The 72,089-nt window shown below is 33.3% G+C and overlaps 4 protein-coding genes across 4 annotated transcripts; 2 read left to right on the plus strand and 2 right to left on the minus strand.

Annotated features, from left to right (window-relative positions):
- Positions 1-35,989: 35,989 nt before the first annotated feature.
- Positions 35,990-36,799, minus strand: LOC149375548 (uncharacterized). The gene is made up of 3 exons (XM_089598667.1): positions 36,622-36,799; positions 36,271-36,544; positions 35,990-36,197 (listed from the first exon to the last, which is right to left on the minus strand). The coding sequence occupies exons 1-3, from the start codon at positions 36,732-36,734 to the stop codon at positions 36,033-36,035; spliced, it is 552 nt and encodes a 183-aa protein (XP_089454793.1). The 5' UTR covers positions 36,735-36,799; the 3' UTR covers positions 35,990-36,032.
- Positions 36,800-36,920: 121 nt separating this feature from the next.
- Positions 36,921-39,284, plus strand: LOC106638548 (uncharacterized). The gene is made up of 6 exons (XM_089598737.1): positions 36,921-37,003; positions 37,079-37,338; positions 37,418-37,536; positions 37,611-38,208; positions 38,755-39,100; positions 39,221-39,284. Exons 2-6 carry the CDS (start codon positions 37,107-37,109, stop codon positions 39,282-39,284), a joined length of 1,359 nt encoding a protein of 452 aa, XP_089454863.1. The 5' UTR covers positions 36,921-37,003; positions 37,079-37,106.
- A 623-nt stretch (positions 39,285-39,907) lies between these two features.
- LOC149375549 (uncharacterized) lies at positions 39,908-41,423 on the minus strand. The gene is made up of 3 exons (XM_089598738.1): positions 41,241-41,423; positions 40,681-41,160; positions 39,908-40,603 (listed from the first exon to the last, which is right to left on the minus strand). The coding sequence occupies exons 1-3, from the start codon at positions 41,421-41,423 to the stop codon at positions 39,908-39,910; spliced, it is 1,359 nt and encodes a 452-aa protein (XP_089454864.1).
- A 10,552-nt stretch (positions 41,424-51,975) lies between these two features.
- LOC106642317 (4-vinylanisole receptor-like) lies at positions 51,976-53,450 on the plus strand. Its single transcript, XM_089598739.1, has 5 exons — positions 51,976-52,025; positions 52,134-52,767; positions 52,839-52,943; positions 53,021-53,176; positions 53,391-53,450. The coding sequence occupies exons 1-5, from the start codon at positions 51,976-51,978 to the stop codon at positions 53,448-53,450; spliced, it is 1,005 nt and encodes a 334-aa protein (XP_089454865.1).
- Positions 53,451-72,089: the final 18,639 nt, after the last annotated feature.

Raw genomic sequence — 72,089 nt, forward strand, 5'->3', positions numbered from 1 at the left:
GTGTGTGTAGGTACAATTGTCATAACCGTACATGGTGTAAGTCTCAACTCTCAACTAATATTCCTTCTTAATGACTTTTTTCGTTATATCCATTAAATTATATTATATTATAATTGTAGAACATTGTATTGGGAACAACAATCCCATTGTGTTGGTGTGAGATCCTTTAACAAAATCTGTTACAGTTGTAAAATTCTTTGAAAATTTTTTTTTTTTAAGTAATTCAAAGTTTATTTTTTAAAATAAAATTTCAATTTAATCCAATTTCTGCTTCTGTATTTGAGGCATAAAATTACTTTTTTTTTTTTTTTGAACGATCATTTGATATTTTTGCAGTCGGGGGGTCCACTCCCTGGTCCCGCGTCAGGGGTTGCTATCCCTGGACCCTGGACAACCTTTCTTACGAATCATCAACATATTTACTATTTTCCTCACACTTATTCCGAAAAATCTTTTACGCAACTCGTGTGGAACGATTTCCCACACTCGTGTGATGTGTGTGCTACAAACTCGTGTGCTCAACTGGTACTCGTTTCCGTCAACTTCAGCCACTTGTGCGAGTCAATCACGACTCGTGCGGAAAGTCGTCTTTTCCGCACTTGTTACGTAAATAACTATTACTCCTTTCCTACATACATTTACCTACTGTTACCAATCAAATCAGTTAAAAACATTGCATTTAAAGACGTATACGTCATTCGTAGACGCTTTGTTTATTTGCAAAAGACCAAAATGTTTCCAATTTCAGTGTGGACAATGAAGCAAAAGATACACGCTCCCTAAAGGTTAAGAAATACGAACTGTTGCCGACACACCGTTTTTCAGTTATAAAAACCGAAACATCAATTACTCAATCCAATTTCTCGGCATTACTTTCTCAACTCTTCTGTGAGAACACCCCCGAATCGCGAGTAGGAATATACTTGCGCGTCCCTGAGGATTTCGACGAAACGAACGAGAAACCGAGTACCGGAATCCATCGTGTTTCGAGCTCCGTCTACGTAACGTATACTCCACAACCCAAGTATAACATTCCTTTTAATCCCCACGAGTCTAACTTCGAGCTATTCGGGGGGTGAATGTAAGAGAAAAACGAGCGGATGGTGGTCTAAAGCTCAGAGGATGCTTCGATTTTTCAACGCGAGGAGAAAAAGCCCCTGATGCTACTGTACTGTTGCTACAAAAGTCCGTGCCTCTTGGCTTCGCTGGATCGGACGGCTTGGATTAATTAATCGCTGCTCCCGATTTTGCCAAAGAAGAAAAACCAATTACTCGGAAACGGTATCTGGGTTCCGCGAGAGCAATGTTTTTCGTGTACAAATCCTTTTTTTTCTTTTTTTTTTTTTTTGTTTGTTTGTAAAGAAAGCTTTTTGTCGATTAAGAATAATGTTTTTAAAAGCTTTTAATCAAGCATTCAGCATCGGATTCTTGTAATTAAGAAAAAATGTATTTCTTTGTACATCCTATTTGGCGTGTATATAGTTACGCGATTCCTCTCACAATCTTATGATCTGATTTAAATAATGTTATTTCAAAGCGACTTTGAGGAAACAAATTTGGCAATCACGTATTCTGTAAACTTGCAAAAAATATCGTTCTATTGCAATTATTACAGCCGATGGTACGGACTTTTTAAAGAGTCTCAAGTTATTTTTAAAAATAATCTGTCAAACCTCACGTAGTAGCGTTAACCATCATAATCTTACGAAGTATTTGTTGGGCTTGTTTATCACTATCCAAGAATATAAAAGTAGTGATACCACAAAAATTTGGTTTGGAGATACTTTTTTTGTAACTTCAACAGTTGTTATCGTCTGATTTACATACATGCGATAAAGATAAAAACAAATGCACCTGTTGATAAAAGATATACTTATAATAGGATGCTAAATTAGAAATAAACTCTTGATCTGACAATAAAGTTATTTTGAGGAACAGTAATTTTTTTTATTCAGTGTTCATCATATTGTGTGTAAACAATGGATAAAAATTTAATTTATAAGAATTTTCTAACGATATAAAACAGTTTTTTAAAATTATTTCACGTAAAAGCTGTATACATAGAAAATTCAAAGTATTACATAACGTAACATACACATATACAAGTATCTCATAAAGATTATTTACATTCTTTCAAATATACTATTTACCAAATGGAAAATCTGTTCATACATGGAAGGATTACGAAAAACTTCTGACGTGGAATTTTCGTCTTGAAACAAACACTCCATGAAACTACAACGATCTAGTTTTTTGCAGCTATCGTATATTTTTAAAGCATCATCTGTAACCAATGTTCCATCCAACTTTGTCAGGTCCAATGTACCATCTTGTTTTATCTAAAGCAGTACATTTTATTTTTATCTCTAGAGTAGTTTTAAATTAGAAAATGTTAGAGTAAAAGAAAAAAATTTGATAATTTCAATTCTTCTGATCCATACTGATTAAATACTTTAAGACAGTTTATGAATGTTTAGTTTCAAGAAGAAGAAAAAAAAAAGATTTAATTGCTGATTTGAATATTGTGCTAACAAAAATATGTGAATTAACTTGTTGAACTTACGATTCCTAGTTTTTCATAAAGGCAGGAATAGGAACAGTAAAATAGTTTTTTCGTCAGAGGACTGTAATCATCTGCAAATATCAATACAAAATTATTGTAATTTACCTGACTTTGACCTAATTATTCAAGCACTAAAGTACCTGAACTGACTCCCAATCCCGTGAGACAGGTCTTCAATTTAGGATTCACCGACTCCACTTGAAGTGATGATTTCTAAATAAAAGAGTATTGATTAGCTAGTCAGCTTTGTTGAAAAAATTCATCATTTTTATTGTTCATTATTATCTATTATCATATTTATGCATCACACTTAACGTATATTTTTTTTTTAATTTATTTTTTATTTAAACTTAGTACCCTCCAAATTTATGTTTATACCATCGTAGATTTCGCCTCTATTGTGCATGACCTCTAGGCTGATGACTGGTCCCTTCCCTCACTAAGAATCTTGCTTTTCCGAACAAAGACTCAGAAAATGTCCAAAAAAATTCCCGAAATAGGAAATAGTACTTTTCCTACCTCGGGGTGTTTTTCATGACATTTGAACATATAATGCTCCCTCGGTATAGGAAAAATAGTGTTCGACACATAAGCGCCATCCAATCGGAACTACCTTACATCCGTCAGGCCCAAAAAATAGCCTCGATGGAGATGACGCTTCTGTGACTAAAACTAGTAGTATTTCCACTCGTGAGCATAAAGTGATTAAAAATTGAAAAATGTTTGTGCGTATGGTAAGAAAAATGTACTTTTTCATCTCTTGCTTACAATAGCAAAAGAAAATGATTAAAATAAAATAATTATTATAAAATAGTATTTCTGATTATAATTTGGTAATGTATTAAATATTTTGATCCCAATAACTAATTAGATATGTGTTAAGGTTACTTATTATTCACTTGTGGAATACTAAACACGTAATGAAAAGTAACACATTATTATATGTTACATAAAAAGTAATTTATGAAAATACTGTTTTGTATAATAACATACCGCAAAAGTTGCGACTAGGCAGAGAACGAGAATAACACTTGCAGGAGTCATAGTGAAATAACCACCGTCAACGTTTTGTTATGTTTCATAAAGTTTTGCTTATATACTTGCACAAATCATCAATCTTTTATCAGAAAGTGACGTGTGTTCTACAATTATCTCATTTATTATTAAAACTTCTTTTTTAGGACTTGATTCAATACCCGAGGAACATCTTTTGTTAACTAAATGATGAAAAGTCTTTCATTTCTTTTTTATTCATTATTGCCTCTCTTGCCAGAAAAATAAGAATTTGAATAACACTTACAATGATAGTAAAAGTCTCTTTGCAGAATGAATAAATGAATAATTAAGATATACTTGAAATTCATCAAATTCTTTCATCAGAAAAACCCATGTGTTCTACAAGTGTCTCATTTATTAATAAAACTTCTTTTCTTAGAACTTGATTCTGGGGAATACCTCTTATTAACTAAATGATAAAAAGGATTTTAATTTTTTTTTTAGACTTACACTAAAACACTGGTCTGAAAAATAAGAATTTGAATAACACTTTCAGTGACACACACTCTAAATCTGGAGAAGGGGTAAATCCTACATAAGCATGCATATTCTACACTAGCAATTTAAACATTCTGTTATTTAACATTTGATGATTCTACACAAGTTAAAGAAGTGCGATGTAGAACAATAGATATGTCGAAAGTATCTACATTTTGACATGTTTAATGGGTGGAAAAAATTTTTTACTTATGGAGAACCAAGCGATGTAGAAAGTCAGCCAAACAATCGTATGTTTAACTTATCAGCTGTTCTACATGCTACTTATAAATCTTGATTTTGATCCAAATTATTTTTTACATATTTTTATTACACATGTCAACAATTCAACATTATCTTTTTTAATATGTGAATAAATTTACGAAAATGTTGAATATCATCATTCAATTCAACATATGCTCTTTCAGCACGTTTTTTTCATTCATAGTACTTCATTTGATGATACTTATTCAACATGTGTTTCATCCTTTATACCCGCTTTTTACATTTCTACATTCGCATATTCATCATTTAGCATATTATTAAACATACTCTCTTTCTTCATAATATTTGTACTCCGTGTTTTAAGTACTTGTGTCGAACTTCTGTCAGGCTTAATATATTATGCAGAATACATTTGCGTCGAATAAAATTATGTTGAATAATTATTTGTGTATGTAGAATATATTATGCGTAACCATGATTATGTAGAATAATTTTTTTCTAGTGAAATTTCGCACGATGTTGAATTGTGCATGTTTAATAATTTTCTGCCGAATATTTCTAGTTTTTCATTGTGTAGAACTAGCTTTACCTGCAACATGTTGAACTATATGATGCTGAATCATACAATCAAGATGTCTGTATGTAAAATATATGCCATGATAAATTTTGTTAAATAACAATACGTATAACGTTTTTATAAAAATTATATTTTTCAAATAGTTGTTGCTAAGCGTTGGTAACCGTACTATTTTATAATGTAAAATGTCAATTTAATGTCGGAACGCTTATTTAAGTAACTATTATATATATATAGTTTTTTGTGTGTGGGGCATTCAACAAAAAATCCCCACAAATCTTCCCCACAAAACAACGTAAAATTATGTTTTTTTTCCTTCCTTATTTTGGCTAAAGGTGCCTGTACACGGAGTCTTCAACTTATCAGACTCACCATAAACTCGTGTAAGTGCGAAAAGAGAAAACATGTACTCTTGCTTTTCTCTCGCACTCACACAGGCTTATGGCGAGTCTGGCAAGTTGATGACTCCATGTACGGGCATTCTTAGCTTAGTATTTGCCCCCCACAGTCCTTCCACATGATTTTTCTTGACCGCCTACCACACCCCCTGTTATTTTTGTGGAACTTTACTGAGACCCTACTAACCATCACGGACCCTGACACATACTTATAAATATTATAAATATTATTACACTTACGAATATTATTTTATTTTAAGATTTATTTTATTAGCAAACTAGGGAAGACATAAACTTAAAAAATAAATTAATACATGTTTGTATATATGTTGGTGGAAATTACTTTTTGGTCACATATATTATCAATAACATGGTGAACGTATGCAGACGTCGTTTCTGATATTTTCACTAATATTATTTCTTATGAAGACGCTCCACCGCCCAGCACCGACTTTATATATACTTAATTACACATTTACAGACTCAAATACATATTTTCATGTTTTTAATACTGCTTAGGAGGCAGATAAATGGAGTTTATACGTACAAACAAATAATATTTATTGCATTTATATTACTTAAAGTAAGATCATAGATCAATTTATGTCAGTTTTATTTTAATGTACATGTAAGTGTAAGGTTCCAAATGCACTGAGATTTTTTTTGTTAATATTAGTGATAAACTATTTAAAAAAATAAATAAATTTCTTATATGCTTTGTATGACATGACACTAATACATACATAAATTTAAATTACACTTAGTTATGCAATAATACAAACCGTGGAAGTATCGCCCTATGCTTTCAGAACCAGTCAAGTTTAATATAGTACATCTCATATAGTCTAGTATATAGAATATTTTACAAATGATAATTAAAATTAATACAACAAGACATCGTTGATATTTTTCAATTTATTCATCATAAGAAAAAAGTATAAAAATTTTTACACTTAATATTTTTAATTAATTCATATACATTCTTTTTGGTTCCTGATGTATAAAAGCTTTACAAATTAGACATTTTTTAGCGGATTGCGGGTGGGTATTGAATAACTTCATTGCGTCGTCCTTACAATAAGCAAAGTGCCTACAGTCCATGAAAGCGTGGGTAACCCTTCTTATAAGGCATACGCTGCAGACTCCTGTATCTAAAAAAATGTGGCGTTAGTATAAAATTTCATAAAGTTATCCCTATATCTGTTATCTTATAGTGTATGAACTTTTAATAAAAGTTTTTTAAAACTATATAGTAGGAAGTATGAATAAATGAATAATAAATTCAGTCAGAATTAAAATTTGTCAAACTACTGTTGACATCTTTATGGTTGAAATTTTATAAAATTACAGGATTCTAACATTTTTGTACTTGATAATATTCTAATACGCCACAATTATTCGGACACTTAAGAAATTTCTGGTTCTGCATTATATACATTGCATGATAGGTGTTACACGTTTTAAATTCAAAATCGCAGCTGCTATATTTACCGTGTAAAGTCATAAGTTAATTGAACTTAAAACAAGTTGGCAAAATGTTAAAGATGCACTTACCCGATCGGAAAGCTTAGCGGGGGTCTAGCTTGTGCCTACCTAGGCAGCCTAGCTAGCCTAGCTAGGTCCTAGCGAGGCAAAAGTATAGAGGCAGATGGCGTGATGTAACGCGACTTAGCTTGGCCCTACCTAGGCAACCTCTTTAGAGTATATTTTCTGCATACCCCCACCGAAAATTCTTTGAGTGTATGTTCTGCTCTGCTCCTTAACCTCGCTCACTAGGTGTGCGTAATATACTGTACTTCAAGAAATGAATTCTTGGACTAGGAGAATAAAAAATGGTATAATGTCTTAGAACAATAGTAACTTTTTTATTAAAAAAAATAAATTATTTTTACAATGTAAAAAAATACAGTAGGGAAAAAATAGTGTCAATCCAATAAAACTGTAAGAATATTTTTAATGCTTTAGTCTTCAGCATTTTGATTTTGACCCAATAACCCAATAACCCATCGTAATTTGCACGAATACTAGAGGCATGTATTTTTTTTTCTTCCTCCTTTGCAATTTCACGTTTTAAAGCACGATATCTCTTGACCCTTTCCTTACTTAATAACAACGATCGTTTCACTGTCTCACAAAAATTTTTAAAACTATTTAATAAAAATACAGAGAACCCTTAACATGTCAGTTAATAATCTTACACACACTGCTCCGAAATGGCTGTCATTCGCATCAGTTGTACCTGTATACTGTAAGGCTACAGCTACAGCATAAGAAAGAGTGAGATGGAAGATACCTAGCTAGGCTTCCTACCTAGTCCCTACCAATTACACCATGACAAAACCTACCTTGGGCCTACCTAGGCAGCCTACCTAGGCTCCCTCTAACTACCAAGGCAGCCTAGTTAAATTTCCAATCGGGTAGGATGGATTACCACAAAACGACCGCGTCCCCAGCGCTGATATTCAGCGCTTACTTTGGTACTATTTTTTACGTTTGTTAACGTGAGGTGTGCGAGGATTCAGCTTCAGCATCCGAACCTACGAAATGTAATCTTAATGTAAAGAAATAATAATCCATGTAATATTTCGAAGCTTTAACTGTTTTTGTTGGTTAAAAAAAAATGTGATGAATATGACCAATGATCTTATCATCAATTACTAGAAAATATCAGTATTAAAATCAGTTTCAGTTAAAAAAATAGCACGAAAAAAAGCTTTGTACAGCTATTTATCAACAAAAATGTTCTCAAGTTATTTTTTGCTCCCTACTTCATTTTTCCCATCCCCTTCTCCCCCAATTCCACTCTTACCTATTCCAGTTATCAAGACCGTTTCAACTGTAACCCTCTTTCTGCTCCCAGCTGAGGCAATTTTATTTCGCATAATCGAGCCAAGCAGCGTGTGTTGCACCTCATTTCGTTGTCCTCGCACTTTAAGAATACCTACTACAATTGGAGAATAAAGAGGGTAGATTTTCGTGTTATTAACGCATCCTTCTTTGTTCATTCTTTTGTTCCCTCCGTTTCTCTGAGACGCGCTAAATTCAATTGGTACGCTCGGCTACGTGGCGTGCTTTAGGCGCGAAATTATTTTTTAACCAGTTTTAGGGGAAACGGATGGATCGAAACGAGGGAGACAGTCACGCCTGGATACGAGACAGAAATTACTATCCTCCACCCTACGAAGAGAAAATTCAGCCTACGATGTAATCTCACGGCTCAAAACAAGGCTGAGCAATTTTGTCGCATGGTAGACGAAAATTGAAACAAGGCACCAGTATACATATTTTTAAAATACATTATTTTGTTGCTTTTAGTACAGCTCTTACAACACTGCAGAATTGCAAGTACTTGAATTTTGGTTAAGGTGTTTCTTTCATAACTCTTGAGTCAAAGGTGCAACTATCAAGTTGATATTTATTAATACTGCTTTAAGTTTAAACGATTGTTTATTGAGTCAAATTAAGTACTGATTCAAAATTTTATATCATAATATACGATATAAAAGTTCGTAGGAATGATTATCTAAAATTTGCTCTCAACCTCAAAATACCAGCAGTGGATGCTTACCCATGTTTTCAGCATAAGAAACGAGAATGTATGCCTGTGTTTCTTTCAATATCTTTTGATTAAGTCCGTAAACATATGTATTTCGAGATGACAGTATGTTTGGAATTGCATAAGCTTTATTGTATCAGTTTTTTACTTCATTGTGTTCAATAAACAAATAACTAGGCTACAATTTTGAGTAAAGTAATGCTTAATTTCTACAAGAGCACATGTTTAGAATTTACTTTTTATTTATCATTTTCTTGCATTTATATTCATCAGCCTACTCTGAAATTTTGAGGAGTAGTGTATTGTAACTCAATAAATTATTCCTCAAGGTTTCGTCCTGTTCATAATCATTTTATGAAAGAGTCACCTTATGAAATTGAAATGGTCACTTTGGACAAAAAAAAAGTCACACCATGCACTAGGTGTAAAAGAAAGAGCGATTCCCTCGACCCCGTGAGACGTGTGGCCTAAAAAAAGACTCGCGTAGGGCAAAAAATTGGACCATCCCCAGAAAGCTCGATTTATCTTTAACGAATTTCTCTCATATTTTGCATAACCTACTAAAGTAATGCATTTTATTCAAAGTGAATTTCCGTGTGTTGGAATTTATGTTATTATTTTATGTATAAATAGTCATGTAATAAGAAAAAATGTACTATTTTTGTATTAAATGTGATATTTAAGAGTTCTCTCTTGACTTTGGATTAATTTCAACTAAAATTCATTTTGTAATGTAACTTTTAGGACGACTTATTGAATTTTGTGATAGTACCATTACTAACCTTGACCTGAAAAAAAATAAGCGCATTAGCAAAAACCCACGATATGTATCCAAGTACAAAGAAAAAGGTATCCTTAAAGGTAAAATAAATGAATTTATATTATATTTTCACAAGTCAACAATCGTTCAAGCTAAGTAATTTTTTAGTTTGGACTCAATTAATCAAAAAGCAGATTACTGCAGCTGAAGCCCTGACTATTTTATCATTCTATAAGAGTAAAATATGTCAAGAAGTCCTAAAAGCTTCAAGAGCAAGACGTATAGAAACTGACTCAGAGCAAATTGAAGAAGTGGACGATGAATTAGAAACTGAAAGCATTCAACAAGGCCAGTTGCATGAAGAACGGAATGAAGACTCGAATTTAAGTGTTATCGTAACAGGTATGATACAATCAAAAAACTTTTCATTTAAATTAATCGAAAAACTTTTCATTTAAATTAATCAAAAAATTTTATTTCCTTACTCATGAGAAAATTTTACAGACTCTGATTTTGATGAAGACTTACAAAATCTCATGAATGACATGGCAAGTCTACAAACTCCTACAGATGAACATGATGCAGTTGATAACTCGTATTCACCAATAGAAAATGAGCCACAACTACAAAATCCTACAGATGAACATGATGCAGTTGATAACTCGTATTCACCAATAGGAAATCAGCCACAACTACAAAATGCTACAGATGAACATGATGCAGTTGATAACGCGTATTCACCAATAGAAAATCAGCCACAACTACAATCACCTTTTGATATACCCCCAGCACAGGTACAAGATCAAAATTAGAATTTACTACGTGACGGGATGTCATCCACACCAGTTGGATCAGATGTATTCGATAGAAATCACGAGATCATAAGAAGTCAAAATGAAGTGTCACAACCCGATGACCTAGGCCAGATAATAAGCCCTTTCAAATTAGATTTCATCAATGATATTGAAGAATACGTTTACCCAAACTGTAGCTCTAATTTGAACCCGCATGCCTACCAGAACACACCTGAAACTTTTCCTGAACAGATTTGTAGTCAAACATTGGCCATACCACGAAAATTTATCGCGTACCAACCAATTCAGAAAAACGTTATAAAATCAGTTAAGCAATTGATGACTGGCTTGGAGATGTCTCATAATATTGTAGACAGTAGACAATTGCAACAAAGTCAAAATCACATCGACTTATTAAACCAAGCTGACAATGCATATTTATTTAATGATTTTAATCTTGATCAAGTTCACCTACCAGATTTATTTTCACCTGATTGTTTAACGCGAAAAAATTTCTATGAATATGAAGCTCCCCACAATCAAGTATGTAACGATGAACTATCATCTGTACGTCTTCCAACACAACCTCTGGATGGAGATATTATCGAGGATACACAAGAATGTATTGTCAAAGAGACACTCTTTGCAATGATACCTGGTAAATAAGACTATCGATAATTAAATGTAATAACTATACTGAATCAAAAATTGGCTATATATATAGTCAAAGTGTTGTTTTTGATTATTAAACGTACGAAGAGACAGTTGGTATATTTGTTGTAGTATACGATATTAATAATTGGTCAGTAAGCTTTAAGTTACAATACCCACTAATATTTTTGTATACTAACACTTTTTCTATAGTCACCACACATGTAGACCACAATATCTGAGAGTTTTTACTAGTAAGCATGAGTATACGAATAAAAATATATAAATTTTTTTTTATTATAAATTTGTCATATTGTAATACAACAAAATTTGTAGAAGAATTTTTTAAGTAATGAGATAAATTTTATAATTATTTATTGTATGAGAATATAGAGCGCAGTTTGAATTTCATAAGCATATGAACGAATTCAGTTTTTTATGTAATTGTAAATGAACAATAACCTCACATTGCTGTGGAAGAATCTAAAATGTGAATAATATATTTTAATTTTTTATCATCTCTAAAAGTTATCTCTAGAAACTGTCAATCATAAGTAATCAATTTTGAAGAACAAAAAGTAGATTATCAGTACACAATTAACAAGCAAAGTTCTAACTTTTATACTAAAAAGAAAAACATTTGAAAATAAATGTATAGTAGAGAATTTTTTTTTTCGATTCCTTAACTTGTAAAAATTTGAATGTTTTTTCAAGTAGATAATATAGAATGACACTTAAAAAAGGGTGAAAGAAAGGTGTAATGCTATTAAGGCCAGGTCCTTAAGACTAGTGTTAAAACTTTATAATTCCTAAAAATAAATTAATAAATATTGATCTAAGAGTTCTTTTAGTTTACACTGCTACGATGTAGTACTATATACACTCAGAGAGCTATTCACAACGGAGACGAGTGATGCGCAGTACGCATACAGCAGAGTACTCAAAACCACGTAAGATGGCGTGACGCCAGCTTTTGTATCGTTGCTGCCCATAGAGGTATAAGAGTAGAGGGGAAAAGCGCTATACTAGCCCATTAGCGGCAGCGACAGCATAACTAAGTGTAACGGGGCATCTGTCCTTGTTGCCAAAGCCACGTTATTGGCTACTTCTTCGTCCTGAATCCTACAATTGATTCAATCTCATGTATGACTCGACCAATAACATAACTGCCAGACAAAGACAGATGCCTCGTTACGTAGCGAATTCTGCTGTCGCATATCACGCCCCCTTTTCTCCTCTATTCTTATACCTCTATGTTGCTGTCCCTCTCGTGTGCTGTGATATAGTCTCCCAACGCATAGAGTAGCTGTCCTACCGTATAGCAGTGGAGGCATGTGTTTTTTCAACGGTTCTGTCACTGCTATACGCCGTGACAAGTTATAACTGTGCAGCAAGGTGCTTTGTACTAAGTACTCAAAAGTATAATATTTTAACTATCTGCTCTCTCAACGTTGGCGATCCTCTAAAATTACATGTTCTCAAAGAAAGAAAGCATTGTTATATTATAATTATACTTAATAATATACATTTAGTCATTATTAAGTAACTTTCGTCACTATTAAATCTTTTTTTTTATTATTTGATGGTGTGATTCAAATCTTATAGTCGATAATTTTATTAAAGGGCCATTTCTTTTCATTAATCTGGAATAATGCACTAAAATATGAAATCTTGGTTTTAAATGACCGAAAAACTTAATGAACAACTTATGATGATCATTAATCAAAATTTCCAATTGTAATATTAAACTTCAATAACACGAGAAAAGACTTACAGTGTGTCAACGTAATGTTCAATTATTTAAAAGTATATTACAATGCAACGAATACAAAAGAAATACGTGCGATTTACTTAGTACAAAGCACCTTGCTGCACAGTTATAACTTGTCATGGCGTATAGCAGTGACAGAACCGTTGAAAAAACACATGCCTCCACTGCTATACGATAGGACAGCTACTCTATGCGTTGGGAGACTATATCACAGCACACGAGAGGGGCAGCAACGATACAAAAGCTGGCGTCACGCCATCTTACGTGGTTTTGAGTACTCTGCTGTATGCGTACTGCGCATCACTCGTCTCCGTTGTGAATAGCTCTCTGAGTGTATGGCCTGTCGTTTATGTAATAATGAGACTAAAATAAAATAACGTATTTGCAGTTTTTGCAGCTGTGTAGCAAGACTATATTGTTTTATTCAAACGGCATTGTACTTACAAAATCATCATTAAAATATATTCAAATAATTTATATTCTTTAGTAACATGAGTTTCTCAATATAAATAAATGCTGGACATGTCCTGGTAAACTCGAAAAATAGTGACGCACTCTCTTTGATGTTCCTACAATTATAGTATTTATTATTCAAATCATAGTCTTTGAAATAATATGTAGTATGGTTGTGGTGAAATAACGTAGAGGCCGGGTCCTTGAGACTAGAGTTAAAGCGTTATTTCATCCAGACGTTCGTACAACAATCTTATACATGTGGACTATATCAAAATGTATACTATATATTTCGTTGTTACGTTAAAACTACTGAAGTGTGGTAATATGAAGACCTGTCGTTTCGTTTCTGATTGGGTTAACGCATTATTGCACTTTGTTTTTTTTTAATTTGTTCCAAAGAATGTTGTTGGCTAAAAATTATTATATTTGTAAAAACATTAATTTGGAGTACGTACACATATGAATTTTTTATGCTGTGAATTTGTAAATCATTATAATAATTACCTTGACGTGATGTGTAATTAACAGTTTATGATAAATTAAAAATAAACTATAATGTTACTTCTAGTACAACTTTTTTAAAGAATTGATATCCAGACTATGTAAAAAATGAAAGTACCATAGGGCTATAATATTGTGGAGGCCGGGTCTTCGAGACTAGGGTTAAAACGTTATGATGCCTAAAAGTACTTATGATGCGGTGTATGCAAACGCTGTTCAAGTGTGATTTTATAAAGGCCTGTCCTACTTAATGTGATTGGGCTCAAGTATTGTCTTTAGCAGTTTTGTTAAACGATTAAAAAAACTTTGCCCATAAGAACGTGTTGTACTTGATGTACGTTATACCGCATATTTAATATGATGACAATGTTTAAATACATATATATTACTGCAAATCCTGTTGATAATTGATTTTTTACAAAAATTGGTAACACTTATAATTGTAGTGTAAGATGACAGGCATTAAAATAAACAAGACCCTCTTATTTCCGTAAATACAAATTATTCTTTATTGAAAAACAATTTAAAAATAAATTGTAAATTATTTTTCACCTAACACTCGTACAACAATGAAATATCGCGTAAATGTAACTAATACAAACTTTATAAACTGGTTTTAAACGTAAAGGTTAAAGGTTTCGTTGCGTTATCCGTATAAATTCAGAATAGTTTAATTTCATGATTATTTCCGTAATATCAAAAAATTTATACATTTTGACATCTAAGGAGAATAGTTATATACAGTCTTTTGAGTGGTTTTTATTGCAAGTAAAAACTATTATTTTTATCTTTTAGTAGATTTTGATTGTTTCTTGCAAAATTTTTTTTTTAATTATTGATATTTTCAGTTAGTTTTAATGTAATATTAGTTTTTGTTGTTATAGTTCCCATAAACAGAGGGAATAATTCTTTGTGACTGCCTAAATACCATCTTATATAATTCTCAACTACCTACTACAATTATTGTCATTGAAAATAGTAAATAAAAATTATAAATATACATATTAGAGTTTCCGAACTATGATGTTAACAACGTAAATTTTAGTAAGTGGTGAAAAGAAGTTTCTGATGTAGTAACAAAAGTACAAGTATGATAAAAATTATTATAAAGATTTAATTATAAATATTATAGTATATTTGGTAAGTTGCCTCGAGGTCAGACCTGAGGGACAAAGTGAAATGTTTGATCAACCGTGATATTATTTTACTCTGTTTTAAAACTTATGGGATATAAAATTAGTGAGGCCTGGCCTAAAATATCAGACGTGGGCTAAATATTTTTATATTTGACAAGGCTATTTGTAATAACTACAAACCTTAATATATTTTCGCATCATATCATATCATATCATTCTTGTGCAGACATTATTACGAACGGATGTAAGTGAATCTGATAAAAGTTGACAATAATTTTTGGATGAAATCGATTCATTTAGTAACATATATTGTTTTCCAAATTTTCGTTGACATATTTGTAAGTCATTAGCAAAAAACTATAGAGTTTTACAAATTTTAATGTAGTGTAGTTATCTTTCTATGTTTTAAAGACTATAACTATATAAAAAACTGAGTTTGAGACAATATATTTTGTTCCTATAGTATAAATATTTGCAAAGAAAATTAATTATATATCTAGATAGTATTTTGATTAATATATTATTTTTACAATCTCAATGATTGCGTAGACTCTTGTTTACTACCTATTTTTTAGGTTATGTTACAGGAAAATGGAGAGAAAAATGCAGTCATTAACCGAAGTAAAAAGGCTGCCAACTGAAAAATGACTTGGATTTTACATTGCGATCTAAGAGAAAAAGAATAAATTATGTAGAAATAATTTGAAATGTTAGAAGCAACTTGAAAGTCAAAATTTTGTATTATTTATATTGAATCAATCAAAATAAATCAGCAAAACCATTGTGTTAACCCTCTGTTTTTCAATTGTCTTTTACTAGGTTTGACTTTTATTTCCACCATTTTATGGCTATTACAAAATAAAAATCAAGACTGACGTCTGACTAACTCAATTGTTACCTTATATGAAAAAATCCTATCAGGTATATGAAATGAATTATTTAATTAAATTGAACACGTAGTTTATATTTCTAACGAAACGAATATATCAACAGTAGAGGGCCTATGATGTCATGAGCCCTTACTTTGAAACGATTAAGAGATGTCTTCATTATCCTTTGTTTCTAAATAAAAATTAAAAAAAAAATCTTTAATATGTTTGTGTTATCAACTTAATGGATATTAGATAATTTTTCATTGACAATTGTATTTGCAAGTTCAAATTATTATGCGTCGTAGTAAGAACATAACATTAATAACTAAGCACATTGAATTCGTTGGTTGTAAACAATAAAATCTAATAGGCTCAATGTTTTCTTAGAATAAATAGTTAACATATCTAAAAATATGATTTTAGCTGAAAACGTAAAGTCTTTTAACAAAATAAAAGTAAAATATTCCGAATAAACTGAGTTTGGTATACAATAACTAACGCAGAATAAAGTTTATTTAAAGATAATCTTCTTTATTCTCGAGCTTCATTAAAAGCTGTGTATATAGAATACATGACTCGATGTGCAATGTTTGAAATATAACAACAATTATAACAATTATAAAAATATGAGTATATATGCTATAAACACTGATTACTAAACTCGTTTATTATACTCAAATATACACTCAATGGACTGTAAATTATTGAGCGGGAAGTAGTAGTAATTCTGTCTAATATCATATTGGCTGTAAAAAGTTTTTAATTGTCGTTATGCTAGAGCACTAGTCAAAATGTTTTGGAAGAGTAAACTCTACTATGATACTTAAAAAAGTATCTTATTGTACATTACTATAAAGAACATACTGATTACTAACTAACACTATTGATTAAGGCAGATTAAAAATTTAACCGAGAATTTTATTGCTTGTCGTGGTATTAACTATTGTATAGAGTCGAGAAATATAATATCCTTATAAAAAAAATACTGATTTAGTTCGTAAACTTGATGTATGAATAAATGGTAAAAAATAATTATTCAGGGACAGCAAATACAAAACTATAACTTTTTTTACCTTAATATGATGATGCACTTCTTTACGCAAAACATTTTTTTCTTGATACCTACGAGTTTCTTAATGAAGTTTCTATGAACATATTTAACCAATTATGAGTTGCGAATAAGGTCTGGTTAAAAACTTTTTGCACTTAAAATATTGAAATTATTCAAATCTTACACAGTTCAAACGTTATTTACAATCAAATACACGTATTAGCTCAAATAACTTTTATTTTCCAGTATAAGATTGTACCTTAAGGCATGTAAGCTATCAACTGGGTGCATTGGTAACGCATTTTTTATCTAGTACAACTTGCCGTTTGGAAACGAATATCATCTGGCTCTTTTAATAGTGATTTATAAGTCAGAATGAAGTATCAATTGTAACGTGTGGTTTTTGCATTACAATAAAATGTTTCACATTAGATAATCAGAAAAACGCAATTTCAAGTAGTGCACTTGCTCCTTTTCCTAGTAGTGACACCTCTTGAAATTTGACGCGCCAATCAGTGAAACTCACGTAAGTGCAATAACAATATCAGTATAGTTTACTAGAATGAATTTTTCCGATATAAAATTTGCCGAAAACATTTTCCCGAAAAACAATTTGCCGAAAATTGTAGTTTATAATTCGGCAAAAAAAATTTCGGGATACTAATTTTCGGTTTACTATAATTTCGGTTGATTAATTTCGGTATAAAAATTTACAGCCCCCACATGCAGATCGGGTGTAACGTGGAAATCCAACAATCCGAAAAAGATGAAAGAAAAAACCTGAGAAAACAAATTGAAGGAGCGCACATCCGACCGCTCCATTCGTCAGGGGCCGGTGTAAGCAAAGGCAACACCTCGGAGAGCGAGGAGCCACGATAAGAAGACTTTTATCCGAGCGGCGGGCGCCAGCAGTGGCAGCTGTTACTCGAGCGGGAAATGAATATCAAGGGGAGACGGAGCGAGACCCGCGGTTATCTGGCGCGGCAGCAGCAGCGGCTTGACCCATCGAGGCGTGCGAGAGCCCCCCGACCCCCACAGCCAAACGACCGAGCGAACGAACTTCCCGAGACTATACCTACCCACCGACCGACCGTCCATCCGTCCGTCACTGTTGGCCGAGCGTGAGATCGCCATCGCGAAGCTCCTCCCGGCTCTTTATTTATTTCGGCCCTTTGCCTTATTTATTCGGCCCGGTCGGGCCGCTCGCGTGTCACTGTGCACTGTGCACAAGCGCCTCCCCCCGACCTAATGATTTTTAACGTGGTTTTGAGGACTCGCCTCGTTTACCTTGTTTACCGATGTCCCTCCACTGTATATACTTACTAATTTCGTTTGGCATGCGCCACACGAGCCAAGTGCCGTTTACTTTTGTCACTGGGCACACTTTTTGTTGGATTTTTATATGGTTTATTGGATTACGTTTTTATTAGGGAATCCCAGATGGAGGAATAATTGGTTTTAAGAATCAAACACGTGCATCGAGTAGGACGTCGCAGAATTGGCTTTGTACATTTTGATGGAAATGGTAAATAGACACAGGCAAACTATGTAAAATAACACCAATGCCTTGATTTGATGTTATTACTCGTACATGAGACTGGATTGGGTTATTTTGATGTTATGGTGACCGGTCATAGTGGGTGCGAGCTCTGAACATGGTATTATTTCTAGGTACAACAATGTCGTTTTTTCTTTCGGAATAAGATAGATTGGAGATTTTAATGAAATATATAATGTATACATGCTTGGAATACAAAGTCGATTCAAACGATAAATCCATCCTTTCAGAGCCAAAGTCGATTTGCCGTGGGTCAAGTTTTCCAAGCAATGGCCATTCACGGCTTGTACTTCATTCCTGATCTCGTTAGGGCTTATCGCATACGAACCTCGACGACTGGATCCTGTGTACTACTACCATCACTGAGACAAACACAATACGACAAATGGTACAACGTCGTCATTTCAAGGGATACATTTTTGTTTACCTCCCAATTATTTTACATGCAATGAAGGGATAAAAAAAAGGCTTTTTACGAATTTCATGATTTTATTTTATTATTATTACGTACAATTCATTGCGAAAGTGAGATAAAAATAAAAGGCAATTCTTATTTGAAACAGCTTTAGATTTTTTTTATTTTTTTTATTTTTATCTGAGGTATCGAAAAAAAAGTAATATGTATACTTTACGCATCTCGTTCAAACTCGTCAACCGTCAAGTTTGTTTAAAATTTTTTTTATCACTGTTTTAAATAACCATACATCGTACCCACATCAAATTAAATTTGTGCGACTGTACTGTATCGTTAATCTGAATCTTTTTTCGAAACTTTTCATGTGCCAAAATCTCTGTTCGATAGTTAAAACCGCATTTTCACAAGCACCGCCACAAAGCCAACAAGTAGTCGCATATCACGCGAAATGTAACCATATATATGAGCTGCAGGGCGATAGCTCTTTCGAGCGAGCAAAAAGCGCTTGGGCTGCAAGTCGTTCCTTCACTCCCTTCCCTCCTCTCGTACTGTACACAAAACAATAGACGGTTATTGTCGCCCCGACTATTACCCAAGTCCCCCTGAATATATGTCGAAATCGCCAGTCTGGCAGACTGCGACGACGGCCACTGGTCACTCAATCCCCCGAGCGCACGTGCGACCATCTCTCGCGAAGTGTGTATATATATATGTAGTTACGTGCCCGGGCTCACTCCCTTCCTTCCTCTTATGGGCCACTCGGTGCTATTATTTCTCCCATATCTCGCAAATCCATGCACCCTAGCCTCGTCGTCGGTCGTGACACAGGGAGAGGGAGGGACTGTGGGAACGAGAAGCAAATACTTATACCCTCCGTGCATTTGTATACACCGAGCCACTTGGCACATCGTGTATTGAACCCTGCCTCGTGCATCTGTGTTTGTATTTGTGTGTGTGTATATATGGAGATACTTGGCTCCTTTCTTGAATGCACGTGTGTCTATATACATGTACGCGGATGTGCAGGGCTCGAGTGCGGGACAAACAAGTCCCGGCAGCATCGATACACACTCGAAAGTTTAATTCGATTCCACCGTTTAGCTATATTGATGGTATCATTCACCTATGGTGGTGGTGGTGAAACATGATAACGATGCTCTTCTCATTCCCTCCCTCCCTCTCTCTCTCTCTCTCTCTCTCTAAGCATCAAGAGTACACTGCATCGACATTATACACAGACGCGAGTAAATAGAATCGGCGTAATGAGTGTTTTTTTTTTTTTTTTTTAATATTTTGTTTACAACGAACTAGGTGGGTTTCAAGTGACGATTCGCGATAAAACCTAACAAGGCATTACAAACGTGATCTATGCCGTCCTCACGGTATACCTGTATATATATACACACCGACTCGAAGAGCCGCAAAGCGCGTCACACCTTTAACCCTTTCCCGGTCGTTTTGAGCGCTCTTTGCTCCCATGACGAGAGCCCAAAGGATCCACGGGTCGCCGAATTATGCCGGAATGATAAGTAGAAAAGAGGACAGAAGGACGGCGCAGCTGCCGCGTGAGGCCTCTGATTGAATATTGCTAAGGCAAACAGAGGGAGGGTCCAAGGAGCCTTGGCTACATTTGCATTTCCATGGAATACGTTTAAGCTGCGATGACTCGGTCTTTTCAGTTGAACCCTTCCCATCGTTTTTCTTTTTTTTTATCTTTTCATGACGTTGCTGCGGTCTTATTTGCGGACGTAAGGTCCCGTTCGTAGGGGAGGAGGTAAGGTACGGGCGTTATCACGTATAATACTCGCGTTATTCCGGTTGTAAGAACTCAGCAGGTCGTTTGGGGCTAAAAAAGAATTTTGCCCGTAAAAATATATTGTAGTTTGCTCTGTTAATTAGCTTGGAGGTGTGTGGCAGGTTGCACCTGTGAGCTGAGCTGAGACGTTTAATTCGTCACCGTTGAATAGTTACATATGACGCTACATCCTCAAGTCATTCATATTTTGGTTACCTTTACCAAGTTTATGGTTAGATTAATTTGTATTAAAATAACTAAGAAAGTTGGCAAGGAAGTACCATTTGAATAATTGCCACTAGAACTACTCTACCAATATCTGTCCCTTGTTAACAGTTTGATTTTAATGACAGTCCTCAAGCAATCGAATTTTATTTAATTTCCTAATCGAATGTTCAAGACATCGTATAGACCTTGGAAAATTTAATGATTAACCCTCATCGCAATATTATTAAAAAACGCAGTATATGAGGTGTGTTAATTATAAATTTATTTGTAAGAAGAAATAAAAAACAAAAAAAAAATAATAATAATGAATCTGTTTCTGGATCGACAATGCGCCAATGGTGGCTCACATAAACAGCAGCAGCAGTAGCCTGTGGATACGATTAAAGACACAGCAGTAACCCCCCGGCAAGTAAAGACGACCACCTCGACAATAGCCCACAGAGGCAGTAGACGCAGTAAGGATCCCAAGGGCGTCCAGTGCATTTCACGGCGATTTATGCTCGACAAACGCGTGGCGATAAGCGCGTATACTCCAAAAGCACATGCATACATACATACATATACATACACAGATATAAAGCCCATTTGCGCGGAGACAGAGCAGGAACAGTGACATCACACTCGGCCAGCTAACAGTGAGATTTGCATGACAATGTCCGTGCCCTCCTCCCCTCCCCCTTTCATCATTATGGCTCTTCTATATGGTATAACTCCAATCAAACGCGGGCGGGCTCCCGAGCACACGCAGTTTGCGCGAGAGTTTATTACCCCGACGCCTTACCATGCAAATCTCTGTGTTGCTCCACGAGTATTATACGCTCTTGCCTCCGAGACACACACACACACATTTGCTCTCCCTTCCTCTGCACAGCCTTCAAGGTGTAGCACAAGGATCAATCGAGTTATTGGCTATGCATGAGAGATGCTTGTACCTTACTGTACCCGGGTCCGAGATGATTGGCTGCTTGTGTAGCTGTACGCAGAGTCGCAATTCCACAGATTGACTGATGAATCGATCGATTGGGCTGAATGTGAGTTGGAGAAGACACCAGAAGACCTTTTTTTTGTGCTTTCTGATCCTTTTTTGTGAATACATTACTGACTGGTGTTGCATAATTTTTTTTTTTTTTTTTTTTTTTTTTTACAGTTTACCAAATACGCATAATACAAAATAAACCATTTTATATCATAGTTTTTATTTTTATTCATTTACAAAACTTATTCTCGAATAATTTTAATAACAATGGGCCTAGGGGCGATAATCATTGATATAAACTTTTTAGACAGAAAAAAATGTGGTTTTTATGCTGGAAAACAACATTGAGGGTAGGAAATCGATTTATCTTTAACCATTGATACATTTGCAGTGAAATTAACTCGGTTTTTTCTATCTTTCGTGAAAGAATACGCCAACAAAGAAGCTTATTTCCCGTCAAAATATCAACACCATGGACTGATATACGTATGACTGGAATCGACTCACGGAAGTTGCCGAAGAGGCGCTGATCTAGAGCTAATTTGATTTGAAAATGAGAAATTCATTCAGCCGTCTACGACGAGCGGGAAATACCAAGGGGTCTTTCTAGCCTATCCGACCCCCACGGCAACACTTACTTCCATACCCACCCCATTACATTGTACAGTCTCTCGCTTTTTTGAAGATCCTTTTTCTCTCTCCATCAACCGCGTTGTATCGTTGGGCTTCTTTCAATTTTTGTCTGCTCTCTGTGACCCTCCCGTAATTCTTTTTTCTTTTCATAACTGTCTTATAAATAACTGGATTTTTATGAAAAATTAACAATAAACTAGATTATACTAATAAAAAAATTAAGATGACTTTTAAAGCATGTTGTATAAAGTATCCCTGATTGATATACAGTTTTGAGTAAAGACGAGCAGATCTCACGTCAAATATTTTTCAAGGTGAGCATTTAGAAAGAAAAAAAAAAAAAAAATACTATTTAACGAAAGTATGAACAAATAAATAATAAACGAACCCATCGAAACAAAGCAAGTGAACAAGCGAAGAGCACCCGATTACTGGATCAGCATAAGCCAACGAGGCGGGTATGCGTATTCGGTATACAGTATCATTACGATCACGGACTCGTGTGAAATCGGGAGGGACCAGTGAGCCAAGCTAACACTGCGTTTGGTAATTTAGGCACTCAAAGGCCCGGTTTTACAATCGGTGGTGTTGCGGCACGAATAAACGTAACCCCGCATTGGTGCTCTGTTGCATTTACAAGCGCAGTCTTATAGCTCTATGACCGAGGAATGGTTACAATGCGTGGCGCTCATCGCTTTCTCCCCCTTAAAATTTTTTTTTTCTCTTTTAAGTTCTTTTATCTCGTGTGAGTGTAGTTTAGCGTATGGGTGAAACTAAATTACGCGATGCCAATGATTGCTGCAGCTGTATGGTATGTGGAGGGTGAGGCGATGCTTGATTGATACAACAATTTGCAAAGAGGCTCTATTTTTAACTGCTTGTTGGTGACTTTAGTTTAATATATTTAAATCTTTCTTTATCCAATTTTAATAACAATTTTTACTTGCACGAAAATTTGCTAAATTAAATTATAAGTGAAGGATGTTTTTTTTATTCAATCCCATAAAATTTTGAATTATATCCTGGATTAACACGTGTCTCCTACTTTCTTACATACACTTGTACATTATACACTTAAATAATAAAAATGGTCTCAATGTAATTTGACTAGTCAGCCAAGTGCAATGAATGATCAATCCGACAAATGTGTCAGTAAAAGACGAACTAATTAGTGACTAAATTTATGCAACTGCGTTGGTAAAAAATTCAATCATCGCCCAGGACGACAGATCTAGTGAGTTTTAATGAGTGATAATTTTGCGACTTTTCGGCATTCTTTGCGATTTAGATCGCCAAGTTGATATCATAACTGAATAAATTAAATTGCTTATACAAAAACGTTTTATTTCAATGAGATCCACAAGTTTTACGTTTAATTTTATAATCCAAAATATAAAACAATTAAGTCAGATTGAAAAAAAAAACTATATTTCGGCGATTTTTAAGCACTTTTTGGTTCACTGAACGTTTGGGTTACGTCCTGGATGGAAATGTTAAGTACGAAAAATTTATATTTCAATCATATTTACAATTTTATCTTTAACAGCAAATTTCGAAAATATCACGTAACAAAGTTATAGCCGAAAAACTGTTGTTTTTTTTTGTTTCACTGAAAGTACCATTTTAAAATGACTGCCATTTTTTTCTAAAACAGAAGACCTTGCTGACTTCAAACCATCACATTTAAAAATTTCAGCCCAATTCGACAAAAACTGCATGAATTGTAGTCAAAAAACTTGATAACGCCCATATCTACATCTACCCCTGACGTCGAATTCCACGATCCCAAATTTTTTTCAAGAAAAAAAAAGTTTTAAGAGTACTTACACTTTTCGCTATACATGGCAAAACTACAAGGCACTCCTGAGTATCAGTCGTACCTAAAAAATCTATAGTTTTTTATTATAAGTATTTTGACAAAGTGATTTGTTGCTCACAAATCCTATTTAAAAATAGTTTTTAAAAACCAAGAGTTAAAGACAGTATAAAAAAAGAAAGAAAATTTATGTATAAGAAAGCACACAAAGGGCTTTTTTAGGGTCTTTGTTTTTCCCCCCCACGCGCACAAGCATCAACCGTATTATTTGCCTTTGTGCCAATATTATTCATTGCTCGTTTGCAGCTGATTGATTCGTACGTATCAGCTCCCATTATTCCCAAAAGCATCGGGCCGGCGCAAAGGGAGAATCCACGCTGACCTTTCGGATCCCTTGATTTAATCCAATTTACTCCACGTCCGAGTGACTCGCGACCCGGTGCGTCCAGTCAACCTGACCATTTGTTGATCTCGTGATCAAACAGCCCTATACCTACCCCTCGACATGTGTACTGGATGTCTGCACTTTTCCTTTTTTATTTTCTTCACTTCCCTCTACCAATATAATGAGCTCTTCTCTTTGAAGCGAAAAATCCCGTCAAACGAGCTCCATCGTACATGTTTCCCGACTATTATTTACCACGTTCATGCATCGCACGTTTTCTTGATTTTTTTAACCGTTCGCTGCAATAATGACTCAAAAGCCCTATATTTTTGTAAAACATAACAGTGGATATCCGCGGTGCAAAGGACATTTTCCAAAGAGCAAAGGAGAAAGGGCCAATCGATCGATCTGCAGAGAAAAAAGGAAAATGTACCTTCATATAAGCGACTCTGAAGTCCGTTCTGCGATCATCATCGTCGAAAGAATCGATCGTCTTTTAGATGTCCTCCACACAACACATGGCAACTAGAAAAAGAGGGACAAGCCCTAGAAGACGGAGAAAAAGCCGGTGCTGCGGAGGTAACGTAATCGGAAAGTCCTTTATATCCGAGCAAACTAAGTTTCGAGGCAATTTGCGTGTCTCTTTGTGAGACAGAGATATAGAAAAGCGCCGGGCCCCTCCTCTACCGTCTCCAAACACAAGACCATGCTTTACGGGAGAAAAGAAGATTCTTTCGACTTTGCATAGCCCCTCTGCTTCTACCTCCTCATATAGGTACCAACAGAGAGAGAGAGAGAGAGAAAAACTGTCCGTCCGGAGATCGGAGGAAAGGTTGCCCTATACCTGTCCTCCTCCTACCTCCCACAATTCCCTCCAATTCTTTTCTCAAAACAAGTTGGTAAAATGCAATTTGTTCGCAGCGCAGCTTGACAAGTCCTCTGATCGCCCGCTTGCGTCCTCCTGTACACTTTCCTTCCCTCCTCTAGCCCCTTAAACTTCTATTATTCTTTGCAAAGCCTTCTTTCCCTCTCCTATTTTTTTATTTTTTACGCTTTTTCGAGGTCAAGAGATTCCGGGGAAAAAAGATCATTGCACTGTATTTTATTCTTTGGTCGGCTTTGGTGCGATATAACAACGGGTTCTTCCTTTCATTCGTCCTTTATATGATTCAGCAAAAGCTCAAACCAAATTATTAGTTAATTAGATCTACGAGCGCGCAATATGCGAACGCAATATACACGAAGCGAGAAACGAAGAGGCGACCTGCCGATTAGAAGGAAGCCCGGAGGATTCCTTTCGAGCCTCCCTGCGCTATTATGTGTGCCGACTGGCAATTTTCACTCCAGTCCGTATACGAGCTTCGAAACTAACGTGGCTGGGACAATTCCCGGGGATTACCGGGCTGATCCGCGTTTCTCTCGTTCGCTTCCGAAAATGAAATTTCACTCATTCCCTCCACCCCTACACCCTCCCCAGTTCCGCAGGAGGATGAGCACGATGGGTGCATAGGTGTAGCAGGGGTGGTGCGTCGTGGTCCCCGAATTTGTGCAAAGCGCATGGGCCTCCTTCAATTTTCTTGGGCGCGCTAGTGTGTGTACGTGGAAAGTCGCTGGGGACACTTTTTTCCCGAGTTCGCGCCACGGCATAATATTATTCCCGCCGCGACTACTCTGGCAGAGGATTTCTTTATTTCGGCTCTTCTTTCTTTTTCCCTTTTCTTTCTCTACGTTGTCTGGCTTTTCTCCTTTTTTTTTCCTCGTCGGGGCTTTGCTTGCACTATTACGTTCAAACCTGCAGCTTGTCAACTTTATCTCACGTGTCACGTGTTTCTTTTTTTATTGTTATTCTATTGTTTTATGCTGCGCTGAATAATAATATTTTTTTTTTCATTTTTTTTTTCTATACGACCTTGCAAGATGTAAACAATTTTACTCGGGAATTAAGAATAGCAGGAGATCTTTTGGTGAATTTCAAGGAGATATTCACGTGGAATGTTAATCTTGCGCTCGTGTAACATGCAAAGTTTACATCGTTTATTTGCATATTCATGTCTGACACATTTGAATGTGTCATTTGATCAGGAGATTCGTTGATTTATATGTATGCGATAGTGTATAAAGTTAGCTATGCCACCCTCGGTAAAAATTTAAAAAGGTTGAAAACCACAAAATTTGTTGAAACAAGCTGTTAAAAATAAGTTTTTTTTATTTTTTTTTTTTAAAGGTTTGTTTACATGATATGTTAAAATGAAACTTCCATTACTACGGTTGACGTACGCAAGAAGTACCGTCAATTTTGTAATAAAAATCACCTACCTAATAATATGAATTAGTATTAGGTTATTACGAATACCATTCATGATTTTGAGGAGAGTTATATGTAAGAAAGTATCTTGATTTATAATAATTATGTGTATACAAACAATTTTAAGTTTAACAGAATTTTCTCAAAGTTTATATTTGGCCAAAGATTGAAAAACTTTTTAGTAATTTGTACGAGATTTTCCGAAACTTTAGCCTTTTTTAACTCAATCTCAGCAATATAAAAAAAAAATTGAATTATCTTCTTAAACATTCGCAAAAATGCGATACTAAAAAAATGAAGATTGGAAAAGTCTTGGAAAACTGTGGCCAATCATAGACTATGACGAAGACTAGATAAACTTATTAATTTTCATACATAATTTAAGTTACTGGATAAAAGCTTTCAACAAATGAGTTACGTAGGACAAATAAGAGCAGACAAATTAGTTTTTTTAAAGTCATAACTAGCAAATGTCATGGAAAAGTAGAAATTTATTTGCCAAATGAAAATAAACAAAGATAAATATAAATGCATTACTCATTTTTGTACTTTATTCGGTTTTCCTCACGAGCAAAAAGTTTTCACAATGTTCAATGACACGGCAGTGAAAACCAATAATATGAAGATAACGTGGAATAGACTATCATTGTCGGTTTAAGTATATCAACATCAACATGTGTCAATCGTACTATTGCTTCAAAATAAATAATTTTTTAAAAAGTAAATGAATAATGCTTATTTTTACTTTGTCGGAGTTGATTTCTTCCACTATAAATACCGTCTCGACTTGAGAAAAGTCATCAGTCGAGTAAGTAAGTCTTAAGTCAAAAATTTAATCTACCAATAAGCTAACATCTCAACATGTTTTCTCGCTCCTTTGCAATCTTTGCCATGTTTGTGCTTTTGGTTGCTACTATGAACTTTGAAGTAGTATCAGCCAAATTCAAAACACTACGCCCACGAGTACGTCGCCAGGGAATTGTTCTGTTTATTTAATTACTTAAAATTAATATTTTTATGAAAATGGTAACAAATTAAAGTGTTACGTTAGGTTTTTTCTTAGGCAGCGTTTGGTAAGAAATTAGAAATGTGCTTTTTTCATTTCTAACTCAGATATTAAAAATTTCCGTTTACATATATATTTTAATGATATTAACTTTCAAATTTATTCGAAATGATTGCTTTTATTTTTTATAGTTTACCCTAAATAAATATATACATCTTTTATAGACCAAAGTAATAACAGCTTAAATAATTATTTGAATAAGCCAATCAATTAAGTCTTATCGTTGACTTGAGTTATTTTAATAATAAATTTTACCATTATTTTGTGTAAATTTTTGTTGCTCATAACCAACATATTATACATCGATTAATTATTGTCATCGCCACGAGTACTCTCGTGTAGAATTAGAATCATCGTTGCGGTCAATCTTGTAAGATCTTGCGACCGCGTGCGCACAAGCGACGGGTAACCAACGGTCATAGAAGTAAGTTAAGTTAAGAAAAAATATAAATTGTTATAATATTGTAATTGCGAATCTGAAACCTTATATAAATCACTAGGTAAGACATAACTTGGTTGTTGATTATATTTATTTTCTTATTCTTCACTTGAATTCCTTCAATTATCACGTAACGTAGCCCTCAATAATTCAACTTTACGTATCAATCAAGCTGCTCTACACCTTCCCGTACATAATGGCCAAAAAACACCACTCAAATATTTTTTGCAACATATTAAAAACAGTAGGTCCCTTATCTTAAATGCGGAAGAATCCATGTTTTTAAGAACAATCATTTCCAGACTAATGAGTATAGAGCAAGAAAGTATCTAGATGGATTAATATTAAATGCATTAGACGATTTCATAAACCATTTGAAAGCACATTTTTCCCTACAAAACTAACTCTGAATACATTACCGACACCAATAATTCTCAGATAAAACAGAGAGAAACTGTTCGCGATTTTCACGAGAGAATCTCCCAACTCTTAAATCAAGGTGCTAGAACAGTAAAAATAGAAGTCGTTTCAAATAATATTCCTGTACATCAACAGCCTGATTCAAAATTATATCTAGAAATTGTTGTCCGTGAAGCATTTATGCGAGGCCTACCCGATGGATTCAAGGCCAAAACGATGTAAAACCTTTGTTGGCACTTTACAGGTAGCTTAAGAAGCCGAAGAAGTAGGAAAAATATTATACCCCAATATTCACGCTACCACGTACCATCAGAATTTACATATGTACCTTGCTCAGCAGTTACACCCTACAGCAAGACAAAATGTATCAGTAGACCAACAAAGTAGACAAGAACATTCCTCATATTTTCAGCCCAGTCAAAACAATATGCAAGTTGAATATGGCGATTCCGACAAGTACAATCGCGATAATATATCACATTATTACAATCCTAATGACAAAAGTTTACTACAAATAAATATATATACGTCTTTTATAGCTGAAAGTAATAACAGCTTAAATAATTATTTAAATATACAAATCAATGAAGTTTTTTCGTTGTCTTGAAGTATTTTAATGATTACTTTAATATAGAATTTTACCAACATTTAGTATACATTTTCGTTGTAGTGTACATTTAGTTCATTCGCTCTGTGCACAAATCCATAGGTTTTGTGCTAATGTCGACTAATACACGTATTTTAAATGCGAATTGGATTTCGAAGTTTCACTTTTTGCAGGTTGTGCACGGAGCGAATAACCGACATTTCATACATCCATTGCCAAGTACTTGATGTATTACGAACGAATTTCTTCATCATTGATACATATTTTTTAGGGAAGTTTAGGAAGTGGCATTTGTGGAAGTGGTGGAATTACTGGATAAAAAAAATGAGCTGCCTAATGTATCGACAAAGTTACCATCAAATGTATAAATTCTTGATGTGTCAATCAATAGAACAGTCAATATAAAAATGTGTATCGTTTGGCAGACAATAACAGCAATTTTTTTTTTTACGTAAAAAAAATTTTGTGTACAAAAGCATAAATTACCCAGTATTTTTTAATATCTCCAAACCCTGCATGAAATCACTGAACTGATTTGTACGATTGTAGCTGCATCTAATGATAGTGAGGTAGGGGATTAAAAAATCAAACATCCATCGAACAAAAAGTACTTACGTTGTGAGTACAGGAAATTATTATATTTGTGAGTACAGGAAATTAATATCTTTTGTGTGTAATTGTATTGAAATATTTTTGCATAATAAAAGTCGGAAAAAGGAAGGCACCAAGCAAACAGAAAAGGTGTCAGTCGCAAAAATTGGCGAACACGCTGTCGAAAGAGGTGGGGGCGCGAGAGCTAAGATCCAAACAATTTCGTCTTCTTCGTCTCCGACTCAATTCGTCGTCCTCCCCCGAGAACTGACAGTGCAGCAGCGGCAGACGCAAAAGTCTCGAGCAAGGAAGTAGTTGCGCGCAAGGAAGCAAGCAAGCCCAAGAGGAGGAGGATAGGAAGAAAAGTCTAAGCGTTTTCAAAGTAATGATGTAGACACCTGTTTCTCATTTATTTTTCGCTCGGATTCAGCGTCCGTCAGCCGCGACTCTTCCGCCGCGTGTTTCTATTACTCCACCCACGCTGCACTGTACTCTCTTAAACCTCGACTACTCCATCCCCAGCCCTGCCCTCGCTCTCATTCTCCCTCGCTCCTGATGTGAAGGAAAAAAAAAAGTTCGGTCTTCCCCTCTTCCCCATCAGTCCTAGAAAAAATTGCTTTCAGCTTGGACGGGAATGGAGTTTGCTATCCTACGCGTTATCTCCGTGACGATGATTTACGTTGCAAAAATTGTTACTACCCCTTGGAATACCTTTTTTCTTAAGCCTCCGAACAGTAGAGTCATCCTGCCCCGAGTTTAGTGACAGGTATAAAAATACAAGTCAAATCCAATGAACCGGAGCAAACCAAAACCAAACCATTGACATTCGGAACGGGTTAACGCCGATCGGCCGATTTCCACTCAAGGATTATTTGGACAAATCGGGAGGGGCCAACCCCCAACTATGGCCACCAGCATGTATGCACGCACACACGCGCGTGTGTACAGGACCATAGAACAAGAGAGATGGGCAGGGGGAGAGTAAACGCTGATTAGCATGCCAGCATGTCGAGATAAGCGGCCTAGCAGTGGACGAGATGATATAGTCGAGGTGCTGTATACGGTCACGTTGTACACCAACGCCTCCCTCGCCCTCTGATGTGTACAGTGCCCGCGCGATAACGTTGTTCCACCGCGGCTGGGGGTATATCTCGCGCGCCTATGCGGCTGGTCCTCTCTAGTGCTATACGAGCCGATCTATTGCTCTGGAAACGGAAGATAGCCGTGTGTACTGGCTAAGCGCAACCGATCCACTCGCAGGATAATAGCCGATACGTTTCGTTACTTCGGAGTAGGAAATTTTTCTTCCTGTCCGGACGATACGTTTGTCTTTTTTGGGACTCTGGTATTAACGTCAATCGCGAGTATCACAATTGTTGAGTTCACACAACTCGTTGTTTCTGCTGATTTATTTTTCCAAACACGTAATCCATCGAACGGGTATTTTGCGGGGACCTGATAAATCGAACGATAGTGTTGATGATTCAGCGACTACCCGTTTCTGGGAACCAAAGAGCTTTGCGCGTCTGGTAAGTGCATTTATCTCCTCTCGGTCTTTCACGGGGGGCAGTCCTTTGTTACTCTTTGAGTTTTTGTCTTTCAATTGTTGCGGAAAGAAAGGACGCGGTGGCCAGCTTCGCACGCTGAATCTCGATATTCCAGAGAAAAGTAGACTAGTGCAACTCGTACACACTTTCATGATCTTAAAGAACAATCTGCCATTACCGGGCGTTTGTTGGACATGGCGCCTTTGTATCGGAGAAGTTTGCAGTTGACCTGCACAGGATTTTTAAGATTTTTTTTTTCCACTGCCGTTTGATCAATAAAACATCATTACATTATCTATTACCGATACGTAGTTTTAAACCATCAAGTAGAAAACAAGCATTTTCTACCAAAGATTAATCAAAAACTAGCATTCCCTCGATGACTGTCAACAATTCGAGCAAAGTATAATCCGAGAGCATTCCCGACCTTTTATCTCTTTAAATCGTCACGAGTTTTCCTTTAACCCTTTTGAGGTGAAACCTCTTCGTGATATCACCTGACGTCAACTCCAAGACTCCATGCTCACCCGGGTATTCGTCTTTTGTTTTCTATACCACATTGTTTTTTTATTACATTGTTTTTTGACATTTTTCTTTTCCATTGTAACAAATTATCGAGCTGCGAGTTGAAAAAAATGGATCTCGTTTCCAGTGACATTATTTTCCACTGTTGGTGCAAATGGAGCTTTTTGTTGAGTGTTTCATTCAAACGAACAATTAAAGATCGTTGCTATACACCACCAGCCCTGGTTTTACAAGATTGTGCTTCTTTCTACTCTTTTTTTATCCTCCTTCTGTGATTACTTCTATTTGTTTTTTTTTCTTTCGGCAGCACCATTGTTGGTCTGCTTAATTTTCCCCTAATTAAATTTTATCCTTACGCTTTTGCCAATAGTGCACGTCTCGCTGAATCCTCCCGGCCGTTCGAATTCATTAACTTTGTAGTACGTTGGAAAGTTGCGTCGGAAAAGGGCTTCCCTGAAAAATTTGTGCCTCTCGTCCTCCTTTTCGTGTTATTTTTGTTGTTGGATAAAATACATGGACAGGGATTTTAATGAGGGATGGACTCCTGACGAACGAAAGAGGGGAATCCTAATTTGATGAAAATGCTGATTGAGGAAGAGTCTCTGTGAATGAAAAGGAGATCCTTGCACCGTTGTGCTCGATTTTTACACTTGTTTGTTTTGTTTTCTTAATGAAAATGCTCGCGCACGAAGCGTCTTTCTTAAAATAGTGAAATTCACAAATAGTATGAAGTAAATATAATATAAAAAAACATCTTTTTTTTAATTTTTGGCTGAAGAACCGAAGAAAATATTTACCAAGTATTACGTATCACTATAAATATTCGCCGCCAAAAAGCACATGCGGAAAGCTTCGTAATCAATTTCTCTATCTTCCCCTCAATACTCGATATTCTCCTTCTACATGGCTACAATAAACCCCCGAGTCCATAACCATCAAATAAATAACATAATTCCGAGTCTTTCTCTTTTGTCCATACAATCCTCATTATCGTAATGGCTCACAGATCTTACGAAACAACGCACGAATCATTTATAAGTTGAATATATATACATAAACAGTGAAACTTTTTCCTTGAATGACAAACAGAATATTTATATTTTTCTGTCTATCGGCACATTATCGTGGTCCATAGTGATTTCTAAGACTCGATTGGGAAGATAAATTCGATCCAGATATACGTAGGTACTGTACATCATGAAACAACAGCTGATTTCGGCATCCCTTGCAGGGAATGATCCCAAGTTCTTTAGACTAAATTTTTTATTATACACTCCAGGCTTATGCTGATAATATGTCTTTGTAAAATTACTCACCTACATTTTAAATAACACATTTATAAACGTAATTATGCTTAAAAAAACATTCATTACTGTATGATACAATGTAAAAAATCCTACATTAATATGTATTAAGCAGTAATCAGGAGAATGCTGGTACCATTACAAGCCTCGAGACACCCGGGCAAAATTGACCGCGTCAAAATTGACAATCACTCCCGCGCGCAGCAACGAATCCAACGACGCATCGACGTGGGCAGCGATCCGCAACTTCAGCGCATATATAGTGCAACTATACCCAGAGCTACGATGACGCGGTGTAAGAAAGTTTAACGATCTCGACAATACTACCGCCACAATGGGTATAAGAGCAATTCGATCGTAATGGTGGTCACAAGGAGAGCCTCCTCTGTCGCTAATTCCGCGCTTTCATATACAGAGAACAGAGAGCTGAAATGTATGGACGGAGAGGAGGGGGCGTTCGGAAAATTTTGCCCAGCAGAGGTGGTGCACGCCAAAGTTAGCTTCCGGACCGTAGTTCTGACAAAGGGAGCCGGGGAGTAACTGCACGATGTGCTCATACATGTGTATGGCTTCTGCGAATGAAAAGAGGGACGGAAGTGTACTGCAGCCCGGTATTAGGCGCTTAAACTTCGGGACAAGCCTGTTCGCGCAAACTCGTTGTTGGTCTGCTCCTGTACTCTAGCAGTGGTGAACGTAGTATTTTAAGCCCGAATGGGTATACCTACCCTGCGCTTGTACTTGCGACTCGTGCGTGTGGAATATTTTTTACTCTTTAACGTGTAATCTTTTGCCGTGTGCATATATACTGCCAAATGAAAGTTTCGGATGGCATTGCCACTGGAAATTCGCTTTCACGTAACTTTTGATGCTACTCCCGGACTTTTTTTTTCATTTAGTAGCCAAGTTGGATTAAATGAAATATGAATACATAAAAATGGTCCTATCGTAACTATAAAGATTGAATTTTTTTGCTGTGTAATCTTCACGTTTTCACGCAAAGGATTTTAGATACCTGAATTTTTTTTAAGTAAAAAACCACGTTAGATAAATAGAAATTCAAAGAATCACATTCGGCACACTGCATATTATTTTTTTTACTTGTACGGTATGCTGAAAATGTCATTTTGCGTAACGTTAGTCAAAGTCTTTCTAAATTTCCATTATTTGCTAATGATTACTTTACAACTTTGTCAATAAATATACTTTCGGGAAAATGGTTTTTCGAAAAGTAAGCAATACAATTTACCACCGTATGAATTCACAGCAAATTCCATTGGCAATTTACAGTCGCGCATTTGACTTTTATCAGCAGCAGCAGCAGAGCAAGTCAGCAGTGAAAAAGCCCTTTCAGCAGGGTTGCTGTCTGACTACAACTCTGCCTTTCAGCTTCCAAAAAATGTAAATACTCTGGGGCTTTTTGAAACATATTTTCTTAAAAAAATAAACTGTTCCATCGATGCATGTACAGTTGCCTAGCAGCAGCAGCGGAAGTGGTGGCAGTCAACGTATTGTCAGCCAAAAAAGGGTCGGAGGCCAGCCCGAGCTTTGGCCTGCCAATGTATATGCTTTACCACCGTAGACACGCACTACACATGTACATGTTGTGTGTGGGTGGTAGAAAATAGCTTTATACACATGGTACCAGTGCCAGAGACAGAGTGCTACCATTAGATGTACTCTCCTAATGGGACGAATGGATTTTTTTTCTTTTTTAATCGGACCATGGGCTATTACAAGCCTCTGACGTATACATGGATGCGTTCCGTATGATAATGCCAGGTGATTTTTATCCCGTTCGAGTATTTTTTTTTTCTTTTTTTGTTAAGAAAATGAATGAAAATGAAAACCCATTGTCAAAATTACTTTAAAGATTCTAAAAGGTCCATAAAACTCGAGAAATATTTGGTCTAAGTTACACACCACCTTATTTGTTACTAACAAGAAAAAGGTCTACTTTTAATTTAACCATTTAAAATTGAGACAAAAGTTGAAATATTGAATTTATTTGATATAAGATAATTTTTAGTACTCAATTGAGAGAGTTAACATTATTTTTACACGTATAAAGCCGCTTTAAGAAATAAAACCCGTGAAAAAAACTTGCTCTCCTAACTACTTCTAATTTTTTTTTACTGCTTTGCAAATGTTCTTATCTTGCACTATCGCAGTTATATGGAATAATGATGCCTAATTTAAAACTATTAGAAGCATAGTTTTTTTTACAATCATTTTATTTACCTTTCCCTAAAACCATACTTACTTAATTGACTATAAGATCATTTAACAGTTTAACACAAATTTTCTTTGTTTAATAAAAATTCCAATTATCAAAAACGCAACTAAAAATACATTTAATGGTAAAGAAAAAAATTTAACTGTAAAAAAGGGATCGTTTGTTATAAAAACTATTACGTATGTATGTAATTTAAAACAAAATCAGGTTCTATATTGAAGTATTAGTAATAACAAAAAAAAAATAATAATAATAAGAACAATAGTAATTGTGATAATTATTTTATTTTCAAAAATGTGCAGGATAATTGACTCCCCTCACATACACACCAAAAATTAGAGGAGTTTAATTGTCTAGATTGGCTGCACTTGCAGCACCGGTGTTGGTTACATTGTTAATCCAGGAAAAGTAAAACAAAACGTTGGTGAAAATATCCTTATGCATAGTACTGAGTCCAATCAACAAATTTTGCTTCTCGTTTTCCATGACTAAAATGTCGCTTTCAAAAGACTAAAAAAACATAAAATTTTATAAACAAGTCGTTCAAGTTGTACTCGAGTAAAACAAACGCATCAATATTTACCCAGTCTTCTATAATTTGGGCACAAAATCGCCTTGGTTGCAACATCATACGAATCGAGCTGAACGACTGCAGCCTTTGCTCACAATCCTCAACGTTCAGAGCATCGAGAATGACTAATGATTGGTTGATGTGTCGGATGTTTTTGTATCGATAGCCAATCATGAAAACATCATAATACGCCATGTCATCGAATGCGTTCCGATTCAGATTTGCGAATTTGTCGATGTGTACTCTTCTTGTTAGTTCCAAGATAGCTATGTCATTTGAGTAACATCTAAAAAAATTAATTATTTTGACATAGAAAATTAAACTTGTTGAGAATTATTCATTACAGTGTAAATAAATTTTTACTCAGGATTGTATTCTTCGTGAATGGTGACATTGTTGATGGGAATACTATTGGTGCCATTTAATAGAAGGCCATGAAGAGCAACCCTGTACTCAATCTTATTGGGGAAGTACATGCATCGAGCACTCGTCAAGACATAGTTTTCTTTAATAAGTACACCCGTACACCGGAATCGGTAGCGAGAATTACGGAAGCGCCTACCCGCCATCTACTGGCAAGTTTGCTTGCTTGCTTGCTTGCTTGATAGGCCTGAAATAGGCAACAAGGCAACGTATCTTGCTTGCCTTGCTGAGCTGTGCAGTAAAAACCTGACCCGACACACGTGTTTTTTTTTCGTTTATTAACAAAAGTGTGTAATCAATCAAATTATTAAAGTTAAAACAGGTAAATATTATAATTTATATATAATTTGAATCAAGTTCCTCGAAACAACTTTTGAACTTTGTTATTAATGTATAGAAGCTAGGAAATAAATGCACCGGTAAAAATGGAAGACGTGGAAGACAAAGAGAACAAAATTGAAATTGTTTACAAAAATGAAAGCAAGTTTTTATTCATCACCGATAGAAAACTTGCTAAAAGTATTTTACAAGAGTATTATCCAAAAGGTGGAATGTTAACCTATAAAGTTGTCGGTGAAACTTTCATGCTTGTTTGTGATGAAGCATTTATATACTTGAAACCAAACATAAATAAATATGAGTACAATCTGAAAGAAGGTATTTAAATTATTTAAATAATTTTTATTCATTACACAATCATAACTCTGTAAAGTCATATACATCCTTTGATTTTTAGACGATATGCGTATTACAGCTGTCAAAAATCCAATAAAGGAACCAAGTGGAAGATTTTTGGAAATCTTAGAAAAAATTGGTGGCAGCGTCAAAGACTGTGATAATAAGCCCACAACTAAGGTTACTTGATTTTTTAAATAATTTATTACTATATTTATATTTATATACGTATGAAAAAACATTTTATCGCATAGATTCTAGCACAAAAGGTCATGAATAAAAAACAAGAAGTAGCACTCAAAAAACTCACTCCATCAAAAAAGGAACTTAAAAGAAATGTACACCTCAGTTGGAAACATCGATATGTAAATTCGATTAAGTACGAATTTATGGGAGCACAAATAGGTAAAAAAATGATCATCCAACTAGATGGCAACGTAAATTATTCTGTTGAAGAATTAAAAGTTCTTTTAATGTCAAAATATGTTGATGACAAAAACCGATGGTATTTTGAAAATTCATCATTAGAAATCGGTACTATTGAAGGTATACCTATACTGCATTTTATTGATGCTCAAAACAATCTCTGCACATTTTGGAAATTTAGTACATATCTCAGAAATGCCGCACACCATTTAAATATTTGCCTGTTGACGACAGAATTACAAATACAAACTTTAGCTAAACGCTTTACATCTACGGAACCTTCAAAATTTGTTTTTGATATTACTTCTGATAAGGTTCCATGCAAAAAAATAGCAACTGCGAATCAGAGCAATCATGTTGTAAATGAAAATTCGAAGATTAAAGAGAAAACCATCACTGAGAGCCCTATAGTAGATAATACTGATAGTGAGTTGCAAAATGACAGAACTGTAGAGCATTCGACATCCAGTATAATTGCATTACCTTCATGCAGTGATCTATTAAAAAATTATGAAGCTTTAAACGAAAAAAAAAAATCCAAAACGACCGTTTCTCCTATTAATAACGACTCTTTGTATAATGTTGATAATAAGGGTAGTTCATCAGAACATCATTCAGATAAAATTTTTACTACTCCTACTGTGCCCTTGAAAAAAAAGCCAAAGATTTCTGGATTTTCATTTACAATTCCACAAATTGACGAAAGTGAACTAACTTTTTTGAATGAAATTGGACGAGGAGCTCAAGGTATCGTGCGCAAAGGAAAGTATTTGTTCAATGATGTAGCCATAAAAACAATGCAACGAGGAACCAGAGATAAATTTATTATCAAGGAACTGAAACTCTTAGAGAAGGTACGTCATCCTGGTGTTATTAATGTACAGGCATTCAGTTACACTCCGATGCAATTTCACATTGTCACAGACTTCTTTGAGTCATTTTCTTTATTTGACGCTATTTTTAATGATCAAGTTAAGAAAGAATACGATTTATCAACTGAAAACAAAAAGTACATAGCTGCACAAATATGTTCTGCATTGGCCTACTTGCATTATCAGCCTTCACCAATTATTCACAGGGATATTAAGCCAGGAAATATCTTGGTGGCTAAAAATTATAAAACAAAGTTGTGTGACCTAGGTCTTGGAAAATGTTGGGATTTAGATAATAATCTAAATTCTACGTGTGTTGGCACCCTTAGAGGTACATTAGTATTTATGTCTCCAGAAGCAATATTGGATAGAAAAGAAGCAACTACGTACTCCGATATCTGGGCTTTGGGGTGTACTCTTGTAGAATTATTCAGTGAAAAAGAAATGTGGCATGAAAAGCAGATTTTAGATATTTTATCAATTGTGATGATTTTTCAAAAAAGCACCATTCCAAAATTTATCAATATCCCAACATTTTTAAAACCAATGCTACAATCGTGTTTTAGTTATGAACCAAATAAAAGGCCAGAAATAAGTATGTTACTCAAATTATTTCAAAGCAGTAGTTAAATTATAACTTACACTATGTGTGTAGATTTTTTTTTGGCTCTTGTTTTTTTGTTAATATCGTTTATCGTATTTATTAAAAAGAATGTGATTACTTTTAGATTATTAATAGGTGACCAACACAGTCCTTAAATTATGCTATATTAAATGTGTAAATGCTTGTAACGAATATGTGATGCACGAACTTTTACATAATAGTAATTTATTAAAATTTAAGACTTTTGTGAATCTGAGTACCTGTTATTAGAGTAGTGCACTAAGCCCTTTACAATGTTGATCAAAAATAAAAATGTTATTGTAAAGGGATGAAAGAATTACGATGTAAGCTTTATAATGAAATAAATATGGTTTTTTTATGACAAACTTGTTTTATTGTTAAATTATAATGTACAAAATGAAACTTATATCTGTTGATTACGAAACTGTCTTAAATTGCTGTATTGCTAATTTTTTGCGCCTTCAAGATACTGATTGGTATTTATCTTTGTAAAAAAAAAAAAAAAAAAAATTCAGTGGCATCATTAAGATTAATGAAAAATTATTACAAAACAAAAAAAAAATTTCAAGGGTCAAGGGCCCTTTATTGACGTCTTATATAAAAGTTTGTGGCTAAACATTTGTTGATTTTAATATTCATAGTTATCTATAATATTAGTTATATACAAGTACATATCATAAGCTTCTTCAGTACAAGTTGGGACTATGGGTCCAGGCATTATCATTTTAACTAGTTCTTCAAAGTCACTGGAGTACAATTTGCTCTCAACACAATAATCATTTAAAAGTACTCTAACGTGTTCCAGATTAACAGGTTTTTTACAATCTGAAGCGTTAAAGTTGTTTGGAGAGTGAAACATTTCATTGGGTATTCCACTGGCAATATTTCTGGAGTTCTGCTTTCTCATTCGGTGCTGATTCCATTCCTTTTTGGTTTTTATTATATCTGCCTGTATGAGTGGTCCAAAGCAGTAACGAAGAGATTCAATATGAATCGGATTGCCTATGTTTAATGTTCTATCCGATTCCATTGATTTAAAAAGGTTTATGTAAAAATCCTCTAAGTGTTGTCTAAACTGTCGCCAATAACTTTCTATGCGTTGATTTTGAGTACTTTTACCTCGGAGAAAACTTTTATGTCCAGCAAAATCATCTTCATGGTAATATCTCAAGCATTTTTGGAAGTCTTCCATCAGCACAGCTTCTGTACCATTGTCAGTCCTGATAATGGTTGGTAGAAATTTCACTTTTTGTATATATTTTAAAAAATAGTATCCTATTACAGCTGGATTGTTGTTGGAAGTACCAACCTCAAGCCACAAAATCTGGAATGATTTAAGCAAATTAAGTAAAAAAACAAAATTATTAAACATTTATTTGTAAGATATACAGCTTATATTACTTTCCTGGAAAATCCATCAATGCATCCATAGATTGCAAAACCAAACCTTTTTAATTTGTCATGCCCATCAGCATGCCAAACAAAATTAGGCCCAGGAACTGAATATACTCGTCTTTTTAACTTATATCTGCATCTATTTTCAACACCTTCAGGATCCATTTTCTTCAGGAGTTGCAAGACTGTCTTCTGTTTAGCTGTCAGATTGTATGTTGATCGTAGCTTTATCCACAAGGCTCTGTAGCCTAAATTGAAGCCACTTCCTTCAAGCTCAAGAAAAATTGCAAGCACAATCTGAATGATTGAACTTTCTGTTATGTTTCTTTTTCGCAGGTTCCATTTGCGTAGCAATCTTTCGAAAGTTCTGAGAGACATGGTGACACCGTACTTATTTTCTAGTTTTTCCAGAATTACCTTGTAGGAGTAGTTCTTTTTAATATACTTTTTGATTACGCTGTGAATAACTACTCTATCTGCATCAACCTACAATATGAATCAAATTTAATTTGGTCAACTTAAATGGTAAATCATTTTATCAATGTTTAGAGTTTTAAATAACATACCGAACTATTCAAAACTTGTTGAATGTTATAAAAGTATGTGTTAATTTTAGGGTGTAAACATACTTGCTGTCCATCATCATAATGAAGCATGAAAACTTCATCAGCAACTTTGTACGTTAAATAACCATATTTCGGAAAGTATTCTTGTAAAACGCTTTTAGCAATTTTTCTGTCGGTGACCATTATAAACTTGCTTTCATGTTTATAAATAATTTCTACTTTGTCTTCCATATTTTTATTTTCCGACCTATACACTTATTTTCTCGTTCCTGTGGATTCATAACATTATTCAAAACTTTTGAACCTGTTTTTATAAACAATTATAAACTATTTACCGGTCTTAGATGTTATTATTTGATTCAAAAGTTTTGTTTGTAAGCAAAAACAAAAAAAACACGCGTTAGGTTAGATTTCTGCTTGCACAGCTGGGCAAGCAATCAAGATGCGTTGCCTATATCAGGCCTATCAAGCAAGCAAGCAAGCAAGCAAACTTGCCAGTAGATGGCGGGTAGGCGCTTCCGTAGAGAATATCTAAATGATTGATTGGTATCTCTCTCAATACTTGCGTGGTATAAGAATCGTTTTTCCACAGTATTCTCTCCGTGAACCTTTAAGACTGATCAAATAAAAGGATTTCATAGATTTGTAAAAAGTACTATGTAGTCATATTATAAAGTTATTTGATATGTTTAAATGGTTATTAACTTTAGTTGCGTCGAAGCTAAATTTGAATTAACACACAATAATGTTTGAAAGAGCAATTGAGCTTCCGTTTGTTTTATGAAAAATTAGCCTTATCAAAAATTGCTCTAGTTAATTTAAAGCTTTTTGAGATACCACTTTATTAATACCTATGCATTAAAAAGTTGACACTGCTAAAAGTCTTAGGAGTTTTTTAATTTATAATGTTATTTATAGAATACGACTGATGTAAGCTTAAAGTAGTACTGTCGTATAGGTGAGGCGTGCGAGAGAGATAGAGATATACGACTTTTAGGTTATGAATCTCCTATACGTACAATTGATATCTAAGACCAATACGAGCTGTTGTGAATATCATTTAGTTACTTTCAGTACAGCAATACTTAACCAATTTAAATTTTTTATGGAAATATCATTATAGTCTTATAACTGTCACTATTAATTAAAATCTTTTATTATTTAATGACAAACTTGTAGGTCAATTTAAAATGAAATCTAAACTTCAACGATATCCTCTGAAAGATTAAGTTAAAATTATGATTTTTTTTTTATCATTTCTCGTTCTGAAGGAACCCTCAGGTCTTGAAACTTTACAGTAAGTATTCGTGTACTCAAATCAACTCAACGTAAATATTTAATAAACATCTTTCAGGTTAATTTTTATAGGACAATCCTATTTAAAAGTGAAAATGTTAGTAGAGAAAAATAACAAATAAATCGATCAGGTAGGTTACAAAAAATATTTAGGCACGTGTTTTTTTATACAAACAAAAACTGTCTAAGATAGATTGTTTTCAAGTGGCCCGATTAACAACGAGGCATCATCAAAGTAACGTTTATGCATTACAATATACCGATTTCACCACAATTTAACGTTGCTACATGCTTTGAGCAGTTTTATCGTTTTATTTACGTAAGTTATCGTTCATGTCGAAAAAAAGTCGTGTCTCAAACTTTTTGATAATCTACCTGACCGATCCAGTCGAAATCAAAAATATTTTGTGTTCTTTCTTATTTTTTAGCTTCAAGAATGATTATTTTAATGGTAATGCAAAAAGAAGAATCAAATTTCATTTACATTTTAAGTATTTGTTACACAGAATATATAATTGAAACAAAAAGTACTCACCTAGAGTCGCCAAAACCGTGACAAGAATTTGAAGAAGAACCATTTTCAAAACTTTTGACTGCCTACTTAACACATACTAAACATAATAGATTGTGTTTACAAGTGTCTAGAACGCTTGCCTTATCAACTCATCACCAAGTATTTCGAGAGAGGAAGAAGCTCACGTAGTGCTCATTGTTCACGTTCTAAGCAGCACCATTAGTGATAAGCGCCATGTAAACTGGGCATCAATGATAACAGCACATATCATACTGACCCTAGCGCATCGTTCATGGCAACAATAAGTGTTTTTGAAACGTATATAGAAGGTTGCAACTTACTTTTTAGGCACGACTGATACTCAGGAGTGCCTCAAAGTTTTGCCAGAGCAAAAAGTGTAAGTATCCTTGAAACTTATTGTTTTTGTGTCAAAAAAATTGCGATCGCAGACTTCGACGTCAGGGGTGAATGTAAGGCGTAATCAAGCTGTTTGATTAACTGCATTTCTGCATGAATTTAGCTACTTGTTGTTTGTTCCACAATTGTTTAAAATAACTACGAGAGCTATAGCAAAAATATAGTTTATGCATAATTTCGTTTTTTATTTTTACTATTCACTCTTTTATTTTATTTGTTTTAGCTTTTTCAATATGAGTCTACTGTCTAATTACTATCTACTGTATGTAGTGTAATTTTATTATAAAATCCATAAACAAACACAAATGAGAACATACATTTGATTTTATGTCCTCATTCTTCCTCAGTGCCTTAATATGACACGATTTTTTGGTTTCATCTAAAGTATTTTGGTATTGTTATAACGGATTTTTTTTTAATTTTCCGCTTCAAACAATAAAGATAACAAAGTACTTTAACTTTAAAGTAAGAAACATGTATTAGTGAACTAAAAATTTAAATTACATAGTTTAGTATATTTATAGTTAGACAATACATGTGTTATTAATTAACTCTATTCAAGATGCGTTTCTCTGATAAAGTGTTCCTCGACAATGTATGCTAAGTTTAAAAAACTGCATGAACCAATCGAAAAAGGATGAAAAATAGCGGAAAAGAGCAAAGTTGTACATCTACAAAATTTTTAATGTTTACCTGATGTATTTGAAAAAAAATTATTCTATATGTATAAAAATGCAAGTGCAATGTATTAGCAGTATATGTGTCACCTTTAGCTGATCACACCATATGCATTTGGTAAACGCAGTTTACAAATATGTATCAGTACGATAAAAATACATAAATACACATATACAATTCTTTCCCTTCCTCCACCCAAAGTACGAACATTTAATTTTGTATTTTAGAGTTTAAAGTGTATCATGAGATCTCAAGTAAATGTATTTACTGTCTCTTTGATAAATGTTTTATTATTAAGAATGTTTTATTTATGAGATAGACGATTAAAGCAACAACACTTACGTAGAGTCACCAAAAATGCAACGATAATTTTAGAGAGAACCATCTTGAGGTAGAGACGACTTCATGATGTTAAATTTTACAAATTATGGTTTCAATTTATACCTAACTCAGCTCACAACTCAGTATGCCCAATTTACCTTATCTATCTATGAGTAATCGTTAGATGAAAGGGCTGACTAAACGAGTGACACAGAACTATGGGCAATAATGGCTATCGCTAATTGTTTAAATACCCTTACTCATCGGAATTGAAGAAAGTGTTGCTTTTCACGCAACGTTACACACAACTTTAATTGGTTCAAGACATTTTTCGCATACTAATCCCTAGTCTCAAGGTATGAGAGTTCATAATTTTTATACGTAGTGTTTTTATATATCTCGCTGGACAAGAAAAACTTTACTTCTTTACCTTTATCTGCAAATTCATAAACATGTACAAAAGTAATTTTGCAATTTAGTCGTGGGAGAATCGCTATTTCAAACGAAGTTTAATTGAATTGTAGATGAAGGGAATCAACTTCGGTTACTTTAAAATACTTAACCTTTTAAGGTAGTTCTTTTATGAAATAACTACGAACGGAATCAAATAATACTGTGAGGAATTCTTTACGAAGTTACAATATACCACCTATTGAAATTTTACAGTGGCTTGACGAATGTAAACACAAGGAAATGATGAATAAAAAGTAAATTCTAAACATGTGCTCTTATGGCAACTAAGCATTTTTTTACTGAAAGTTGTAGCCTAATTAATTAATTACTAAACATAATTAAGTAAATAACTGACACAATAAAGCTTATGCAATTCTAAACATACTGCTATCTCGAAATATATGTGTTCATGGACTTAATCAAAAGATATTAAAGATACATTTTGATTTGCCACGTTAAAAGCATAGGTGAGCATCAAATGCTGGTAAACAAGTACTTAATCAGATTAAATGAACAATATTTACAAATAACTGTTGGAAATTTAAGCAACTTAAATAAATATCAATTTGATAGTCGCACCTCTAACGCGGAAATCATAAAAGAACCACCTTAAATTTAGTATAAAAAAATACGGTATACTTTATTTTAGCTCAATCAAACGTACATTAGATGTTTTACTTAGCTTGAACATTGGTTATGCATCCATCTACATAAATATTATAATACACAATATCGATATATTATCTTGGCTGCATCTCGAACTGACCTCACAAGTATTTTGTTCGAAAATTCTTAATTCAATAATAGCGGTCAAACTTTGTTTCCTGTATACGAAAGCATAGAGTTTCCCTGCGAAGCAATCGTGCCAAAAACGATCTCGTAAAATGAACTAAAAAGCGACTCTTCGCAACCCTGTAGATAACACCCCAGGCTGCACTCGATCGGGGGGGGGGGGGCATAACAATTATTAGCACCTGGAGGAGGGAGGGACCAGCAGCTACTCCTGAAATTGGCTCAATAATATGCATACGGACCCATTTCCATTACATTAACGCGTACACGGTAGCAGCAGCCCAGCGCCGGGAAAGGCAAACGATCCGGAAATAAACCGGCCAACGCGGCCGAGGACCGGGGATACATATTATATGGACGTTGCTCGGAAACTTGACCGTCTGGAATCGCGCCAAATGGACATCTGCATAGCACAGACAGCACGTATACGTATATATATGTATATAGGTATTGGCAGGGAACGCCATCACTGGCAAGACGTCAATTTGCGCGTGCACATGTACAACATATATTACAGCGTCTTTTATTCCTCCTCCGTTGTGTCCGTACCGGGGGATTTCTAAAGATGAGCGCACACACGGCTATCGAGATTCAATAAAACAATTACGTGGAAAATTCTCTTAACTACGCGACCGAGCCGTTCCCGAGCATCGCAATTAAAAGCACTCGCGGAGTAGAAATGAGGCTTGATTAACGCGCAAAGTGCCAAAATCAAAAACGCAATACCCCAACGAGCTTTGAATGGCGGGGCGAGCACAGCAGTGCAAATACAGCCTATTCCGTGTCGTTCGCAGAATAATAGCTCGAACAAAAGGTGGCTCCGCGCAGCTCCGGCCGTAAAATCTCAGCGCGCAACGGCTTCGTTATCTCTTCCTTTCTTTTCTCGAGCTCGTCTTCGTATCTCCGTGTACATACAGAGGCAGACGCTTGGGGAGCAGATTTCAACGTTATAACGAGCCACGGGTAAACGGCCAGAGCGAGCCCTTCTATTGGCTTAACGAGCGAGCGTAAAAGTTAAAAACAACATTTGCCCGTTAACGTGCCCCCCCCCCTGCTTCTCTCTGGTGCTTTTCTACGCGCGTTTCTGCGATCGTGAGAGCCGAGGGAGCCTTTCGATACACCGCGAGTGGCGGGCGCTTCTGTTTTTCCTGCCTACGGGGGTGGTTGCGAGCATTTTATGATGGGTTGTTGCGTTAAACGCTCGGCACGAGAGGCAAGTTGTAAACACGCTCCATTCGGGTTTTTCGATTGCTGTTGCATGAAGAAGCGTATATATATAATACAGCCATTGTCATATCTATATAGATCATACGTATAGATATACCGTTATCATGTCAATCGCGGGAAAAGTGTGTCTCCCTCACTGAAACCCTTGATCAAAATTTTTTCCTCTTAGTTCATGGCATTACGAATAAAATGTGACCTATTTCGAAGGTGTGCCTCAAAAAAAATATTTTTATTCAAATAGGGGACAAAAATGGGATATTTTTTGTGGACTTCCTCAAATATGTATTACCTTGCTTTACTTTCCATTGAATTTTGTGTACATGAACACCTATACCTTAGCTTGAATGTTACAGGAGATCGAGAGTTTCCCTCATTTCGAGAAAAAGTTGTTATTCACTCTTGTGCGTAAATTTCAAAGATTACTTACGATCGATGGGTTGAATTACACAAACGAGCAATTAATTCTTTCTCTGAAATCCTTGATAACTATCCCTCGAATAACAAGATAATTTTTGGTTTGCGCACGACAAGATTCATGACCATTTACTGCGAGACTTTTTGTCAGTAGAAAGTTTTATTGTTCAAGCACCTAAAAATCAATCGACAATAGTAACATAACGTGGGTATTTTTATTATGATTTTGTTGCTGCAATATTTTCATAGCAACAACAAGCCGGTGGCAACGAAAAAACCATCCAGGTATCATTATCTCGCAAGAGCAGAGCTCCCGTGTACTTTATTACATCCACCGTAAAGAGGAATCTGCCGCTGGCGCGCGTAGCCTTTAAAAAAGGAACTGAAAATGTTTTTTTTTTTTTTTTTTTTTTTCTCCTTCCCCAGCAGAGTATACGCAATGCAGCAAAAGAAAAAAAAAAGTATGAGAAGAAGATAAGTAAAAAAACGCGTGGAGGAGGAAGGGATGCTCGCGCGAAAAGACAAATAGTCGGAAAAGCTGGCGGGACGCCACGGCGATTTATTTATTTTTTCTCGAGCGCATCTTCGCGGAGAGAGGAAGAGGTCACGAGACAACGCGCTCGCCCTCGCGGAAATACAAGGCGAACCCGGAGGGCAAACACAGAGGCGGTACAAAAACATTTTATTACGCGATTAAGCCTCGTTGACGACAATATTTTAAGAGACGATAAAAACTCCGTGGACGCCATTTACAGGCGCGTGCACGTAAGGCGGAGCGTGAGAAAATACAGGGGGAGAGTGAAATGAAGAGGAAGGTGCAATTTTTTTTTTTTTTTTTTTTCTCCAAGGAACGTGCAGGTACGCCGAGAGGGGATTTTGATGTTTCACGGCAACTAATTGCAGGGTGAATTTGTTGAGTGTAAAATTAATGGACTGCGCTTTTTTGCCGAAACAGCTGCTCGGGAATTCTGTTTGGAAATATTTCAACACCCCATAGTGCGAAAGGTATATTGCCGTAATGCGATGCGACGATTCCCTTCACGAGATCGTTCGTTTGGATATTCGTGCCCTGAAGGCATCGGATGGTGTCACCAACAAATTTGCGTAATCGCATTGAGTGAGTGATAAAATGAATCTTAATCATCACCCCTGAAATCGGATAATGTCCACAAAGCCTCTCGCCTTATTCCCATAAGTGACATTATTTCCAAAAAATACACTCGGACAACCTAGAAAAGAGACGCAGAAACATTTATGTCGTGCCATAAAGGTGCGTAATCTTAGTGAAGCATTAAACTTTCTGGCGCTGACACGTGCTCATGTTTTATATATACGTTTGTATGGGTTTGCGCGTGGAAGACGAGGGATGGAGCGTATGACTGGAATGAGTCTCCGAGGCTCCGTTTTCTGGGGAAACTTGGATCATTTTTACAGACTGAAACTGGCTACGGTTGTGTGGATGAAAATATCCCTGTTTTACTTAATCCTGGATGGACTTTTTTGGGAATGACGTGTCCAAGGGTAATCGTATCTTTATCGCTTTTTTTTCTAATTGTTATTCTGACTTGACGATTGAAATTTTGATAAATTTGATAAATTTATGTTTGTTTGGTCTAAAAGTAAAAATACCCTGTTATCTAACGATAACTCCAATTGTAATGTGCATTTGTAATTAGCACTTGAAAACATTCTGAAGGAGTATGTACATTAGCTTAATAATTTTGATGATAAAAAATACATTAGGGATGTTGTAAGACAAGTACAAGCAAGCTCCTCAGTTTTTTGCATAAAGTGCCATTTTTTAAACGACACCTCCTGAATTGCAGTGTATTAAATGCAGGTGATAGTTTTGTACTGTAAAACGATAAATTTATTGTCATATTCATATTTTTTAATTCATAAATTAATTATAATGAGACAAAACGTTTACGTAATTATCACACAGAAAATGAGATCCATTTAGGGAAAAAAAACCTCTCAAAGCGTAATCGGGAAGCATGAAAATACATACGTTAATTAAAAAAAAAAAAAATACCGAAATAATTATTAATTTGAACGGTTCGCAGTGCAAAGTGCCCAATTAACCCATAAATGCGCCCTAGACCGTGATTCAAACGGAGGCCAATTTTCCGGCAATCGCCATAACTTTTGGGAGCAAAGCTATCTCTATGAAAATTTGCCGAAACGACAACGACAGCGCTGCACAGCCAATCGCCAAACCAAACCAAATAGCCGCAGCAGTGCAGCCATAAAGCCACTCAAAAACCATTCGGCCGTCCCGCGCTCGATCTCGATAAGCAGCTTGATACCCAAAACGTACCAGCGCAAACGCACACGCACCGGCAACCGCAGAAATCACAGCGATTTGAGGCTCAATCCAATTCCGATAGCCCGAATTCTCAAAACGGCCCTAAAGAACCGAAAGCCCGCACCCGTGGCATCCCTCTTTCTCGCCAAAATGCATAGGTCATAAAACAACAAGAAAAAAAAAAAAAAAAAATCACCGGCAACCTACTTGTCAAGCCATCAAAACAAATCACACCCAAAGCCCCTTGGGAGAGGTTTCTAAAACGACACCCGCCCATCTACCTAACTGTCGAATACTGTAAATCGTCGCTCCCCCCGAGCGTTATCGGACACGCGGCGAGTGTGTACATATTCAGCCGCGAAATTTATTGGTCACGTATTTATCGAGCGTCGATTATCACGATATCATCCACTCGCGCAGTGCATATCTCCGTGAGCAGCCGGATGCTCGTGACATAAACGCCACTGTCTCTCTCTCTCTCTCGATGCTGGTGTTTAAAAGGATATTATTTATAGTGCCCGAGTAGTGGCGCATTACACCGCTGGTGCCCGGGGTTTTTCACTTGCTGTATAGCTAGAAATTTATTGTTAAGTGGAGGGAAGCCGCGCATTAACTCCCCCATCCCCAACCGTAGCTCGTTTCGCTGTTGCACCGAGGGCTTAAAACACCATGTTTTATCAACGAGAATTTATGAAAAGTAACTATAAACGCCTCCGGGCGCGTGCGCTTTGGGATATAAATAAGTGTGCAATTATAAAAAAATCGAATGACTTTTATTAAAGAGCGGGCGGGGCCAATGTTACGGCCTTTTTCGCTATTAATTGATTTAACGGCTTTTTCGAAAATTTGATAACGTTGTTATTTACGGTTATGTTTTTTTTCTCTTTTTTTTTTATTTTTTTTTATTTTGATTGATGATGATACAAACGATGCTCCCCGTAGATGAAAAAAAGATTTATTTATAAAAAAAAGCACTTGATTTACCTAAATTTAAAAAAATAAACAAATACCACCGTTCAAATTATTGCAAAATTGCATCTCAAGAACTCGAAGCAGCAGTTTCGTTGCACGAGCAAGTCCGTTAGTAAGTTACGTAACAACATGTACCTACACGACGCGTTGGAAAGGATAACTACTATGCGTGTAGCAGAAAAGCAACCTATATAATAATGTACGGAGTAAATCCACGCACTTACGGTGTGGCTTCCTTCGACCCTCTTATCCCGCCGCATTAAGCGGATATCGTATTTAGCGCTTGAATATCTCGGGATGGACGATGAGCTTGGTATTACTGGTTAACTAGAATAAGCATCTTGGTCTTGTGGTCGATCGTGCGTAAAATTCGAAAATATGGATACGGTACGGTTATCGGGGAATATCTATTCTAGTTTATTTAGAAACAAATACACATAACTGTTGATCGCTTGTATATTAGCGTGATAATCTCCGTGACTCTCGTGGAAATCATGGGAAATTATTTTTTGTGTAATTTAGGCTTAATAAAATTTTTCATCAAGAAAACCGGGACAAAATTTCAACGTAGTTACATACCAGAGGATAAAGAAAATGGAAAAGTATTAAATAAACAACAAAGAAAGAGACATAATCAATTAAAAGAAAAATCAATGTTAACAAGATAGCACATTTATCAAGAAATTATCTCATTCGTATTGGGTGATAGAATGCAGGAAGCATACCGAATAAAAAAAGGAACCAGTGGACAGTGGGTACTTGGATACCTAAGTATGAGATTATACTTCTATGAAATAATATGGCAGACAATATAATGTCTTTTTAACAACATCAAATTTCACAAAGTTGATAGTTTTTTCTCTCTTAGATATGATGGGGAGTGAAACCCTGTAGCCTTTTTTTCATGGAGTTGCATATAATTTGTTATTTTTACACCGTCAACAGCATGTTCATAATTTAATTATTATTTTAATTGAATGTATTTCATAAGTATCAACTCCGACTCTTATTTCATTAGGTGCAAATACCATAATTAATACATACTTGGCGTGTTCAAGTAAAATTAAGTCATTCGTATGTAGTAGAGCTGATGGTTCGAAAAGCGATAATGTCCGAGCAATCCAAGAGACAGAAAGTCACGCATTAGCTTTATTTCTGTTTTTAATGCCAGTTTTTCCCGATCATCGATCAGGGCTTCATTCATCAAAATATATGAGCTACTCGACGTTCAAATAACAATTAGACTTAAAATTTTTATTGAAACATTTAATTATCACTTTCACCCAACGCAGTCGTAGTCCTGAAAACTGAGACGTCCATTGAGACGAAAACTTTGGGTCGAAATGGACGTGCTGCCGCTGAATTTTTACTCTTTGCGACTTTCTGGTCTCTGGTACGAGGAAAACGAAAGCTTCGGATTCGCGAGAAAAGTGTACCGCTTCATTGTAATAGCAGCTATTTTTTATTTTACGTTTACAATATGTGCTAAAGTTGTTATCAGGGACAGTGACAGCGAGGATCCCACCGAGTCTCTCTTTTTGGCTCTAAAGTTCATATCACTGTGCTTGAAGATCACTAATTTCTTATACCAGCGGGACAATGTGATTAAAATCATTAGGAAAATGGAGATTCCACACTGCAAAGCCGACAATGCCGTGGAGGCAAAGATACTGGCGAAATACGCTAAAACTTCAAAGTGGCTTTTCGTTTTTCTCATGTCGTTCTCTTTATGCAACCTCTTACTCTTTTTCATCGATATAGGATCAAAGAAAATCAGCAGCAAACACTTATCTCTTAAAACTTACCAATTTTACAACATTTCAAGCCCACCAGTTTTGTATACTACAATGTGTTTTTATTTAATAGCATCTTTCTATTCTGTTATAATCCACGTTTCTCTTGACACAATGTCTGTTGGACTATTTATGGTCATAAGTGGACAGTTGGAATTAAATGCCTACAGATTGAAGAAATTAAAACGTGGCGATGTGCGTTGCCTGAAGGGCTGCGTCGTCCATAACGTCTTGATTCGAGGAGTGACAAAAAAAGTTGAGTCCCTCGTCATCGGAGTTGTCATACCATTTTTTTTGTTTGGCATGGGAATTATTTGCACGAGCATATTTCAAGCTTCAAAGGTAAAAAAATCTGATTTTGCAAAACAAAAAAATTGTGTTTCTTTGCAATTATTCAACTATCTGTTTTGCAGTACAACCTTTTTAGCTCTGATTTCGCTTGGATTTGGGGTTTCTTCTTAAGCAGTTTGCAGCAAGTTTTTATCTATTGTTGGTTTGGCAATCAACTGACGTTGATGGTACGTTTTTTTTTTTGTTTCTTTGAATCGATAAAAAAAATGTCATATGTTGTTGTTGTATGGTTGTCTTGAAACAGAGCCAGAAAGTATCAAATGGGATCTACGAAAGTGATTGGATGTCAGTGGATCCACATATGAGGAAATCTTTGTTAATTTTAATGATTTGCAATCAAAAAGGCCGAAGTGTTTCTTGCCATGGACTGTGTGCACTTAATTTGGACACATTTTTATGGGTAGATCACACAACTAATAATTTTTATGAAACTAGAGTGCACTATTTTTGCTTTTAAAAAGTTTGACAGACATTGTTATTGTTATAGCTTAGATTATGTCTTTGATACTGAGTTAATTGCCTAACGAATGCACTCTTGTTGTATAAAAAGTTGTTTCAAAATTTTATACCATTGCTTTACCAATCATCTAACCATGTATAATTTTATTTTTTAGATTCTAAAAATGTCGTATACCATGGTAAATTTACTGCATCAAGTCTATAGGAAAGCTTAGAAACCACATAATGCTTTATTTAACTCAAGGATGGTTATGCAAAAATCAATTTTCTTACGAAAAAACTCGTATTTCTGTTCAAAAAATACGTCTTATTTTTGTTAGTAATTAAATAAATGTTGTTACAATTATTTTCGATTTTTTTAAAAACACTAGAAGAACTTGTAAAATATTATCTTATATATAAAATTCTCGTGTCACAATTTTCGTTCCCATACTCCTCCGAAACGGCTTGACCGATTCTCATGAAATTTAGTCAGCATATTGAGTAGGTCTGAGAATCGGCCAACGTCTTTTTTTTATCCCCCTAAATGTTAAGGGTAGTCCACCCCTAAATTTTTTTTTTATTTTTTAGACAAAATTTTTAGTTTTTATTTTTTTATGATACAGCATACAAAAATACATACAATCCTAAATTTTCACCCTTCTACGATCAACCCTTATTTTTTAATAGCCATTTTAGCAATTTAATCATTTTTCATCTCCGGTCGATAACTGATCAATCGTCATTTAATTAGTTATCCCCGCCAGATGTCTACAGGTGTCACTTCTGACCCAGTAAACAGCACGGAGTAGGGATGAGAACGAAGCCGGTCTCCTGTTTCTCTCACAAAATAAGACTTCTCTCACTCCGTACACAGTTGTCGGCTATATTGTTTATGCATCAAGTGTAGTAGTAACGTTGACAATTATTATTTTGCTATCTCAGTGTAACTCTCATATTAACTATTAATCATTCCTATTCTATCAATAATAATAAAATTATAAATTTTAAGTGTATTTTGCACGATTAGTTAATCTAGTGATTTTCATAACCTCTTTCTTGCTTCGTAACTTGAACCCACCCCGGCTGTGCAACGGTACGCGATTAGTCATTCAAAAATTAATGAAAAACGTGATCGAAGCCAGCATTTTAAATGGCAAGTTCCGAGGTGAAAATATATTAATACCACGGATTCCTATTATACCTACAGATGTGCCAATTCAATTCAAACGTATTCAGTTTCTGATTAGATTGGCATTTCCAATGACTATCAACAAATCACAAGGTCAAACGATGTCTATTTGTGGCTTAGATTTGAGAACACCATGTTTTTCACACGGACAATTATACGTGGCATGCTCTCGAGTGGGTAAACCATCCAGTTTGTTTGTGTTAGCTAAAGATGGACTAACAAAAAATATTGTTCACGCTATAGCATTAAGAGATTGATATTGTTTGTTAGTGTTACTGTCGTAATTGATTAATTAATGATATATAATTTTAAGGAATAAGTTATAATAACTTAAAAATAATGTTTGCCTTTTGTTATTTTTATATTCACTCATCGTTCACAGCGCTCCATGCCTATTTCACGCATATAAAACATTCTTACATACATACATACTTACAATAAGTAAGCTATTTTTTATCTACACTAGAAATTACTTGAAAGTAATTTATATGGCAAAACAACGTTTTCCGGGTCAGCTAGTATATTATATAAAAAACCAGTGGACAGGGATAATTGGTTACCCAAGAATGAAGTTATAATTCTATGACATTCTATGGCAGACAATACATAATATAAACATACCTTCTACGAAACAATATTGTGTATGAAGAATGTGAAATTATCTTTGGAATGAGTATATGTACGTCAATTCAGTGTGGTTACAATAAATGTGTTTACATTCAACAAATAAACAAAAACAATCATGAAGAATATATTACGTAGATAAGAAAAAAGCAGAGTATAGCTATGGCATGATGTTCTGCCAGACTGGCTAGTATGAGAGTACCTGCTTTCATCGAAACTTTCGATTATTTCAAAACTTATGCCTACTCTCTGATAAAATCTCGAACATCGTGCTCGCATCTGCTACGTACGCTGACACATTCTTACAATTATACGCGTATATGACACTCACAATATTTATTTAAAAGAAGGCTTAGAAAATATTGAAAAACCAGTTTTATTAACAAATGTTTATTCCATCGTATAATTTATAAAATAGATGATTAATATATTGCAAATAAAATATGTTGCAAACACAATGATAATAAATACATTATTAATGATTGTAAATTAAAAAATAAAGATGTATGTAAACAATTTACGTTGACTCTGCACGGCTTTAAACATCGTTATTAGAAATATCATTTGGATTATATTCTAAAAACGACACGATTGGCTTGTGATAAATAAAGTAAGAAGTATGTAAACCTTTGATTCTAATAAAGAATAATTAACTGTAGTACCGCTTTATCTTTAATAGCATACTACTAAATGCCAGTAAATGTAGCTTTAAAATTACTTTTTTTCACGAATGATAAAATTTGAAAGAGTAAATAAGACGCCATGAAAATGTTACAATTTATCCATAAAATCTTGTATGAATGAACCAATAATGAAAAAAGATGATAACCTTGAACAAATTAGATAAACATTCAATATTATATAGAATAGTTGTTACGAAAAAAAGTTTGCAAAGTTAAAAAAAAAAAAAAAATTATTTAATGAAACGAATAATTTTATTACTAGCGTATAATTTATAACAGTACATAAACATTTATTTATGTTCGCTTCTAGTAGAAAGTGTTTTTTTTTTTTAGGAGAATTGCGTAAAGAATGAAGAAATACAATTCAATAAAAATCAAAATTTTTTTTCTTGGATTGTGCACTTTGGTGGTGCTACAGAAGGTAGTTAGTGTAGTGATCTTACAAGTGTGCGGTGCAGCAGCGGGGAAGTAAGATGTAAAAATTCACTTCTGTAACACATTTTCTCAAAGTCACGCATGTGGAATTGTTGGTTTCTTCCGTAGCGCAGAACGCGGCTACAGAAGTACAACTTGAAATATTATCAAAGAAGAATCCTCATTTAAATTATCATACGAAATGTCTCTATTCTAATTCATACACATACTCGCATCCCTATCGAAGATACTTCTCTGTGTCTATGCATACACTCGCGCACACACTCGTGTTCACTTAATTTCATTCCACCAAAGCAATTTCAGAGTCGATTCCCAAGATTCTCCCTCACATTATTGGCTTTAAATTAGACGAGCCGGCAGAACAGAACAGAGAAACTCATCTCAGCTCTTTCAAGGAACCCCCACGCACACGTGCACTCACAGATACGAGCAAAAGAATAAACTAAATCGAAAATACTATCTCCCTCGTACCATCATCCTTGAACTATACAGACAAAGATCTCGTACCACACCGGTGATCAAAAAGAGCCGAGCTGTGATGTCAAAGTCTTTGAGTCTAATACGAAAAGTAGAAGATGCGCGCAATTGTGCACAACCCCGTGTATACAGATAGGCAAATGTACTTCTCACGTACTTCTTATATAGTGAAGCTCCGTCTTAGCGTTTATCGGATAATTACCGCGATAGGAATAGTCTCCTCATGCGAACATGTCGGTACGTGCATGCGAGCGCGTAACGAAGGAAAGAAAAAGAAAGCTATACAGGATTGCCCGAAGATATAAAAGCCGCATTAGCGAAAAGGAGAGAGACCAAGGGGAAGAGCTCGGCAAATCGTTAGAAAAAGTGTCAAGGTTCGAGGGGAAAGGCGAGAAGTGTTAGATTAGCGTGATCTCCCGCTGATAGCGTTTCGCCGGACGCCTCAATGCGACTTACTCTTTTTCCTCTTCTACTTCTTGATTTTTCTTATTTCCGTCTTACGGACTTGGAAACGACGATCTTCCCTGGCTCCAATCAGAGCCTTACTGTGCAGGAGATTCTTTGGGCGTACGTACTTTCCTGATTCTTATAATCCCCCGCGTTTCCTCTTCTCTTCTACTCCAAACGCACTCCCTCGATCCCGTACTATACTGTATACGTACTGGACTTATTAGTTGGTTTTTTTTTTGTATTATGCATCCAATATAAGCTTTGACAGAGCGTGTAAAAAGAACTAACAATTGCATTGTTGCCACCCGTTACAACGACCACGAACGAGTTGAGGGAAAAAAACATTGCTTCAATATAAAACGATTTCCCTCGACCGATACCCACATCGCACCAACTATAACACCCCACAAGCAGCAGTAGTAGCCCCTCAACAACAATACCCATCTCCATTACGGGCCACCCCCCCCTCCCAACAGTATAGCAGCTCAATTTCGTTTTCCTCCGTCTTACAATTACCAGCTGCGTAACGAGGCCTCGGCCGAATGCAACTTTTGAAAATCTCCTATTAGAAGTAACGGTCCGCCTTTCCTATCAGCCTCTGTACGTGCCCCAAGTGCACCCCCCGGCAAATTAGACCCTGGACACTCGACTCGGGAGCGGAGCCTTCTTCTTTCGTCCACAAGTACTTTCTTGCTTTACACGAAGCTTTGTATACGTGAAGTTGCTGTACTTCGATATGTTTTCGCTCGATACCAGAGAGGCCGATTCTTTTTTTTCCTCCCGTACAGTCGTTAGATAGATTCTCGTTTCGAGTTATAAATGGCGTGGGCATTGAAGGAAAAGCTTAATGGTTGTTTCAAGAATATGTTGCTGGATGGGGGCTAGCTGTGGTAATTTTTTTTTTTTATCAGTAGTAGCTTATCCTTCCGTTGTGTTTGTAGAATCGCGGTTATAGTTCTGATTTTTAAAGTTAACATATTTTTGATAACGTAAAGAAGGACCATCTATATTTCAGTTGTACAGTTTATTTTGACTGACACGCTGTGAGTAGGGAATGGTGGCCCAAAGCGGGTTAGTTAACGTTTAAAGCCCAGAAAATTTAGTATTTGTATAATGATAATGATCAATTCTATTTTTTTTTTTAGATGGAGGGCACATAAAACTGTAAAATAGATAAGCAATATTGGGTTATTGTCTATTAATTGCTGATCTATTATTAAAAATAAAGAGACCCTGGAAAAACCGTTTTTCCTTAGGGGCGAAGGGGGGGGGGCTAAAGCGGGTGATCCGTTTGGGCAAAGCGGAAATGTACTACAGTGAATAGAAATATGTTCTGATTAATTATTTATACGGTAATATTAGTCCAACTTAATTACTCTTCAATAGTTTAAGAGACTTGCTTATAAAAATATAGCTATACTTAGCTTTAAATAACTACTCAATCGGTAACTCGAAAACTTAAAAACAGTAAACAATATTATAAAAATTTCTAAAGCAAATGTATTATTTGTTACATAAATCGCTCTGTTTCCTACTCACATTTACTCACTGTCTAAGATAAATTCAAAAAAGTAAGTAACAAAAAATATCATTGCAAATCGAATACCTAAGCAACCCGCTTTGCCCTACCCGCTTTGCCCGAGCACACGTTTTTTATTTAAGTAATGCTTACCTCAATAAGTTTGTAACAATGTAAAATTTCGTTTACTTTTCTACAGCAACTTAATTTTTGAATATATCTTTAGAGGAAAAATTAAATTTTACATCTTATGCTAATGACAGCTGTAATCATTATTTTCAAGTAATTGAACTAAGCTCTTGCCGTTGTCTTTAAAGTCTTGAATTCTTGACTTAAGCTATTTTGCCGTACAATTTAATTTAAAATTGACCAAAATTAACCAAGACGTATCATACATATGCATTGCTCATTATGCACTATATCACGTATCGTTTACGAACAATGCCATATTACGAATAAATTGCTTCATCATTCCATCTTTTTCCAGTTAGGAGGTGGCGTCGGTGGAGCTGGTGGAATTACTGGATAAGAAAAATGATCTGCTCAACGTATCAAAGAATTTACCATCAGATGTATAACTTCTGGATGTGTCAATAAACAAAACAGTAAATTTAACAACGTGTTTCATTTGGTAGATAGTAGCAGTAACTTACGATACTAATATTGTGCGAACAAAAATTTGGTGCATAAAAAAATAAAATATTTAATTATCTTTATTACAAACCAGTTGACTTATTAATACCTTAAAAAACTATCTATTGACTTATTTAATTTGTTAATATGACTATTTATACACACATACATATAAAATCGTTATACATACATACGTAATAAGGTAGGAATGGGGATATCGTAAAAAAAAGTTTAGTTAAAAAACAAAATAAACTCATCGACTCATCGACTTTGCGGTCCTGGTCCGCAATTAAACGATGTTGTCTGTTGAATTGTTTGTATACACGCATTATAGTTAGCCCTACACATATATAATCTGTAGATGTTTTGACTGTCATTGACCTAACGGTAGCGGTCCCGAATCAGGCAACCCAATGGGTGTGAAGGTTATATCCAAAGCTGTTATAACTTTTAACCTAAACTTTTCAAATAACCTGGGGGCCATTAATTTAAAATAAAGAATGTTTATATTTACGTAAAGATTTTTTTCATTCATACCTAGTCGTATGGTTGTACCGTGAAAGAGCTTATGCAACTTCGGCGGCAGATTCGAAACCACTAGTGGGCCTATTATACACACACGTTTTGCGCTATTTTTGTCGCTTCCTTGCGAATACTGCCGAAGCTCTCGCGCTCGCAAGCTTTTAGGATGTAGGCTACAGAATTGATTTCTCCGTTGTAGGCTCAGATATTGTAAATCTTGCAGTTATTTACCCCAGATACCACTAGACCGAGAAAATAGACGCTCTATCACTGAGAGAAAAAAAAAATTTCCACACAGTACATCGAATGCAAGTTGGCAAAAAAAGGAAAAAGTTGTTATTTTTTATATGAAAGATTATTGTTTTAACAGTAAAAATTATATTTTGAATGATTAAAATTATGGTTACAACATTAAAAATTACTATTCTGAAACAGTAAACCTTAAAAGGATCGCTTAATAAATTTTACTTTTCCCCATAGAAATTTTTACTGTTCTAACCATAATTTTAACTGTTCAAACGATAATTTTTACTATTAAAAATAATAACTTTTCCTTTTTTGCCAACTTGCATCAGATTTACTGTGCGGAATGGTAATTTTTGTTAAAATTTCTCTATAATGTTTATAATTTTTTTCTCTCAGAGCAGATGTCAAAAACATCAAGTCGTATGAATCCCTCCAGCCTCGCCGCCAGCGTGCCATTTTGCACTGTCCAATCTATTTCGCACAATGAAAGACTCGCGCGAGGCATCAACGAAACCCATTGCACGGCGCTCTTTGCGAAATCAATGAACGACCCGCCGTTGTGCCCATCACTCTCAAAACTTCTCGCTCCTGATCTACTGCCGCGACATCATTATCGTCCCGACTGATGCCGGATAATCACTGCACTGCACCAGCTTTTACCGTACATCGATCGAGGCTCTCTCGCTGTGACGTTGCACTGCGCGTCCAAGTCAAACACACACACACGGAGGATGAGAGAGAGTCGAGAGGAACGGCAACGAGATACAGAAGTGCAAACTCATTTGGCTCGGCACAATGCCGAGTACACGAGGATGATCCTCGCAAACAGTGGTACCTACAGTACAAGCAGCACCAGTGGCAGAAAGGGTTAATCCGATTTCCGAAGCTTCGATCTTACAGTTGGCACTTCACAAAGGCGATCGCTGCAGCTGCGATTGCTACACGGAATTGTCGTGCCATTCGTGACGGGGATATGCGAGTGTTTGATCGATTGCGCGCCTTTTTTTCGTGGCTTTGAGGATCGGTCGAGGGACGTTTTTGACGCTTTGCTTCGGCAATCGTGTGATGATCCAGCGATTATTTTTTGCTTCTCGACATGTAGTATGGAAGTATACTGTATATCAGATACGCGTTGGATAGCGCGTTGGAGCATCGTTAAAATTATCATTAAAAACAACTCGGAATCCGCCACCAGTATTTTTTCCGTAATTATATTAATATTAAAAAACGGCTAGGGTGTAGTCTTTACTGAGCGTAAAAAAAGTTGTTTGAGCGTTTCTTTTTGTTAAAGAAAAGAAAAAAATTCAACAGTCCTTTGCACTTGAAATACGATGATCAAGTCAAAGGGGGTTGCGGTCGTCAAACGGTGAGTTAAGTCGAGTATCATCACTTTGAGGAGCGTCAAGTAAATAAATAATAAAAAAAAGAGAGAGGGAAAGGATAATGAAGAAAAAGCTAGACGGAAGCTATAAAAGCACGGAAAAAGGATCTGAGGACGGATATATTATAAGGAGACTCTGCGGGATGGAGATTTTTATATTTCGCGATAATGGTGGCAGGCTTCAGTCAATTTAGGTACACTTCAAAGAGTTTCCCGGCTCGTGGATATGGAGGATGGAAAAAGGCCAAAGAGAAAAAAAATAAAGACAAAGAGAGATGGAGAATCGAAGTTAGGGAGGAGACGCTCGCGTTTTTTCTCGCTATTAGGGTATCGATTGCTTTCCAAGATCCAGACGCGCATGGATAAATCACAAAGAAGGGCTCGTCTGAGTATTTAAATGATGTACCTTCATGTATATACGGTGCAGTCAAAGCGACTGAGACTAAGCGTAAGACAAGAGTAAAAAAAAAAAAATCAAATCTTCAAGCAAAAGTGGTGCAATCGTGTATAGCACACCAGCTACATTTTCGGAGCTCCATCGTACGTGACTCCTTATTAATTTATTGCAAACTGAGAATGCGACGATAAAATTGTCTCACAAAGTTTCCTTCCTATCTTCTCATGTTACGAGCGGACCAAACAACTCAACGAGACCCTATCGCATCTTTTCTCTACCTTTTTTTTTTCTTCTTCTATACGTATAAGCGAGCCTTGCGCTCACGCACGTCCGTGCACCGGGGTTCATTTCGTCCGTGAGAGTATCGATAAACTCTAACGAGACAAATGGGCGAAAAAACGAGTCGACCCTCCTCGAGTTGGGGTTTTCTTTTGGTCGCTCTTGTCGCTCGTCTCGTGGAGTCTCACGCGTGGACCTGCGCCAGGAGCGATGAGAGATAAGAAAGTTACGCTTTCTCCTCCTCCCCCACCACTTCGAGGTACTCGCTTTTTTCGTTACACGACCAATGGGCACTTTTTTTTATTTTTTATTGTTACTTGTTCTCGAGGGTGAGTTAAAAGTTTTTAATGTTTCCTTCGATTCCGAAAAGGGAGTGACTTCTGCTTTTCGTTCGCTTCGAACTTTTAACGTGCTCAATTTTTGATCACCTTGATCCTTGCTCTTTTCCCCGTAGGTCGACAGTTGAAAAGATTATTTGTTAATTTCATGGGCTATTATGTTTCGTAAGACCATGGATATTCTTTACTACTATTTTTTATTACGTAAATGGTCATTCGTTATCGTAAAATAATTTTCGTTACTTCAAAATATTGAAAAGTACTTTGATAATCATGAATGAGACAGAAATACTTGAAAAATAGCAATTTTTTGTTTTTACATGAAACGAAACGAATATATTTTGGTAAGTCGATAAAAGAGAACGGGTTTTTCTGCAGCGTCGAGAAAGTCCAGGCTTAAGTAAAAAGATGGCGCCATTGGTTCTACTGAATTTGTTACTCATGTTACAGAATGAGATCCATTTAGGTATTATACACTAGTATATAATATATACATATCCAGTTATATGAGATAAGATATCGATTAAATTACAATAATTATATTATTGGTATAGAAAATATTCTATAAAGCTTAGCCAAATGTCTTATTTGCTATTTAGGAGGGTATTAAATAAAATATTTTTATCTATACTATCGATAAAATTGGCTAGTATTGGGATTGTTTGTTCTTCTAAATTGGCTAGTAAAATTTTTTATGGAAAATGGATCATTTTTACCGATTTTATAAAACTTTTTTAACGTTTCGGTCCTTTCATTTTTGAATATATCACATTGCCAAAAAATATGTTCTAAGTTATCGGAATCTTTGCCACATTTGCATCTATCAGAGCTTACAATATTAAATCTATGTAAGTCACAGTTAAGGGTGGTATGATCACTTCTACATCTATTTATCGTTACAATTGTTTTACGCGAAATACAATGACCACGAAACCATGGTTTGGACCGAGGTTTATGATAAAACTTAAAATAATTGGTGCCTTTTGTTTGAAACACAGAGAACAAGCTGTAATATTCTCATGTATACTACCTGCTCCATTTCGATAGAAATGGCTATGTAACTACAAGTTCAAAAGCCAATAAAAAACTATTCAATCAAATTCAATCAATGTTACTCATGTAATATAGCTTAATGCATACATACTTAATGGCCAATAAATCTATTTCATACATATGTTACCGCAAATTGCGTACTAATGATAATTAAAAAAAAAAAAATCTTTTCAGGAAACAGGAAATCGTTCCGCTCTGAATACAATTTCTGAATAAAACTAATTTAAATATATAATTTAAAATTACTTGCTAAAAAAAATAAAAGATCTCATTACACTTTACATCGTTACATAATACATTAAATACAAATTTTTTCAATTTTATTCACCTGGTAAATTTATTTAACTCTAGTTGAAATTATTTGAATTGAACTCGGCATATTTCAAGTACTCATATTACTTGTATGAAATACTGTCATTTATAGATAGTTTCATGGAATCCATGTGAATTAAATATTACCAAATAAAAATTGTAAAAAAAAGGTGTACTGTACATTGTGTTTAATTAAAAACAAAAACAAAAATCACTACAAACTAACAATAAATAATTAATTTTATCGGATTCATCGAAGCCCCTCGCAAACACTTTATTCTCGCGAATCGTATTTTGGCGCAATCAAATCTCGCGACTCTTTTTTCAGTCAACTTCAATCGCCGAGCTCTCCTTCCCGCACGTAGTAGATGCACAGTCATCTGTCGTAAATACACATCCAAGACACATTGACCCAAATTTCCTTCACCCACGAATGAAAATGTAAAAATGAAAAAAATGAACGAGTGAGAAAAGGGGATGACATCAGCGTGTGCAGAAACGAATAAGCGCGATGCCCGAAATTCGCTTATTCCCCATCCCTGAAATGCGTCGTCGGTATTATTTTGCGATCCGGTGCCTGGGCGGAATCGCGCTATTTGCCAGGCCGCACACGTTCGACCCGCAACATACGTTTATTTAAGCCCTCCCCTTCCCTCCCTCGCCTCACCTCGTCAATCTCTTTTTTTTGCTGTTGATGGTTCGCACAGCGTGTGTGTGTGTACGCGAGCATGGGATCGGTGACGCCCACAAGCACATACCCTTTAATCCACGTACACACGTCTCTCTGATGAATTTGGGGCTGGACACTCTTTCTAAAATATATTTTTAAGATGAAAACAAAAATAACTGTTTCAGTAAAATACCCAAAAACGGAGAACCATTTCCAAACTCGGGGTTATAGTAGTTGATCAATTAATGGAATCGAAAAGATGTTTTATAAGCCATGCATAAAAAGTAACTGTATTTATTAACAAAACCTTTATCACCTCAATAAAATTTTGAAGCTTTATTTACCAGTAACAATGATAATTACAGAACGCTTCTATTATTGTGAGGGCTTTAAAATTGAAGGTCCACAAGTATAAAGTTAAATTATTGTAATCAAATTGTTTTTTTCCATTATTATGTGTATTCTGAGAAAAAAAATTTGACAACAATCGATTGCATAATTTACATCATTGATTTAAATATATATATATATATATATATATATATATATATATAATTAATAATAATGATAATAAATAATAATAATAAATTTATTAATAATAATTAAATAATTAAAATATAAAAAATAATAAGATATAAAATTTAGGATTTTTATGTTTTATAAATTTTTTATATTAATATCTTTTTTTTTTTAACAAATGGATATTTAGTTATTATTATATTAAATTTTTTAATTATTTATTTTAAATAATACATGTGTTCTTAATAAATAAATATTTTATAATTAATTAATTTATATATATATATACTACTTAACGTAAAAACATGAATTCAGATTAAAAAAAAAAAAGTTTAATAGTAATTTAACTAAAACAATTAAAATTAGTAAAATTTCATTTTAAAAATTAAATTATTAATATTTAATAAACTTATAAAAATAAAAATGTTATTTGAATTAAATTTATTATCAATAATTTTTTCTAAAAAAAATGGATATTTATTATTTTATTATACAAATATTTTTAAATTTATTAATAAAATTTATTAAATAAATAAATAAAAAATAATAAATTATAAATATTTTTAATATGATGAGTCATCAATGTACCCGTATAAAATATTCTAAGGTAGGTATCGTTGGGGCAGGATTCCATCTAAAAAATATTATTAAACGAAGAAATTTTAAAGTGTATACTGCAAAATATTTATCATTCCTCTTACAAGGTATGTCATCAATGTACCCGTATAAAATATTCTAAGGTAGGTACAGTTGGGGCAGGATTCTATCTAAAAAATATTATTAAACGAAGAAACTTTAAAGTGTATACTGCAAAATATTGACCATTCCTCTTACAAGGTATGTCATCAATGTACCCGTATAAAATATTCTAAGGTAGGTACCGTTGGGGCAGGATTCTATCTAAAAAATATCATTAAACGAAGGAATTTTGAAGTGTATACTGCAAAATATTGATCATTTCTCTTACAAGGTATGTCATCAATGTACCCGTATAAAATATTCTATGGTAGGTACCGTTAGGGCAGGTATCTATCTAAAAAATATTATTTTATTAAATTTTTAATTAGTAAAATAATAAAATTTTAAGAAATAGACTAATCTTAAGACCTTTAATTCATAATTAAATAATAAATGTTTTTTTTTTTTTAATAAAAATTTTAGTTCATTGAAAATTTTTTTTTTACATAAAAAAAAAAATATTAAAATTAAATTTTATAAAATTTTAATTTAGTTAAAAATTTATTGTTTTTAATTTCTATATATAAAATTTATTGATATAAGTAAATTTAAATAATTTATATTAAACTTAATATATAGAGTTATTAATAATTAATAGGTTAATGAATAGATATAAAATTATTATGAAATTACTTTGTGCCAGCATTTTTAGCTATACAAAGCATACAAATAAAAAAATTTATAAAAATAAATTTATACATGATAATTAATATAAATGATTCAAATAAAAATTTTAAGATAAAATTTTTAATTTTTATTTAAAATTATTTTTATTAAACCAAATAAAGATAATTATAAAAATATGATAAAAACTATGATTAGATACCCTCCTTTTTTATTTTAAAACAATTATATAAATTATTAATTTTTAAAAAATAAAAATTATAAATTATGACGGTATTTTAATTTATTAGGGGATTTTGTTATTTAATTTGATATTCCACGATAAAATGAACTTATATTATAAAATTTATGTATGATTGTAATAAAATCATTTTTTTTTAATTTAATAATTAAAATATTTATAAATTAAAATTATAAATCAACATATAATTATATATAAGAATATAAATGAAATACAATAAATTAAATTTATTAAAATTATTAAAATTATCATTTTAAAATTGGATTTAAAAGTAAAAAAAAAAATATTTTTTTTGAATTTTATCTAAAATATGTATAAATTGCCCGTCACTTTTGAAAATTATTTAGAATAAGTCAAAACAAAGTCAATATACTAAAAAGTGTATTTAGTAATAGAAATAGAGTTAAATTTATAACATTTAATTTGCTAATAAAAATTATTTTAATACAATATTTTAAAATAATAAATTAAATAAATTTTAAAGATTTTTAATTTTAACTTTTTTTAAATTAATAATAAATATGTAGGTAATTTATTTCTAACAAATTAAATAATTTAATATTTGAAGTATTGAGATAGAAAATAATTTTAATTAAATAAATTATAAATTTACTATTTTTTACCTTTTGTATCAGGGTTAATTAAAACTGAATAATTATTTTTATTTTTTCAATAACAATTGAATGAAATAAATATAAAAATTATTGAAAATTAATTTTTTAAATATTTTTATTAAAATCATATGTTACTCATAATCATTGATATCTAGTTATTTGATAATTAAATTTAATTTAATTTTAAATTAATATTTACATTAACTAAAAAATTTAAATATATTTTTTAAAAAAAATTTCCAGGAATAAGCTTAAAAATTATTTTAATAATTATAGAAATAAATTAATTTCAAAAATAAAATTAAAAATTTTAATTTTTTTATAATTTATAATAAGAAATTTATTACATTAAAATTATTTAAGTTATATACTTATATCTATAAAATTATTTTATTTATTAAAAAAATTAAATTAATAATGATTAAATTAGTAAAAATTAAATTGTGAAATTTTGAAATTTAAAAATTAATTTAATGAATTCGGCAATAATAATTATTCATCTGTTTAATAAAAACATAGTTTATTGTTTTAATGATTATAAATAATTTCTGCTCCATAAAAATTTTTTTAAATAGCTGCATTTTTGTACCAAGGTAGCATAATCACTTAGCTTTTTAATAAAGTCTTGAATAAAAGAAAAAATAAAATAAAAACTTCATAAAATAATATAATCAAATTTTATATTTAAGTAAAAAATCCTAAATATTTATAAAAGACGAAAAGACCCCATAGAATTTTATATTATTAATTTATAATCAATACATAAAAATTTTTATAAATTAAAAATATTATATTGGGGATATAAAAAAATAAAATAAATTTTTTATTAATTTATTATAAATAAATTATATTTGAAAATTTTATTATAATAATTAAAATAAATTATTTTGGGGATAACAGCGCTATTTTTTATATAAGTTCATATTGGTGAAAAAGATTGCGACCTCGATGTTGAATTAAGATAAATTATTAATGAAGAAATTAATAAATTAAGTCTGTTTGAATTTTAAAATCTTACATGATTTGAGTTTAAATCGGTGTTAGTCAGATTGGATTCTATCTTTATAATTTTAAAAAAATATTTGTACGAAAGGACTTTATTTTTTTAATAATTAATTTATTTAAAAATAAAAATAATTATTTTGACAGATAAGTGTGATAAATTAAAAATTTTTTTTTAAATAACAATTATATATATATTTATATGTATTTAAATTTTTTTATTAGAGGATTGAATGTAATTTTTATAGTCTTAATTAGAGTAGCTTTTATTACATTATTAGAACGTCAAGTTTTAGGGTATATTCAAATTCGAAATGGTCGAAATAAAGTTGGTAAAATAGGGTTATTTTAACCTTTCAGTAATGCAATTAAATTATCTAATAAAGAAATTTTGTTAATTTTTTAATTCTAATTATTTATGTTATTTAATTAGTCCTTTATTAAGTGTGTTTTTAATATTAGTTTCATGCAATTTAATGCCTTATTTGAATATAGTAACTTTAAGTGAAATAAATTTAATATTAAGTTTATGTTTTATATGTTTAAGAGTTTATCCTTTAATAATTGGAGGGTTATCATCTAATAGAATTTATTTATTGTTAGGAGGGTTGCGAAGAATTGCTCAAACTATTTCTTATAAAGTAAGAATAATTTAAATAATTTTATCAATTTTATTACTAAGAAAAATAATTTAATTATTCAATTTAACAAATTTACAAAAATATTCTTGATTTTTTTTTTAATTTTCCATTAATATTAATTTTTTTTGTTAGACTATTAGCAGAAATAAATTGAACACTTTTTGATTTTTCTAAAGGAGAATCAGAATTAGTATTAGGATTTAACATTGAATATATAAGAGGAAGATTTGCATTAGATTTTATTGCAGAATACGGGATAATTATATTTTTAATAAAATTATTTATATTTATATTCATAGGAGGGAATTTATTTAAAATTAAATTTTATTTAATTTATTCAATAATTTTATTTTTAGTAATTTGAATTTGAGGGACATTTCCTCGATTTCGATATGATAATTTAAAACATTTAACTTGAATAAGTTATTTACCTGTAAGATTAAATGATTTAATATTTATTTTATTAATAAAAATTTTAAATTATTAGAAAAATTAATTTCTTACATATGTATTTAAAACACATAGTTTGAAAAACTAAATGATTATTTATTTAAATATAAACCATATTATTTAGAAATATATAAAAAATATAAAAAATAAAAAATTGATGAAATTTGAACAATAAAAATATATGGATTTTTAACTGGACGGGCTCCAATTCAAGTTAAAATAATAAATAATCCAACAAAATTTCAAAATAAAATTTTATTTAAAAAATAAAATTTAAATGATTTTATTTTATATTTAAAATTAAATGGTATAATTAATAAAATTAAAATTGATAATAATAAAGCAATAACTCTTCCTAATTTATTAGGAATACAACGAAGAATTGCATAAGCAAATAAAAAATATCATTCAGGTTGAATATGAATGGGGGTAATTATAGGGTTAGCTTTATTGTAATTTTCGGGATCTGATAATCCATAAGGTATTGATAAACAAATAAGTAAAAAAATAATAAAAAATAAAATGAATCCTAAAGTATCTTTAACTGAAAAATAAGGATTAAAAGGAACTTTATAAAAATTTCTATTTAATCCTAAAGGATTAGAAGAACCAGTTTCATGAAGAAATATTAAATGAAGAATAATTAAAGCTAACACTAAAAATGGTATAATGTAATGAAATAAATAAAATCGATTCAATGTAGCATTATTAATTGAAAACCCTCCTCATAATCATAAAACTAAAGAATTTCCAATGTAAGGGATAGCTGAAAGTAAATTTGTAATTACTGTTGCTCCTCAAAAAGATATTTGTCCTCATGGTAATACGTAACCTTAGAGAGCTGTTATTATAGTAATTAAAAAAATGAAAATTTCTGAGTTTCAAGTTTTATAGAAAGAAAATGAATTATAATAAATTCCACGTCCAATATGAATAGATAAACAAATAAAAAATATTGAAGCCCTATTTTTATGGCATGATCGGAAAAATTATCCATAATTTACATCTTGCATAATATAAATAATTCTATTAAATGCTAATTAAATATTAGGGCAATAATGTAAAGATAGTAATAATCCTGTGATTAACTCAATGATTAAAGAAATTCCTAATAATGAACCAAAGTTTCATATCATAGAAATATTTAAAGGAGTAGGTAAAATTACAATTATTGAATTAATAATTCTTAATAATTTATTTGATTTTAAAATTTATTTTTTTATTTAATTTATTTTACGTAAAAAAAATTTATTTAGAATAATTAATTTAACAATTAATCTTAAAACAATTAAAATAATAGAAATAAATAATAGTAATTATTAAATTTAAATTTATATTGGATATATATATATAAATATAGAATTTATATCAAGTAAATTTAATTTATTTAATATAAATACCTTAAAAATTTCGTTAAAATTATTATACCAAATTAAAAATTTATCAACTATTAAAATTATAATAAAAAAAAATAAAAATATGATTGTTGATTTAATAATCAAATTTTTAAAAAATATTTTTTTTATTAAAGTAATTATATCAATGATAAATCTAGTAAAATATAAAAATAAAATTATTATTTCCCCTACAATAATTAAAAAATCTAATGTATGATCATTAATTATTTCTATTAAAAATTGATAAATTTAATGAACATATTATATTGTATAATAAAAGAATTGACCCTATGATTATAGGATGATATATTTTATAATAAGAAGGTAAAGAATTAATAATTAATAAAATCAAAGGTAATGAGGATAAATTTATTATAAATATATAATTAAAAAATTTTATTGTTATTTAATTATATAGAATTGAAATTTATGAATTTAATTTACAAAATTAATATTTTTTTTTAATTGATAATCATTTGAAAATAGTTTGATCTTAAATTATTAATTTTGGAGATTAATGATAAATTTATTTATTTTTTGAATTTTTGTAAATTATCATTTATATATTTTTGTATTTATTATTTCATTGTTTCTATATTCTTGCTTATATAAAAACTTAATATTAAATTCAATAAGATTAGAATTTTCAATATTAAGATTAATAGTATTTTTAATATTAATAGTAAATACAATAAAACTTTTTAATTTAACATTATTTTATTTTTGTTATTTGTGAAAGAGTTCTAGGTTTAACTTTATTATTATTATTAGTTCGAAATAAAGGAAGAGACAGATTTAAATTTTAAATAATGAATTTATGATGAAATTGTTACTTTATTTAATTATATTAATTTTAACTTATAATTTTTTTTATATTGATATATATTAATTTTTTTAAATTTCAATTTTAAAATTTTTATTTATTAATATATAATCATTAAATTATAATCATCATTTTATAATAATTTATTCTAATTTTATAATTAATAAAATTAGATTTATAATAAGTATATTAACATTACTATTATTTAGATTAGTAGTTATAGTAAGAAAAAAAAATTTCAATGTATCAATTTATTTATTTTTGTTTATTATTTTAATGTTAGTTTTATTGATAAGATTTATGTTTATTTATTTATTTATATTTTATTTTATGTTTGAATTTAGTCTAATTCCTACTTTTTTAATAATTATAGGATAGGAGTTTCAACCTGAACGACTTAAAGCATCTTAATATATATTATTTTATACATTATTTTTTTCTCCTCCTTTATTAATTTTATTATTTATTTTTAAAAAAATATTCAATTTAATAAGATTTTTTATATTTTCAGAAATTATTTTATAAAATAAATTTTGAATAGTTATTTTTATGTTCTAATATTTAGAGCATTTTTAGTAAAATTACCTATATTTTTATTTCATAATTGATTACCTA

This window comes from Copidosoma floridanum, unplaced genomic scaffold (assembly GCF_036245765.1).
Source record: "Copidosoma floridanum isolate Cflo_tuat_1 unplaced genomic scaffold, Cflo_Japanese_pri ptg000006l, whole genome shotgun sequence".
NCBI lineage: Eukaryota > Metazoa > Arthropoda > Insecta > Hymenoptera > Encyrtidae > Copidosoma > Copidosoma floridanum.

Coding starts and splice junctions, on each gene's coding strand:
- LOC149375548 (XM_089598667.1), bottom strand. CDS start 36,734: ATGTACTTCCCCAATAAGATTGAGTACAGGGTTGCTCTTCATGGCCTT. Junction 36,545..36,621: donor CACGAAGAATACAATCCTGA/GTAAAAATTTAT, acceptor TAATTTTTTTAG/ATGTTACTCAAATGACATAG. Junction 36,198..36,270: donor CCCAAATTATAGAAGACTGG/GTAAATATTGAT, acceptor ATGTTTTTTTAG/TCTTTTGAAAGCGACATTTT.
- LOC106638548 (XM_089598737.1), top strand. CDS start 37,107: ATGGAAGACGTGGAAGACAAAGAGAACAAAATTGAAATTGTTTACAAA. Junction 37,339..37,417: donor TGAGTACAATCTGAAAGAAG/GTATTTAAATTA, acceptor TTTGATTTTTAG/ACGATATGCGTATTACAGCT. Junction 39,101..39,220: donor TTATTCAGTGAAAAAGAAAT/GTGGCATGAAAA, acceptor ATCGTGTTTTAG/TTATGAACCAAATAAAAGGC.
- LOC149375549 (XM_089598738.1), bottom strand. CDS start 41,423: ATGGTCACCGACAGAAAAATTGCTAAAAGCGTTTTACAAGAATACTTT. Junction 41,161..41,240: donor AACAAGTTTTGAATAGTTCG/GTATGTTATTTA, acceptor TTCATATTGTAG/GTTGATGCAGATAGAGTAGT. Junction 40,604..40,680: donor TTGATGGATTTTCCAGGAAA/GTAATATAAGCT, acceptor AAATCATTCCAG/ATTTTGTGGCTTGAGGTTGG.
- LOC106642317 (XM_089598739.1), top strand. CDS start 51,976: ATGGACGTGCTGCCGCTGAATTTTTACTCTTTGCGACTTTCTGGTCTC. Junction 52,026..52,133: donor TTGCGACTTTCTGGTCTCTG/GTACGAGGAAAA, acceptor AGTTGTTATCAG/GGACAGTGACAGCGAGGATC. Junction 52,944..53,020: donor GCAATCAACTGACGTTGATG/GTACGTTTTTTT, acceptor GTCTTGAAACAG/AGCCAGAAAGTATCAAATGG.